Raw genomic sequence first — 70,830 nt, 5'->3', positions numbered from 1 at the left:
CAAGGCCTTTTCCAAGCAAACTAATGCTATGATTTGATGAAAGGTAGCGTGGTGTGGGAGGAAGATTAGGGCTGTGGAGGGGCAGAGGGCCCCTTCCTGGGAGTGTCCCCTCTGTGTCCATTGCTAAAGGAGGGCCGTAGCAGGGATTGGGTCTGACGTGTGGTTTCTAGGTGTTAAGTAGGAGAAACACAGCACGTCACAAGGCAAGGCTGCTGCGGCTTTCAAAGCTACCCTTGAACTCGATTTGTGACGTAGGCACCTTGATCTTGTAGAGAGGGCTTGGATGGGATTGCCGAGTGGGTGGCCTCCACAGTGCTCCAAAATATGCCTTTCTTGGCTGCTGAGAAGTGCCAGTGGGCTGATGCTTCTTGTCCAAGTGGTGCTTTGCAGCCCTACTTTCCTGACTTTGGGCCAGAGCCCTTTCGAGTGGGCTTGTCAAGCCCCAGAAGTGCCTTCTAAGCTGCACTGGATCTCATGGATGTGAAGCCGTGCCGTTGGTTGCCTTCTCTCCTTTGGCACTTAGTGCAGGGAGCTTTGGCTGCTTGTCTGTCAGCATCAGGATGTTGTGAGTTCAAGGCTCCTGCCTTCCATTGGCTGCATCCTGTTGGCTCTGCAGACTGGGAGCAGGCTGGCATTTTTCAGGCAGGAGCAAGGTAGTTCTGATCCTCTGGCACTATCAGAAAGCATCAGTGTTTGTGCTGTAGCAAGACTGAAAAGAGTCCCCCGCAGAGAGTGACTGGGAAGAACAGGCAAGCTGCTGCTGCCAAGGAAGGCTACGTCTTTCTGTCCAGCAAAGGCTTTCACGTTTATTGCCAAGGCATAAGGTGCCCGTCATGCGCAAACAGTTGCAAGGTGTCTTTGGAAGGCAGCAAAACCTGTTGCTTCCTGATCTCGCTTCACATCTCCAACGTTGCTCTGCATGAAGCATCTGAAGGGTGGAGAGGAGTGGGTTGGTATCTAAAAATCAATCCTCGTTTTGCTTTAATTCTAAAGCAAAGATATCCTTGTGTCCTCTCATCTGGAGAAAGAGGATCCTGTGTGTAGTCAAGCACATAGTTAAATACCTTTATCTGGTAAGGCCATTGTTGCTGCCTGCAAGAAGATAATGTGCCCAGAGCTGCTGGAGGTGGGATTTGAACTCCTTCTCTTGTTGCAGATGTCGGAAGCTGTGCAGACTCAAGATCAGCCAATGGAGGAGGAGGTGGAGACCTTTGCCTTCCAGGCAGAGATTGCTCAGTTGATGTCTCTGATGATCAACACTTTCTATTCCAATAAGGAAATCTTTCTGAGGGAGCTGATTTCCAACTGATCAGAGGTAAGTCCTTTAAGGTCTGCCCTCATTCATGTCAATAAAGCTGCTATAATGTTAAAAACCAGGCAATGCTAAAGCCTGCGTCTTCTTTTAAAGGCTCTGGACAAGATAAGGTACGAGAGCTTGACAGACCCAAGCAAGCGGGATTCTGGAAAAGACCTGAAAATTGACTTGGTTCCAAACAAGCACGATCGCCCACTGTGGATACAGGCATAGGGATGACCAAAGCTGACCTGGTCAACAACCTTGGTACTATTGCCAAATGTGGTACTAAGGCTTTCATGGAAGCACTGCAGGCAGGAGCTGATATGTCCATGATTGGGCGGTTTGGTGTTGCTTTCTACTCGGCCTACTTGGTTGCAGAAAAAGTGCCAGTGATCACCAAGCACAATGATGATGAGCAGGACGCTTGGAAGTGGTCAGCTGGAGGATCTTTCACTGTCAGACTTGATAATGGTGAGTATGAAATGTCTCTGCTCAAGTATGCTTTCTAGAAGGTTTTTGGTACTGGGATACCTAATGTATTCATTGAAAATGAAAGGAATTGGGACTAGTCATGTGTCAGGTGAAGCCCAGGCCCAGTTGTTCTCATACCATTCCTGTTTGAGTAGCTGTTGGTACCAAAGGGAATGCTTCATAATGAACAGTAAGCTTTCAAAGCTTGTAGATATCAATATTTCTGTAGGTTCCTACAGTTTATCTACAGAAACTTGAAAGAGACCATGTGAGTAGATGAATGAGTTTCAAATCTCTTAGACTTGCCTGAAGTACCTTCTAGGTACGGTCAGCCCGAGGAAGTGTCTGTGAGGCTGTTCCTGTGCCCAGAAGTTTCCCTTCTCCCAGTAAAGATACTGCAGGACTTAGTCAAAGAAAATCTGCTTTAGTATTCATTCCAAAGTCAAAGTGTAGGCTTCTGCTGCACAAATTAAAGCCGTCAACACCGTTCTAGGTGAACCTTTGGGCCCTGGAACAAAAGTCATCCTGCATCTGAAGGAAGATCAGACTGAATACCTGGAAGAGCGGCGAATCAAGGAGATTGTGAAGAAGCACTCTCAGTTCATTGGCTACCCCATCACACTCTTTGTACGTACCTTGCTTCAAGTTTTTACAAGGCTATTAATACATTTCACAAGATCTAGGTAAGTCACGTCATTTTAAGGGTTGGAAGGGACCTGGAAAGCTCATCCAGTGCAACCCCCCTGCCAGAGCAGGACCACCTAGAGTAGGTCACACAGGAACTGATCCAGATGGGTTTGGAATGTTTCCAGAGGAGAGTCCACAGCCCATCTGGGCAGCCCCTGCCAGTGCGGCCTCACCTGAACACTGAAGAGGTGTGTTTCTTTGGAAGCTCTTACGTTCCAGCTTGTACCCATTGCCCCTTGTCCTAGAGCACAGCCTGGCTCTATCCTCCTCACACGCAGCCTTTATGGCTTTGTCAACATGAATGAGGTCACTGCTCAGTCTCCTCCAAGCTCAAGAGCCCCAGCTCCCTCAGCCTTTCATCACAAGGGAGATGCTCCACTCCATCATCTCTGTGGCCCTGTGCTGAACTGTCTCCAGGAGCTCCCTGTCCTTCTGGAACTAAGGAGCCCAGAACTGTGCTGCCCGTTCCCAAAGGAAAACACAAAACAACCGAGGTCGTTTCATGCGGTGCTTTATTGAGGGCCCTAGGGACCTGAGGACTAGTGTCCAAAGTCAGAGCCCCCACTAACAGAAAATTTCACAGAGTTTATATACTTTCCACAAATGATTACTTCATCAGGTGCCCGTGATGTTTACCAGTTTTCTTAGACTTTAGGATTATGTCTTGCTCTTTCATGTAGTTACTTGAGACTATGCTTATCTGAATCCACAGCCAGAAATTTCCATAGATAACAAACAAGTAAACATTCGAGATAACGATTTCTTTGAGAAAAACAAGGTTCAGGTTCAGCATTCTTCACTAATCTCTTTGCTTTGTTTAAGCAAGAATGCACAAGCTCAGCATGCCCCACTAGTTCCCTAGACTGCTAGGTTACATCAACATCCCACACTGCTCACTAGGCCTCCATACAGACCTTAGCCTAACTACTTCTAACTTTCCATATACAGTAATGCTAACAAGTCCCCCCTTTTGAGCATTCTTCTATCTTGCAAGGATGCTCAACATCATCTGTTTCTATTGTCCGTGTCTCAAGTAGTGGTTTCCTTATATGATGGAGGAGGAGACCCATTTCCAGTTCCATTTCTGGTCATCGCATTCGTTAATCTGCAGGTGTTGAGCTTTTCTCTGGTAATGGTTCCTAAAATACACTTGTAAACTAGATAAATTATCATCAATAGTATAACAAACATAATTACATATTGGATGACTGAGGAAATCCACCCAGAGACCTGGAGCCCCAATGAATCAAATATTGCTCCTATCCAATTATGTTGAGCTTCTTCTTCAATTTCTTTGGCTTCAATTTCAACCTTCTCCAATTGTAAAATATCTTTTTCTACTTCGATTGTCATGTTTGGGATTTGGATACAGCAGTGATCAATTCTTTTGCTCAGGTAACCACAGACCCCATGTTCCCGCAGCAGCAACATGTCTAAGGCCATTCTATTCTGCAAAGTCATTCTGCTAGTTGCCTGTAGCTGCAAATTCATATCCTTAAACCCTTTCTTGGTGGCTGCTGCTAATCTTTTAGTTTGGCCCAGTAGCTTATACAACATTTCCCTATTACGGTAGGATGCAACCTGTGCAAACAAAGACTCTAAAGCCCAGCCAAAGTTTACTCCATCACTTGGTTCATGCCACTCATCTTCTACCTTGATATCATCACCTATTTCCCTTTTCTTCCGAGCTATCCTTGTTTCTAATTTAGATTGTCTCCAAAATGGGCATCATGTGGGAACTCCCAAGGTTATTTGAGTTACTGGACCATCAAATGGTAAATGGGTGGTCCATTGCCCATGACCCATAACCCAAACTAAGTTTCCTGGACTTCTGATTGTGGTGGATTTACAATTAATGACCCTTTTTCCATACATCCCTTTCTCATGTACATCTCCCTTTATTTTGTCTTTAATCGTATGATTGTATCCCCGACATTCACACCCCCATTTCAGCAGAACTCTAACAGGGACTAAACCTATCTGACTCTCTGGGGAGTCATAAATAAAAACTTTCGTACAGTTCCATATTTCTTTCTGATCTCTGGATGGTCTCACGGAGGTGTATGTAGCCATCACACTATCGTGAGTCTGATCTTTCTCCCCTGTCCATTGTATACACCATTGTACTGGACCTAGGTAACTATATGATTCCAACAAACCAGGTCCCCATACTGTGTCCCATTCATCTTCCAAGTTTGTTGTTGTGTAACATTCTGGAAGATCTCTTCATTCCTGATCTTTTCAACTTTTATACTTGTGCTACTAAACCAATATCCAATTATTGGAATAGTACCATCTACTGTACAGCGACCTTTAATATTGCCACCTCTCCCATAAGGACCTGTTCTAACCCATCTATAATACCCCGGCAATGATCTACACTCCTTTTCCGTTAAATCCCCCTTTATTAAACACCCATTTGTCCACTCTTCATACTTTATTGATACTTGCCTGCAGTTCCAAGTAAAATTAACAGAGGTTTCTGGCATGGTTGTTATTGGAATAATTCCCCAGGGTATAGGTTCACCTGCAGCCTGAGGTAGTGGCAAACATGCTGTAATCTTAGATACATTCTGAATCATTCCAAAATCTCTAATCAACCCGACCACTAAGTTTTCCCGTCCTTCATCTCGATGGAAGTTTATTGTCCCATTTCCTAGATCCCGTATTCTCCTTCGGCTATATTTGCCTCTAATTAATGATACTAACATCCTAGAGTGGGCCTACCACGCATCTTTGGCTATCCAACACCAATACATCCCTTCATCATCTGACTGTACATCATTTATTATTAATACTATGGTGCCGCCTAACCTCTTCTCTATCCGATATTTCCTTCCAGGCTGTATACTGCTATCTCCAAACCACCACCCAAAATCTGAAAAACTCATTCTGGGATTCACTTTACATGTTAAAATAACTATTTTCCCTTCATTGGCCTGATACACCCCTTGTGTGGCCCTAATTCCTTGATTCAAATGAGGTCGGCCCTGCACATTTCTTTTTCCATAATTAGAGCAGGGTCCACATACAACTACACATAGATATTGTCCATCCACCTTACCCAACAGAGGTTGAGTATAATTCAGCCATCCTATCCCTCTGTTCCCCACATTCCACCAAGTGATTCCTTCCTCGATCCTGTCCCACAATCCTTGATGTCCCATTTTCCACCATTTAACTTGAACCGGGGCTTCACATTCTCTTTGTGAAGTAAAAGCACAGTTTATCCTCAAGGGTGGGCCATCCCACATATCCACTAAAGCTATTTTTGGTATTACTTCTACTCCCTCCTGAATCGGGGACCAAGGTACTACTCTCAAATCTATTCGCTTATAATCAAAATTTTCCCGAATTAACACCAAACACATGTATACTCCTGCTTCTCCTAACGTTAAATTAGTCAATTGCAAGGTAACACTTCCTTTTTTGGGTATCCTTATTCCAAACAGTAACAATACTTGCAGTCAATCTGGTTTGTCCTTGTTTCCAAATCGCAATTATTTCCTCAGCTCCAGCTCCTTGGTCATCAGCAATGTCACAGGTTAAATTGTCACAGGTTAAATTGACATCCATCCCTTCCATGACAGTAACCACAGGCTCTGTAACAGTGACAAATACAAATCCATTGACCGATACCATTTTCAATAATATCAACAGTACAACAGTTAAGAATGCGGTTTGGCTCGAAATATCATTCGAGTGGGGGATACCACTTGGGTTTCCCATTCGGTTGGAACCTTCTTGACTCGAGTGTAGTGGATCCAAGCGTCGATTCCCGCTACCTTTATGGCTGTGAAAGTTGTCAAGATCACTTGATGGGGACCGTCCCATGTCTCTCTCAGTGGGTCTGTGAACCAATTCTTCACATAGACCTGATCTCCCGGTTGAATATCATGCACTGGATTTTCCAGCGGGAGCGGCCAATTCCATTGAAGGGCACCCCGTAAGGCGTTGAGAACTCTATTGAGCGACATAACATAGTTAAAAATCACCTGGTCTCCCAATACATGCGGGTCTCCTTTTAACACGGTGGCATGATAAGGCTTGCCGTACAGTATCTCGTACGGACTTACTCCTATCCTTTCCCTAGGTTTTATCCTAATCCTAAGTAACGCTAACGGCAAAGCTTGGGGCCACTGAAGTTTGGCCTCCTGACATATCCTTTTGATCTGATTTTTCAATGTTTGGTTCATCCTTTCTACTTGACCACTAGACTGGGGTCTCCATGGAGTGTGTAAATTCCAGGTAATGTCTAACGTCCTAGCCACCTCCTGAACTATCCCTGCCACAAAATGTGGGCCTCTATCTGATGATAATCCCAGTGGTACTCCAAATCTAGGTATTATTTCTTTCAACAAAGTTTTCACCACTTCCTTTGCTTGGTTTGTTCTACAAGGGAAGGCTTCTGGCCACCCCGAAAAGGTGCACACATACACCAACAGGTATTTAAGTCCCTGAGCCCTTGGAAGTTCTGAAAAGTCGACTTGCCAACAATCTCCAGGCTCTGGTCCTATTTGTAATTTTCCCAACTGCACCTGTTTCCTTACAATAGGATTATTCTTTAAACAAACTGGGCACATGGCATTCACCCTTTTCGCCAGCGTTAACATTTGGTTGGAAATTATTTCCTTTTTCAAAAATTTTACCAACACCTCTGCTCCCCAATGGCATTTATTGTGTCCAGTCTCTAATATGGACTTCATAACATTTTTGGGCACCACCACTTGTCCCATTGTCGTTACATACCATCCAATTGCATTCTTCTGGGCCTTTAGATATGTCGCCAATTTCTCATCATCGGCAGAATAGCTCGGTTTCCGAATCATATAACAAGAAACAGGGCTCACCTTGGTTGGTATTAAAGCCATCTGAGTCCAAACCTGTCGAGCAGCTTCTTTAGCAGTGATGTCTGCTAGTTCATTCCCTCGATATATCTTTCCTTCTTCTTTACAATGTCCCCTGATGTGCATTACTGCTACCTTTTCTGGTTTATGTACCACATCCAACAGGGCGAGAACTTCCAATCTATGTTTTATCATAGTCCCTTGTGATTTTAACAGTCCCCATTCTTTCCATAAGGCACCATGAACATGTACAACTCCAAAGGCATATTTCGAGTCAGTCCATACATTTACCTTCTTTCCAGTACTCAAAATTAATGCCCTGGTAAGTCCAATTATCTCTGCCTTTTGAGCAGATGTCCCAGGGGCTAAAGCCTTTGCTTCAATCACTTGTGCAGCTGTGACCACCGCATATCCCGCATACCTGGTTCCATTTTCCACAAAGCTACATCCATCGGTAAAGAGATCCCAATCTGGATCTTCTAACGGTGTGTCCTTTAGGTCTGCTCGGCTCGCATACACCTGTTCAGTTGTTTCTACACAATCATGAACCAGCTCCCCTTCTTCCTGTTTGCTGCGAAGAAATTCTGCTGGGTTGATATGGTTAGTTATCTTAAGTTCCACATCATCTTGTTCTCTTAATATAGCTTGATATTGTAACATTCTGCTGGATGATAACCAGTGACCCCCCTTTTGTTCCAGGACAGCCAAGACCATATGGGGCACAAAGACCTCCATTTTCCTTCCCAAAGTCAGTTTTCGGGCTTCCTGTATGAGGATCACTGTGGCCGTAACTGCCCTCAAGCATGACGGCCAACCAGCACTAACATTGTCCAGTTGTTTTGAAAAATATCCCACTGGGCGTTTCCATGACGCTATTTTCTGGGTCAACACTCCCAGAGCCAGATTCTGCCTTTCATTTACATAAAGCTGAAAATCCTTATTTAAGTCCGGCAACCTTAAGGCAGGTGCTTCGTCTTATGAGCAGGCACCCATACCAGAAAATAAAGCCCCTATGGGCTTACCTTATAGCAGTCGTCCGCCAGGTGCGGGGGTCGGGCACGAACCGATGACTCCCCGAGAAACTCTCGGTGCCGGCGTGGAGTAAATCAGCACGGAAACCGCCCCAGCCACCTTCGGAGTCCTGCCGCGGTCGCCAGAAAACTGCTGCCCGTTCCCGAAGGAAAACACAAAACAACCGAGGTCGTTTCATGCGGTGCTTTATTGAGGGCCCTAGGGACCTGAGGACTAGTGTCCAAAGTCAGAGCCCCCACTAACAGAAAATTTCACAGAGTTTATATACTTTCCACAAATGATTACTTCATCAGGTGCCCGTGATGTTTACCAGTTTTCTTAGACTTTAGGATTATGTCGTGCTCTTTCATGTAGTTACTTGAGACAACGCTTATCTGAATCCACAGCCAGAAATTTCCATAGATAACAAACAAGTAAACATTCGAGATAACGATTTCTTTGAGAAAAACAAGGTTCAGGTTCAGCATTCTTCACTAATCTCTTTGCTTTGTTTAAGCAAGAATGCACAAGCTCAGCATGCCCCACTAGTTCCCTAGACTGCTAGGTTACATCAACATCCCACACTGCTCACTAGGCCTCGATACAGACCTTAGCCTAACTACTTCTAACTTTCCATATACAGTAATGCTAACAGGCTCAGTCTTGAAAGGGGGCTCCTGGTGTTGGGGGGTGGTCAGGGTGCTGGGGGAGGGGTCACTCTGTTTGGGGGGGGTCAGACTGAAAGGGGGCTCAGGCTGATTTGAGGGAGTCAGGCTGGTTTGGGGGCTCAGGCTGGTGTGGGGGTGTCTGTTTTGGGGGGCTCAATCAGGTGTGGGGGTGTCTGTGTTTTGAGGGGCTCAGGCTGTTTTGGGGGGCTCAATCTGGTGTGGGGGTGTCTGTTTTGGGGGGCTCAGGCTGGTTTGGGGTGCTCAGGCTGGTGTGGGGGTGTCTCACCGACACAGTCGAGCTGCGCTGGGTCCAGCCGGTAGCCGGGGTCGCAGCTGCAGGTGAAGCCGTCGGGGAGCCGGACGCAGCGCCCGTGGCGGCACCCACTGAGCACCCCACACTCCTCCCCTGGGGCTGGGGGGGTCAGGCTGGGGGTCAGCACCCCAAAATCCACCCCCCTCCACCCCACCCCCTTCCCAAACTCACCCTCCTCCTCTTCCTTCTCCTCTTCCTCCTCCACCAAGACTCCGTGGGCTTGGTAGGACCAGGCGTGGGGTCGGGGTGGGGGTCAGGGTGGGGGTCCGGGGGTTCATAACGGGGTCCCCGAGGTCGGTGAGGGATGAAAGGTAAAGGGGGGGCCTCAAAATCATCCCCCTCGTACCGGGGGGGGGGGGGCGTAAAGAGGATCGTGAGCGCCGATGCCGCCAAGCCCCGCCCCGAAGGAGTAAGGGTCGTATTCGGAACGGGGGGGCAGAGTGGGGGGGGCGAGGTGGGACCCCCCCCGAAATAGTCGGGGCTGTAAGGGGGGGGTAGGGGGGGCTTAAGGGGGGAGGGGGGAGGATAGAGAGAGGAGAGAGGGGGGTTATGGGGGACCCCCACACACAGTAAACGGGAATGGGAGGGGGTTGGGGGGCTGGGGAGGGGGTTGGGGTGGGGGTTTGGGTGCTGGGGAGAGGGTTGGGGAGAGGGGCTGAGTGCTGGGGAGGGGGTTGTGGGGGGGTCAGGGTGCTGGGGAGGGGGTAGAGGAGGGAGTTTCGGTGCTGGGGAGGGGGTTGGGAAGACGTTTCGGTGCTGGGGAGGGGGTTGTGGGGGGTCAGGGTGCTGGATAGGGATGCTGGGGGTGGGCTCAGTGTCCTGGGGAGGGGGTTATGGGGTGGGGTTGGGTGCTGGGGAGGGAGTTTGGGTGCTGGAGGTGGGCTCAGGGTGCTGGGAGGGGGTTTGGGCACTGGGGTGGGCTCTGGGTGCTGGGAGGGGAGTCAAGGTGCTGAGGGGGAGGGGGATTGGTGCTGGGGGGATAAAAACGCCCCCCACAGGGGTCGTGAGATGGGGGGGGTGGGGGGCTACGCGCGACTTTCTTAGTGAGGCACTTGGGGTCCCATCATGGGGGTGCATGGAGGGGTCAGCTGGATCCCTCCCATCGCCACGGGGTGAGTGGGGGATGTTGAGGGGTCCCTGTGTTAGCGGGGGGTGCCCCGAGGCTCCCACCTGAGCGGCGCTCGGGGCACAGGGCGCAGTCCACGCCCCAGGCGTGTCCGTACAGACAGCAGCACTCGCTGTACGGCACCTGCCCGTCCCGCCGCGCCCCCCGCACACCAGGTCCGGCCGCAGCTCCTGCCAGCACACGGCCCGCGCCGCCGCTGCGCGGGGGGCTGCCGTCACGCGCCGCGACCACCCCCCGCACAGCGCCACACACCCCCAGATCCGCGCTGGCCCCGCAGAATGCGCTTGGGGACTCCAAAGACTCCCCCAAAAACACCCCAAAACTCCCCCTTTTGTCCCTCGGAACTCCACCAAAACGCAACTTTTTCACTCAAAACTCCACCAAAACTCCCCTTTGCCCCTCAAATCTCCTCTAAACTCCCACTTTTGCCTCAAAGCTTCACCAAACCTCACTTTTTGCCCTCAAAAGTCCCCCCAAACCCCCCTTTTATCCCTTAAGACCTCAAAACTCCTCCTTTTCCCCTCAAAAGTCCTCTAAACTCCCATCTTTTTCTTTTTTGGTAAACTCCCCCAACACTCACTTTTTGGCTCAAAACCCCCCTAAACCTCATTTTTCCTCTCAAAACCCCCCTTTTATCCTTTAAGACACCAAACCTCCCCCTTTTCCCCTCAGAACTCCCCCAAAACCCAACTTTTCCCCTCAAATCTCCTCCAAGCTCCCACTTTTGCCTCAAAACTACACCAAACCTCACTTTTGGACTCAACCCCCCGCCCCCAAACCCCCCCTTTTCCCCCTTCAAGACCCCCAAACTCCCCATTTATCCCCTCAAAACTCCCCCAACCCGCACTTTTTGACTCACCCCCCAAACCCCCCCTTTTTTCCCTCAAAACCCCACTTTTGCCCCTCAAGACCCCAAGACTACCCCTTTTCCCCTGAAAACTGCCCCAAAACCCCCCTTTTTCCCATCAAAACCCCAAATTCCCCATTTATCCCCTCAAAACTCCGCCAACCCTCACTTTTGGACTCAAAACTCCCCCAAAACCCCCTTTTTCCCCTCAAAACCCCCCTTTTATCCTTTAAGGTCCTTGAAACTTCCCCTTTTCCCCTCAAAACCCCACTTTCCCCTCAAATCTCCACTAAACTCCCACTTTCTCCTCAAAACTTCTTAAAAACCCCACTTTTTCCCCACAAAACCCCCAAAGCCCCACTTTTCCCCTCAAAACTCTAACAAACACTTTTTCCTCTAAATTCCAAGAAATCCTTTTTTTTCCCACAATACTCCACCAAAATCCTACTTTTTCCCTCAAAACTCCTTCAAGACATGACTTTTTCCCTCCAAAACACCACAAAAACCCCACTTTTTCCTCAAAACTCCACTGAAACCCCTTTTTTCCTAAAAACTCCATCAAAATCCCACTTTTTTACTCTGAAAGCCCCCCAAACCCCCAATTTTTCCCTCCAAACTCTGACAGAATCTCAATTTGCCTTCAAAATTGCACCACAACTCCATCAAAAACCCCCTTTTCCCCTCAAATCTCTACTACCACTTTTTCCCTCAAAACCCCTTCAAAACCCAACTTTTTCCCACAAAAACACACCTTTTCCCCTCAAAGGTCCACTGAACTCCACCTTCTCCCCTCAAAACCCCCCTTTTATCCCTTAAGACCCCAAAACCTCCCCTCTTTCCCCTCAAAACCTCCGTTTTTCCCCTCAAACCCCCCCTTTCCCCTCAAAAACCCCTCTTTTAACCCTTAAGACCCCAAAACCTCCCATTTTCCCCTCAAAACCGCAATTTTTCCCATCAAACTCCCCATTTTCTCCTCAAAACCCCTCTTTTATCCCTTAAGACCCCAAAAACTCCCCATTTTCTCCTCAAAACCCCCTTTTTGCCCTCGAAGGACCCCTTTCATCCCTTAAGATCCCCAAATCTCTCCTTTTTCTCCTCAAAACCTCCCTTTTTCCTCCTAAAACCCCCTTTTTCCTCTCAAAAACTCCTCTTTTAACCCTTAAGACCCCAAAACTTCCCCCTTTTCCCCTCTAAACCCCCCTTTTATTCCTTAAGACCCCGAAACCCCCCTTTATCCTCTCAAAATCTCCGTTTTTCCCCTAAATGCCCCCTTTTTCCCTTCAAAACCCCTCTTTTATCCCTTAAGACCCCAAAACCCCTTTTTCCCCTCAAAACCCCCTTTTTCCCGCCTTTAGACCCAAAGCCGCCCCTTTTCCCCTCAGCGCCAGGCCCCGCCCCGCCCCTCCCCTCGGCCCGTCCATTTCTCACGGGGGGGGGGGCGAAACAAACCCCCCTCATTTTATACAAAACCTTTATTCTGTAACAGTGTGTGTTGGGGTGGGGGGTCCCCCAAACCTTCCCCCGCGACCCCCCAACACTGAGAGGGGGGAGCACAGCGGGTGCCAAGGGGGGGGGACACACACACATAGGTGCCCCCCCCCCGCCATCATCCCGAGGGCCACAATGCCGCCCCCCCCCCCCGCCTTAAATCTCTTGATCTACACAATAAATACGGCGAGGGGCGGCTCAGGCGCGGGGGAGGCAGCGGCGGGGCCAGGCCGGGGGGGCACAGGCAGCGGAACGAGCCCGCGGTGTTGAGGCAGCGGCCGGGCTGGCAGCGGGGGGGGCCCGAACACTCGTCCACGTCTGGGGAGGGCGGCGGCACAGAAGGGGTTAATGGGGTATTGGGGGGGGATGGGATGGGGGATGGGGAGGGCTCAGGGTGCTGGGGAGGGGGTTTGGGTGCTGAGGAAGGAGTTTTGGAGGGGGGCTGGGTGCTGGGGTGGGCTGGGTGCTGGGGAGGGGGTTTAGGTGCTGGGGAAGGAGTTTGGGTGCTGGGGAAGGAGTTTTGGAGGGGGTTTGGGTGCTGAGGAGGGCCCTGGGAGCTAGGGAGGGGATTTGGGTGCTGGGGAGGGGATTTGGGTGCTCGGGAGGGGATTTGGGTGCTGGGGAGGGGGATAGGGAGGGGGTTTGGGTGCTGAGGGAGGGGGTTTGGGAGGGGGCCTGGGTGCTGAGGGAGGGGGTTTGAGTGCTGGGGAGGACTCTGGGTGCTGGGGAAGGGGACCCGAGTGCTGGGGAGGGGATCAGGGTGCTGGGGAGGGGGTTTGGGTGCTGAATGAGGGGGTTTGGGTGCTGGGTTGGGCTCAGGGTGCTGGGGAGGGGGATAGGGAGGGGCTTTGTGTGCTGGGGAAGGAGTTCGGGAGGGGGTTTGGGTGCTGGGGAGGGGTTTTGGGTACTGGGGGAAGGGCTCAGGGTGCTGGGGAGGGGGTTTGGGTGCTGGGGAAGGAGTTTTGGAGAGGGGCTGGGTGCTGAGGGAGGGGGTTTGGGTGCTTGGGGAAGGGATTTGGGTGCTGGGGGAGGGCTCAGGGTGCTGGGGAGGGGGATAGGGAGGGAATTTGGGTGCGGAGGAGGAAATTTGGGAGGGGGTTGGGTGCTGGGGCGGGCTCAGTCTTGAAAGGGGGCTCCTGGTGTTGGGGGGTGGTCAGGGTGCTGGGGGAGGGGTCAGTCTGGTTGGGGGGGGTCAGACTGAAAGGGGGCTCAGGCTGATCTGAGGGAGTCAGGCTGGTTTGGGGGCTCAGGCTGGTGTGGAGGTGTCTGTTTTGGGGGGCTCAATCTGGTGTGGGGGTGTCTGTGTTTTGGGGGGCTCAGGCTGGTTTGGGGGGTTCAGGCTGGTTTGGGGGTGTCTGTGTTTTGGAGGGCTCAGGCTAGTTTTGGGGTGCTCAGGCTGGTGTGGGGGTGTCTATGTTTTGGGGGCTCAATCTGGTGTGGGGGTGTCTGTGTTTTGGGGGGCTCAGGCTGGTTTGGGGGCTCAGTGTGTTTTGAGGGGCTCAGTCTGGTTTGAGGGCTCAGTGTGTTTTGGGGGGCTCAGGCTAGTTTGGAGACTCAGGCTGGTTTGAGGGCTCAGTCTGATTTGGGGGTGTCAGTGTGTTTTGGGGGGCTCAGTCTGGTTTGGGGGCTCAGGTTGGTTTTGGGGGGCTCAGTCTGGTCTGGGGGGCTCAGTGTGTTTTGGGGGACTCAGGCTGGTGTGGGGGTGTTTGTGGTTTGGGGGGGCTCAGGCTGGTTTGGGGGGCTCAGACTGGTTTTGGGGGCCTCAGGCTGGTGTGGGGGTATCTTTGTTTTGGGGGGCTCAGGCTTGTTTGGGGGGCTCAGGCTGGTGTGGGGGTGTCTGTGTTTTGGGGGGCTCAGGCTGGTTTTGGGGGACAGTGTGTTTTGAGGGGCTCAGGCTGTGTGGGGGTGTCTGTGTTTTGGGGGACTCAGACTGGTTTTGGGGGATAGTGTGTTTTGGGGGGCTCAGGCTGGTGTGGCAGTGTCTGTGTTTTGGAGGGCTCAGGCTTGTTTGGGGGTCTCAGGCTGGTTTGGGGGTGTCTGTGTTTTGGAGGGCTCAGGCTGGTTTTGGGGGGCTCAGGCTGGTTTGGGGGACAGTGTGTTTTGGGGGGCTCAGAGTGGTGTGGGAGTGTCTGTGTTTTGGGAGGCTCAGGCTGGTGTGGGGGTGTCTGTGTTTTGGGGGGCTCAGGCTGGTTTTGGGGGACAGTGTGTTTTGGGGGGCTCAGGCTGGTGTGAGGGTGTCTGTGTTTTGGGGGGCTCAGGCTGGTGTGGGGGTGTCTGTGTTTTGGGGCGCTCAGGCTGGTGTGGGGGTGTCTCACCGACACAGTCGAGCTGCGCCGGGTCCAGCCGGTAGCCGGGGTCACAGCTGCAGGTGAAGCCGTCGGGGAGCCGCACGCAGCGCCCGTGGTGGCACCCAGTGAGCACCCCACACTCCTCCCCTGGGGCTGGGGGGGTCAGGCTGGGGGTCAGCACCCCAAAATCCACCCCCCCTCCACCCCACCCACTCCACAAACTCATCCTCCTCCTCTTCCTTCTCCTCTTCCTCCTCCACCAAGTCTCCGTGGGCTTGGTAGGACCAGGCGTGGGGGTCGGGGTGGGGTCAGGGTGGGGGTCGGGGGGTTCATAACGGGGTCCCCGAGGTCGGTGAGGGATGAAAGGTAAAGGGGGGGCCTCAAAATCATCCCCCTCGTACCGGGGGGGGGGTGTAAAGAGGATCGTGAGCGCCGATGCCGCCAAGCCCCGCCCCGAAGGAGTAAGGGTCGTATTCGGAACGGGGGGGGGCAGAGTGGGGGGGGCGAGGTGGGGCCCCCCCGAAATAGTTGGGGCTGTAGGGAGGGCATAAGGGGGGGGGTGCTCGAAGTGGGGGGCGGCGTAGCCCGGGGGGCGCAGAACGTTGCACAGGAACTCGAAGTCGTCTGGGGAGGGGGGAGGAGAGAGAGAGGAGAGAGGGGGGTTATGGGGGACCCCCAGACACAGTAAACGGGAATGGGAGGGGGTTGGGCTGGGGAGGGGGTTCGGGTGGGGGTTTGGGTGCTGGGGAGAGGGTTGGGGAGAGGGGCTGAGTGCTCGGGAGGGGGTTGTAGGGGGGTCAGGGTGCTGGGGAGGGGGTAGAGGAGGGAGTTTCGGTGCTGGGGAGGGGGTTGGGAAGACGTTTCGGTGCTGGGGAGGGGGTTGTGGGGGGTCAGGGTGCTGGGTAGGGATGCTGGGGTGGGCTCAGTGTGCTGGGGTGGGGGTTTGGGTGCTGGGGAGGGGGTTGTGGAGTGGGGTTGGGTGCTGGGGAGGGGGTTTGGGTGCTGGGGGAGGGCTCTGGGTGCTGTGGAGGGGGTTGAGGAGGGAGTTTGGGTGCTGGGGAGGGGGTTTAGGTGTTGGAGGTGGGCTCTAGGATGCTGGAGAGGTGGTTGGGGTGGGGGTTTGGGTGATGGGGAGGGGGTTTGGGTGCTGGAGGTGGGCTCAGGGTGCTGGGGAGGGGGTTGGGGAGGGGGTTTGTGTGCTGGGGAAGGGGTTGGGAGAGATCAGGGTGCTGGGGAGGGGGTTAGGAGGGCTTGGGATGCTGGGGAGGGAGTTTAGGTGTTGGGGGTGGGCTCAGGGTGCTGGGGAGGGGGTTGGGAAGGGGGTTTGGGTGCTGGGAGTGGGCTCAGGGGGTCTGGGTGCTGGGAGGGGGTTGGGGGGGACAGGGTGCTGGGGAGGGGGTTTGGGTACTGGGGGAGGGCTCTGGGTGCTATGGAGGGGGTTGGGGAGGGGGTTTGGGTGCTGGGGGTGGGCTCTGGGTGCTATGGAGGGGGTTGGGGAGGGGGTTTGGGTGCTGGGGGTGGGCTCAGGGTGCTGGGGAGGGGTTTGGGGAGTGGGTTTGGGTGCTGGGAGGGGAGTCAGGGTGCTGAGGGGGAGGGGGATTGGTGCTGGGGGGATAAAAACGCCCCCCAAAGGGGTCCTGAGATGGGGGGGTGGGGGGGTACGCGCGACTTTCTTAGTGAGGCACTGGGGGTCCCATCATGGGGGTGTATGGAGGGGTCAGCTGGATCCCTCCCATCGCCACGGGGTGAGTGGGGGATGTTGAGGGGTCCCTGTGTTAGCGGGGGGGTGCCGTGAAGTTTTCAGCTCTTGGCCTGAAAAAAACAGACTCAAAGCCTGAAACCAGGACCGAAGCCTGAAACCAAACTCTAAGTCTGAAACCAGCTCCAAGCCTACTTCATGCGGCAATTAACCCACGGTCCGATTCTCAGCTGGGTGGGAAGAAATCAGTCCTACTCAATGTGAGTGATAGCAGAAATCTTCTCTTTATTGAGAGCAGGCTCTAACTTATATCCAGCAGCTTCAAAGCTGGCTCAGCAACAGCAGCTAATAGATTACATTCTCATGTTCATCCTACTTGCGGTTCCTGCCATAAGCAAGCTCCCTCACATTTTCCCATCTTGTTTCTCTCCAAAGTTGTTTTCCACCTTGAGCTGTTAGCTCGTTAGCTGAAAACAGCCCGACCTTGAAGGAGCAGAAAGCGGCCTGCTGTCTGCGCTGACTACGTGACAGCAACTGCTTTAACCATGGCTCTGACTCTGGTCTTGATTGTGCATTAAATTCATATAACTGGAACTCAGATTGCCTTGCCCCATCAGGCCTAACATTATACCCTGGGATCCGTGTCCATTCTCCCTTAACCACTCCTCGACAAATCCCCCGTTTTGTTTTTGCACGATCAAGACTGAGTCAGTCAATGTAGGCACTGCCTTCATAATACAACTATATACTATTCTAAACATTACAAGCAAAAGCAAAATAACCAAAATCCATCTTAACCCTTCTTTGATTAACATAGTCAACCAAGGTGACAACCCCCCAAAAGCTGATTGAAGCCAATTATCAAAAGGGTTATAACCCACCATAATATTCTTAGCATGAACCTTTAAATATGCCAAAGCTTTGTGAATAGATTCACTGTGATCAGAAAGATTAAAACAACACGTGCCTTCAAAGTCTTGGCATCCGTGCCCTTGTGCCAATAGCAAAAAATCAATAGCTGCACGATCTTGCAATAAGGCATGTCTAAGGCTTTTTTGGTCTGCTAACAATTTTCCAATAACATCAGTAGTAACATTAGCTTGCTGCTCCGACCAACACACTAATTTTTCTAACTGTTGTAAGGCCTGGGCTGCAGCCAACCCGGGTACAAATGCTGAAGCAAATACATTCGCCGTAATGGACCACAACTGTACTTTACCATCACAATCTCCTTTTAAGTTGTGGGTGTTTCTTGTTTTCTGTAACTTGGTAATTTTTAACCAGTCCTGCTGTCGAGGAGCAAACAAAGTTAGTTTCCCTAAATAACATGGTTTCTAGATCTCTCTCTTGATCTACAGTAAATGCCTCCTCCTGAGCAATGAGGATATCATCCATAAAATGATACACAAGTGCATGTCTAATACTACTGACATCACTAATCAAGCCTTCTAATGTCATTGAGGTTTGGTTACTTTGTTTGCTAAGCCAGCATCCTAATTTGCATAGCTGAGTTAATAAAGCAGATACTCCTACACCTGGAGCAAATATACTAGTTGCTATTATTGCTGAGGAAGACCAAAGGTAACATGGTCATCACACTCACCAGTAAATGCATGCACAAATTGTTTTGGACAATGATGTTTCTAAATCATTGTGTGATTAGGCATCAAGAGTGTCAGTTGTCCCAAACTGCGTGGTTCCCTTTGTAATCTCGAGGGTATCCCAGGCCATGCCTGGTCCCCACAGACCAGAAGAATTCCCTTTGGTAACTGTACAGGCACAAGACTAGACCTGGGTCTTTTTGGTGAAGTATAATTGCACTGAGATGTTGCGTTCTTATACACGCCCAGGATGGGATCCACATTCTGTCCCAAATGTTTTGGTATTGCTGGTAAAATTAAACATAACACAAAAATCCATCTTTATAGATCCCAATAATTCTGACTCCTGTGGCTCTGTGGTCATTATTGGCAACCATGAAATGATCAAATCCCAGCTGTCAACTTTGCCATTACCCTTAACTAAGGGATTTGGTTTTAATGCATTTGGTACAGGCCATTGTGCCACATCTGATGGAACTCCCACCAAACAGGTAGAAAAAGGACTATCTGGAGTGGCCATTGATAAACATATTGTAGACTGATTGATTGCTTTGGCCAGTGTAAGCCACATGTTTTGCTTGGGTTGTTGAAATTGCCTAAAACCATTTACTACAATCATTTCAAGCATCAACATAAACCACCTTTTAGCTTCTCAATGCCAAAATGTTCTGTTCCTGACACCTAAAACACCTTAGAAAGTTTCCCCTGTAAGAAAACCACTATTCATCATCACATTTACAGCAAAAGGCATAACATCACGACCAACAGTTTTTACACTCGTTGAGGCAAGGGACTGAGGATGGAAAGGACGAGCCCAGCGGTCCGTGAGGGCCGGGGCCGGCGGTGTCGGCGCGGTGTGTGTGGGGGGGCTCCGGAGACACCGACCGGGCGCGGGAAGCGGCTGCGCGGCGGCGGCTGCGGATGGAAGGGGCGGGGGGGGTCTGGCTCACTCCGTGCCGGCCCCGGCGCCGGCGGCGCAGCCGCTGTTACTCTCTCCCGTGTTTTCTTTGTCTCCCCTCACATGCCCGATGGTGTCGAGTGTAACACGGGGTCGCGCTCCCCCACTCTCCTCTGATCATCCTGCGCTGCACCCCGGCCCGACTCCGCCCGCTCGGCATTGCCCTGCGAGTCGTCCCAGGGGTAACTCGGCGGGCTGGGCTCTGAATGGGAAGCAGCTCTCCCGCGGGGGCTCTGCTCTGAAGCCCCTTCGCCTCTCTGACTTTGTAAATACTCTTGTGTAAAGAAGAACTCTTTTTTTTTTTTTCTCTCCGCACGCCCCGCTCAGCGCCGGGCGGCACCGGGCTGGCTTTCAGTGGCCACAGGCTGTGTTTCCATGGTCTCTTGTCGCTCCAGTTTCTTTAATACTTCCTGCAGGAACCTGTCCGCTCCCCTGTCTGTCTCCTTCAGCCTCGGCGCAACAGTCAACGCCTGGGCTGCAGGCATTTCTTTTAAAGTATTTATCACGTCTCTCCAAATGAGACCTAGATCTTTACTGATCTTACTATTGTCCTTATCACCACTAATAGTGGCTTCCCAGAGAAGGTTTCCAATTTCTCGCCACTCACCAGAAAAGGGAGGTGAGATATAATTAGTCCCGATACCAAACAGTCCCGCTGTTGGCTCGGCTGCAGTCTCAGGCACATCAAGCCGCTGAGTTACAGCAGCGGTCAAATCCTTTTCCAACTTATACTTTTTCAAACAGTTAATTACTTCTCTCCATGGTTTTATCAGTTTCCGAGCAGTCTTATCTTCGTCTATAACCAAGTCCCAAAGACAAGTCCCATATGCTCTCCACTCCTTCTCATCAAAATATTTCTCAGAGTCCTTAAAAAAGCCTTTACAATTACCATGTACAAGTAGACCAGACAAATCGGTCAGTTTAAAGTCCACCCCCTGCTTTTCTAAAAAGCGATGTAAAAGTGAGAGTGCTGCCTCCTTATCCATGTTGTCGGATCCTCGTCTCACCGCAACCTGTAGTCACTCCCCCGGGTACAGCAACCTCTGCTTGGGATCCGGCAGGCTTCCTCCGACGACTGCCTCTGCCTCCGTGTTTTCAAGTCTCAGCTCCCCGCAGGCAGGCTCCTTACCTGCTAACACCCAGTGATGGCCCCTGTTCGGGCTCCATTTGCCGGGAAGTTTTCGGCTCTTGGCCTGAAAAACCCAGGCTCAAAGCCTGAAACCAGGCCTGAAGCCTGAAACCAGACTCTAAGTCTGAAATCAGACTCTAAGTCTGAAAAACCCAGGCTCGAAGCCTACTTCATGCGGCGATCAACCCAGGGTCCGATTCTCAGCTGGGTGGGAAGAAATCAGTCCTACTCAATGTGAGTGATAGCAGAAATCTTCTCTTTATTGAGAGCAGGCTCTAACTTATATCCAGCAGCTTCAAAGCTGGCTCAGCAACAGCAGCTAATAGATTACATTCTTATGCTAATCCTACTTGCGGTTCCTGCCATAAGCAAGCTCCCTCACATTTTCCCATCTTGTTTTTCCCCCGTAGTTGTTTTCCACCTTGGGCTGTTAGCTCGTTAGCTGAAAACAGCCCGACCTTGAAGGAGCAGAAAGCGGCCTGCTGTCTGCGTGATAGCAACTGCTTTAACCATGGCTCTGACTCTGGTCTTGATTGTCATTAAATTCATATAACTAGAACTCAGATTGCCTTGCCCCGTCGGGCCTAACATTATACCCTGGGATCCGTGTCCATTCTCCCTTAACCACTCCTCGACAACAAATGGCTTGTGAGTTCAGATAAGGATGGAGAGATCACTCAGCAATGAGCATCACAGGCAGAACAGAAACAACTTGGGGAGAAAAAGGTGTGATTTATTAAAGGAACAATAAGAGCAGGGAGGTGAGAAATGAAACCGTCTTAAAAAAACCTCCTCCCACCCCTCCTCTTCCCAGGACTCTCCTTCCTTCCCCCCCAGCAGCGCAGGGGATGGGGAGTGGGAGTTGGGGTCACTTCATTACAGATGCATTTGATGCTGCTGCTTCTCAGGGAGAGGCCTCCTCACACTTGCCACTGCTGCACTGTGGGCTCCCTCCCACGGGAGACAGTCCCTCCCCAACTGCTCCAGCGTGGCTCCTTCCCGTGGGCTGCAGCTCCTCACCGACTGCTCCAGCCTGGGGCCTGCCACAGGGGCAGCTCCTCACACCCTGCCCCAGTGGGGGTCACCCACCGGGAGAACAGTCCTTCAGGGACAGACTGCTCCAGCCTGGATCCGTCACAGGGTCACAAGTCCTGACAGCAAACAGGCTGTGTCGTGGTGTCTTTTCCCTGCGGTCCCTGTAGGATGCCCTGTGGTCAGCACCATCGTTGCGCTGGAGCCCACGCGCAGCCCGGCGGGTGCAGCCCTGGTGACGTCAGTGCTGAGAGAAGGTGCCCGAGAGCGTGGATGGGCCGGAGAAGGTGCCGCTGTCACAAAGGGCCCGGCCCCAGCAGCCCTATAAAAGCGGGCCGGGGGCAGGGAGCCGGCAGCGCGGGCAGCGGCTGAGCAGCACGCTCGGGCAGCGGCAGCATGGCCCGGGCCCGGAGCCGCAGAGCGCGCAGCAGGAGCCGCGGCAGGAGCCGCAGCAGGAGCCGCCGCTCCCGGGGCCCACGCCGAGCCAAGAGAGCCCGCAGGGCCGGGCAGCCCAGGCGCCCGCGGCCCGTGAGGAGCCGCCGCAGCCGCGGGACGCGCGGCCGCCGCCGTGGCTGAGCCCGGCCGGCTCTGATCCGCCGCGCGGCCGCTGGGCCTGAGCCTCCCGGCCGCCGCCAGCACCGCTGCTGTGCCCCTGCAGCAGCGCCGCCACGGCTCCGGCAATAAAGACGAGCCCATGACGCAGCCCTGGGCTGGGTGTCCTTGGCGCTGGGGCTGGGCCAGGGGGGGACACGCCCTAGGGAAGAAGCCTGAAGCCGGCAGCTCGGCACTTTGGCACCTTGGCAGTGTCATGGCAAGGGGATGGGGCGGGATGGGAGTGCCCAGGGAGAGCACCAGGGCTGATGGACAAGAGCTGAACACAAGTAGTCTCACCGAAGGAAAAGCCTCTTTAGAGGAAGGCTGAGGGAGCCCTGGCACAGGCTGCCCCAGGAGGCTGTGGAGGCTCCTGCTCTGCAAGTTCTCAGGCCCGGCCTGGACACCTTCCCGTGTGACCTGATCTAGTTGGGAGCTTTAGCAGAGGGCTTGCCTAGATGATCTCTAGAGGTCCCTTCCAGCTCCTACCACTCTGTGATTCTGTCACAGCTCCCACATCACAGGAGCTGGCAAGGGAGCACTTTGCTGGCTGACAGGCTCCCCTGGGACCTCTCTAGAGGAGCAGGAGAGCTGTGGCTGGGGGCTTTCTTCTGATCTGGGGCTGTTTAGTCTGGAGGAGACTGAGGGGGGATCTCACTGACAGTTACAAACGTCTACATGGTGGGTGTCAGGAGGCTGGGGTTTCCCTTTTTTTCCTGTTGTAGGCAGTGACAGGACAAGAGGTCATGGAAAGAAGCTGGAACAACAAAAGTTCCATTGAAATGTAAGGAAAACAATGTTTCCCTGTGAGGTGAGGGAGCCCTGGCCCAGGCTGCCCAGGGAGGGTGTGGAGGCTCCTTCCTTGGAGCTCTCTGAACCTACATGGACACGTTCCTGTGGGACCTGACAGAGATGGAACTGCTTTAGCAGGAGGGGTTGGACTAGATGATCTCTGCAGGTCCCTTCCAACCCCACCACTCTGTGATTCCGTGATTCCCTGACCATGGCCACCTTTGAAGAATGGCTTGTTCACGTCAAAGCTGGCATCACAAACCCAGTCACAAGGTGTCCATCCTACTCCTGTAGAGGGGTCCCAGGGCAGCCTTTATTTGAGTCTGGGCTGAGCAGACTGACTGCACACAAATGAGGAGAGCTCCCACCTTCGTATTTCTTGTAGAATAAGCTTTCCTACTCTCCTCTCTCGCTCAAGCACTGGAGTCTGTTTTGCTCAGGACCGTCACTGGCAGCGAGCCCTCCCTGCCCTTGTCTCCATCCACAACGACCTTGGTGATCTTTTTACTGCCATTTCGCTGGGGCCTCTGCCATCCTAACGAGGGTGGGGGTGGATGTGGGCAGCGAGCAAGAGACTGTCGTGCTGCTGCTGGGCTGCTTGGGCCAAACCACCACACACACACACACCAGTTACTTACTTACTTACTTACTTACTTACACACACCCACTGCTCTCACCAGTTCCCCCCAGCAGAGAACACTACACCTGATGACTTGTGGTTCCCACTCAGATGGGCTGGCATTCGGACCTCCATCTGTACCTAGAGCAGAGAGCTCCCTTGCCCTAGAAAGCACTTGGATGTGCAGGTATTGGGAAAGCAGGACAGGCTGTGGTGATCAGCTGCAAGGCAAGGCCACAGAAGTGGACTGATCAGCCCCCTGTTTACGTGTGACCTGCTCCTTTCAACCCCTTTTCTCTCTGTTTTCCCACCTCTGTTCCTCCAGAAACCACCTGATCTCACCCTTTGCCTTGGTTTGGTCCTTTCCTACACATCCCATGGCAAGATCCGCGAGGCAGCAGCAGCCATCCTGAGTTGCCACGGCCATGCTGGGGAGCTCTCCCCTTGCCCTCCTCGGTGAATCTTTCCCACAGACCTGTTGGAACTCTTTTTCATTCATCTTTTCAGTGATTTCTCAGGAAACACAGCAATTCCCCTCCTACACCTGGCAATTCTGTCTTCTTTAAGAAAGCACTGAAAGCCATTCAGAGCTCCAGACCAGCCCCGGGACATTTCCCAGTGCACATATTCAAGCAGGAGCTATCTGAAAGGGAAGGATCCTGTTCTAACAGTCTTCACCTCTGGGTGTCTGGCTGGGCAATGGGACATAGAAAGTCGTCTCTCATTTGAAGAGCAGACAAATCCCTCATTTGTACCACATAGAGGAGGGTAAAGCAGGGAGTGTCAGGACTCAGCACACTTTGGCTTGCAGACAGTCAGGCCCCATTAGGATTGGTCTGATATTCTGATTGTTGTGATCCTGTTCCCTTTGCTTCTCTGGAGCAGGAGTTGTGTCCTGCTTTGTCCAGGACAGCTCCATCTCCAGGGTGGGACAGAGCAGAGCCTGCAGAAGTGCCCTTTGCAACAGGACTGTCCTGCTTGACTTACGGCCCAGATGCTTGTTGAGGAGTTACTTGTGTGTGAAGTCATCTTCAAGGCAGCACAAGGGAAAACACAGGGCAGAGAGGAAAAAGACTAATGGGCACTGCAGCTCTCCTGACTGCACTAAGGCACAGAGAGAGGAGCCCTTTCCACGTCGTGTGCCAAGATTCCTCCAATTTTCAGTGATAAAAGTGAGTTCTATCCCAAAAAAGAGCCCCCCTGACACAGAAAAGCTGACTCCTCAGCAGCACGGGAGCACTGCTCCTGCCCCTCACAGCCAACACACAGCACAGCAGAGAAATGCATTTCACTGGGAGGGTGATTACCTGAAGAATGGAGTGGCTTTCCTCAGAGGAGTCTGTCTTGTATTTTCTCTGCACTTTGCTGTTTTTAAAAGGCTCTCCTTCAAAGGAACAGCAAATGCCCAACAGCAGCTGCAGCAGCCAGTTCCTGCTCCTGCCCTTGGCAGACACAGGGGAGCTGCAGCTGCTGCACTTTGGGCTGTGCCTGGGCATCTCCCTGGCTGCCCTCCTGCCCAACGGCCTCGGCATCAGCGCCGTAGCCTGTGACCACCCCCTCCACACCCCCATGGACTTCTTCCTCCTCAGCCTCTCCCTCTCAGACCTGGGCTCCATCTCCACCACGGTCCCCAAAACCATGGCCAACTCCTGCTGCGACCATTGGGACATCTCCTACTTGGGACATGCTGCCCACACATTGAGGAGTCTCCTTTTCATTTCAGGAGAGTGTTATCTTCTCACCATCATCTGCTACGGCCGCTCCCTGGCCATCTGCCCAGCCCTGCACTAGGGGCCGCCCTGGGCAGCAGAGCCTGTGTCCAGGTGGCAGCAGCTGCCTGGGGCTCTGGCTTTCCCTCAAGTTTCTGTACTTTACTTTCTGTCAAGTTTCCTTTGTTTCCCGTGTTTTTCTTTGGCAATATTAGACTTTATTTTGTTAGGTATTTTCTATGATTACTACTGTTTACTACCATTTCCTACTACTTCCTCTTCTTTTTCCCTGCTGCAAGTGCTTGAGGTGTCTGGGACTTTGCAGTCCTAGGGACAGAAGGACGTGTCACCGGTGCAGGGGGATGCAGAGGGTAGATGTTGTCCAGACACAAGTGTTTGAACCTCCTGCCAATCAGGCTCAACGCTCCTTCAACTTCATGGGAGAGGCCTGGAAGACAAGAATCCCACCCAAGGTCAGCAGCACAGGTAGGCTGAGGACACCTCCAGCCCTGCCATGGGAAGCAGCCCAGTTGCCAGAAGCCTCCTGAGCTGCATTGACCCAACTCACTCACAGACACTTTTCAGCCCCAATTGATCCAACATCCTTCCCAGTCAAGATGCTGAGAAGCATCCCCTATCTGCTGCTTCAAGCCCAAAGGGATCCTGCAAAAGGGGCTGGTTCAGCTCCAGCAGCCAAAGCTGCTCAAATGCATTCCCAGCCCTACAACAGAGGCTGCACGTGGCCAGGCCCAGGCCACTTGCCACATCCCTCTGCTGGAACAGCCCTGAGCAGAACATTTTGGTAAAAGCCGTGGTCTAGCCAAGCCACTGAATCCATTTCTAGTCTAATTAAAGCCCCCAAGCTACGCTCTAGACTCTGAACAAAAAGGCTCCTCTTACCTTTGATGTGACAGACTTCGTAGTCATCGACATCAGGGAGCGCTGAGAGAGAAATTTTGGCCCCAGACTCTCTCCTCAAGCTGTTAATAAATTGTCCTTGCTTGCCAATCAGATGTGTAACTATCACCTTGATGAAAGACAAGAAAGCAAGAGTCAAGGGGAGAAATGTAGATCAAACACCACTGTGCCCTGGGGCTTCTTTTGCCCATCTTCCTGGTTCCTGCAGCTGATTTGGAGGTTGGGTTTGGACAGGCAGCTGCAACGTGACCCTCCTGCACAGGGGAAAGCACCACAACTCATTCCCTACTCTTAGGAGCTGTGAGCCCTCAAAGCCTTCTGAGGGCTTTCAGAGCATCACCTTGACAGATCAGGGTGGAAGGTGCTGGAGAAGGACTCCAACCACCAGCCCTGGGTGTAGCTCTAACATGCCTCTTCTTTCCATCTCTGCACCTCTTCTTCCTTCCTATTGGGTCCCCACGGCAGCTGAAAGTGCCTCCGCAGGGCAGGGCAGGAGGCACGAGCAGGACAGCGGCTGCTTACCTTTGGCACCTCTATTGCCCAGACAACCACTTTGGATTTTCCCCTTTGGCCGCGCTTCTTTCGGGTCACTGTCTGCCACTCGGGACCGTCTGTGTCCTCCGAGTCCTCGTCAGACCCATTTACACCTGCAAGACAGGCACACAGGTCAGCATTCAGACAGCCCACACAGTGCAGCTGCCACACAGCAGGCCAGGCAATGAGATCCTTTCCTAGAGAGGTGACACTAAGCACTTGCTACGCATTCCATGGGGATGCTCCTCCATCAGGTTCCCCAGGATGTCACGAAGGGTCAAGTCCCATCACACACCCTTCATGCCTGGGGAGAAACCAGCCCACCTCTGGGAATGCAACAGGAGCAGGCCCAAGTTCAGCAGCAGCCCCTCAAACACAGTGACCCTTTCCCCAGCGGCAGAGGCAAGACAGTCCTGTCCAAGTGCTGACCAAAACTGCCCCAAGTGGAGCAGCAGCCGTTTGTCGTGGCCCCAGCCCAGCCAGGTGCCCAGCAGCCCGGCACAGCCCTTACCTGCCGCGCCACGCGCATGGCTGCCCGCCGCCAGCAGCCCCGCAGCATCCCTGCTGGCAGCCGTGTGCTCAGCCGCTGCCGCCGCCTCCAACAGCCCCCGCTCAGGGGCAGCAGCGCCGGCCGCCTGCGGAGGGGCATCAGCTGGGGCGGCTGCAGCCGGGCAGAGCCCAGCGGGCACATCCCGCGCGGCACCCGGCAGCGCTGCCTCAGCCCGGGGCTCTGCCTGCGGGGATGGCGGCAGCGCAGCGGCGCTCTGGGCACTGCTGGGCTCCTGCCCGGCTCCTGGCGCTGCCGGCGCTGCTGCCGGCCGCTGCTCTGCGTCGGCGCCTGAGCCTGAGCCCTGTGCGGGGCTGGCTGCAGCGCTGCCGGGACACTCTGTGCTCTGCACGGGGACAGAAACAGCAGCAGGGACGCTGCTTTACCCTGCACATCCTGCTGGCTCTTGTCTGTCAGCGTCATCCTCCAAGGGGCTGGGCTGAAATGTCATCGCTGACACCTCTGGAAGGTCAGCCTCTGGGCATTCCTCTTCCAACGAGGAACACAGACTCTGAGGGACACAGGCTTCCGTCTGGGGCCACAAGTCCTTCTCTGGGCCTCCTTCCTCCAGCTCTTCCTCAGCAGCAGTGGCCGGTTCCTCACGGTCTCTGGCCTGCGCTTTTCGGGAGGAATAGAGCCACCAGCAGCCCAGCAGTGCCAGCGCTCCGGGCACGGCGTATGGGATCACGCTGCAGAAGCGCAGAGACATTGCACACAGCCTCAGCAGGATCTAGCAGGAGACACAGACAGCACGTTCAAATAGACACAGGGAAAGAAACAGGAAGGCAAAAGTTTCAGAAAAGCCTTGAGGCTCCTGTTTGGGCCCAAACCCTCCTCTGTAGCTCCCAGTGCCTCCTTTTTGGGCCACAATCAGAACTAGCACAGAGCAACACTACTCATAGCCCTGGCCAGCCTAGAGAGGTGCAAGAAGATGGATCACGAGGTACAGAGTTGGATCATCCTTACCTTTGGAAGAGGTTGGAGAAGTGGGCAGCAAATGAGAGATGGTTGGAAGCAAGCAGGAAGGCAAGTAGCCAAAGAAGGAGCTGAGTCCTCCCGAGGGCAGCTCAGCCCAACTGGCTCTGGCTGTCCCGCTCTGAGGCTCTACAGCCCCTGGCCAGGTGAGGTCACAACGCCGGGTGGGGTCTGGAACAGCCCCTGTGTGACATCAGCAGCGCCCTAAGGTCTCCCTCTCCCTTGGTGACGGCCACAGCGCTCCCCCTCCCCTGGGATGGCCTCTGGCATCACTACTAGCCATAGTTTAGAACTACTGCTAGAGGCACAGTATTGTTCACACTGACAGGAAAAGTCTAACACTGAGCAGGGCTGCAGGGAGGAGGCAGCTGGGGTGCAAGAAATCCGCTCCACAGTGGCTCCCTGGGACACCAGCACGGAGGCCGGGACAGAGCGGAGACTCTGTGGGCAGGTCCTGTCAGCTCTTGCAGAAGAAGGGAGCTGCATGGTACTACAGAACTCTCCTGACAACACAACATACAGCTTGTGAGTTCCAAGTGCCAATCAGGACTCAATAACCAGTGTGACTTTCAAGCAGGGATTCTTTTTGGCAGCGCTGGGCACACAGGGGATGGCTCCACCAAGTGTGTGCCCTGCTTAGAGCAAAACTTTCTACATGTGCCCAGACTAGATCTGCATGTTCATTGCACTTCTTCATGAGTTTCCCCCATTGTCCTGCCTCAGTCTGCCCAGGTCACTGACGACTTATTTCATAGAGACTGATGTCACTCACCCACGTCAATGACAGCAGGTGGTTCTCCTTCACTCAGCTCCAGAGGGTAACCTCCAGGGGCATCTCCACTCAGGGAATTACCAGACATACCGCAATTGCCCTGGCCCCATGGCTCCAGCCTGGCCAGGGCCCTCTGAAGAGCCTTCCTGCCCTCAAGCACATCTACACACCTGTCCAGCTTGGTGGGATCATCATACTCCCTGAGGGTGGTGGTTTAGCCCTGACTGAGTGCCAGGTGCCCACCAAGTTCTAACATCACTCTCCCTCCTAACCTGGACAGGGGAGAGAGAAATATAACGAGTGGGTTTGTGTATTGAGACAGGGACAGGGAGATGGCTCGGCAATCACCGTCATGGGCAAAACAGACTCAACCTGTGGAGAAAAAGGTTGGATTTATGAAGAAACGATAAGAACAAGGAAATGAGAAACAAAATAATCTTAAAACACCTCCCCCCACCCCTCCATCTTCCCCTGCACCCCCTGCCCCCCCCCGCCTCAGCTACCTAAAACCTGGCCCAGGCAGAACCACTACAGGGGTGACCTTCACCTCGACCGGTGACAGCCAGGAGACTGAGACCTTGCACGACGATGGCCGTGTGGCCTCGATCTCGGCCGACTGTCACGGCTGCTGCCTTTGCCTCTCCATGGGGGTGGCGGCGAAGGGTTTTCTTAGCTTTTAAGGAACTTTCACATGATTCCACACACGTTCTTCAGCATCATTCCCCCTCTGAAGGTCTTTCATCAGTTTCAGATTTCCTTAAAAACGACCTTGATCTTGTAATTCCGGAGACAAAAACTGACCAATACTCACAAAAGCCACCAGTCTGCAGTCTGGGTGAAAGTCTCTCTGTGCTTTTACACGAGACAGACCAAAGAGGAGATGAAGACCATTTCTCTCACTGAAATGCTCCAAAGTGCTTTGGGGTAATGGTTACCCCAAATCAGAACAGGGAGATGCAGAAAACCCAGCACCTACACCTTTTCACTTTCTCTCCTCCTCACGCCTGCCAGGTGGTGAACGGGGTCTTCACAGAGCAGATTTAGTCAAGAAACACCTGCTCCTGAGCAACTGCTGCCCCATTACAACTGTCAGCCAGCTGTCACCTCTGCCACACTGGAGCTACTCACCTACACAAGATTCCCCTATCACTGCCAATCACCTTGGATCATCCCTCATGATCCAGGTGTGGAGTGGAACTCCTCCCGAGTTCCCCACACAACCTGCTTCTCCACCACAGACGTGTCAGGCAGTTGGATAGCTTCTTTTCAGCCCTTCTGTATTCTGTCAGTTCCTTTGCCAAATCCCTGCCAAAGCAGGCGACAGGTTCCCTGGCAGCCCGGCTGCCACAGATGCTGCACCAGGGCCCAACAATGGCAAAGCAGCAGCAGGCCAAGAAGCTGGAGAAGCTGGTGGGATGATGGGTGGATCCTGCTGGCTGGAAATGGTTGGCTGGAGAAGAGGTTGCAGGTTGTGTGTTCTCACTTGTCTGAGGAGTGTGGCTGGAGGTGGAGGCGGCGGCAGCTGCTGCTGAGGCTGCTGCTGGATCTGCTGACTGCAGCCAGTGTCATTCCTCAAGTTGTTCACAATCTGGAGGCAGAAACACCGTTAGAAAAAGGCACCATGAAACTTGAGGAGAGTCGGGAACAAAAACCTCCACAGAGGGAAATGATGGCTATCCCTGTAAGGGCTGTCAATCCTAAAATCAACCCAGAGACAGATACATGAGCACATCCCACTAAAGGCTGATAAGAATGACTGGTCACCCAGAGCAGCTGCATTCAAAGCACTTGAGCATTAACAGCCCATCGGAAAGGGAGGCAGTTGTGTGGAACAAGCGTGACCTGAACTGGCCACATTGTCTGTAAGGAGCTGTCAGCTCCTCTAACCACAGATCATGGCCTGGAGAAGCCAGTTGGGCCTCAGCCCATTGAGCCTTGCCTAAGGAGACCTCAGTGAACATTTCCTTCCCTTCCAATTGGTTGCAAACAGACTTTCCTCACAAACCCTCTCCACCCAAGCCATGGGGCTACCTTGCGCAGGACTTGTTGGCCTCCTAAGAGTCAGGAGAAATGTCTGTCTGATGACACGTTGGGCACTGATGTTCCTCAGGTTCCAGCAGTGCTGTTCTAATACCTGTGATGAATTAGAACCATCAGAATAGCTCTGAGCCAAACTAAGGAAACGTTTAGGGTTCAAGTCAATGACAATCAATTACAAAAGCATGTGGCTTAAATGCCTGCCTGTCTGTCTGTGGCAGACCCCAGTAAGTCACCAGAGCTGGCTGTACAGTTTTGTGGGAGACAAAAGGGCTGTGGGCAGCCTAAATGCCTTCCATATCCAATCTGGAATTCACCTGCACCATTACGCTCTCTTCTCATACTTCACCTTCTGCCTGTAGAGATCATTGAAGCAGAGACGTTCCGAGGGAAAAAAAGAGCTGGCTGCCTTTTGTTTCTGTCTTTAGCACGAGAAGAGCCCTTTGCTGTTCTGAGGGTACTTCAGTTTTCAGTAGAACAGGTAACAGAGTCGCTGTGTCATCTATTTCGGCTTTCACAAGATCAGATGTGATGTTTGGAGTTAACAAACATGGCAGTAACACTTACAGTCGTCACAGTCACCGTTTTGACAGCAGGGAATAACAGCTGCGTCCATCATTAACTCTTTACACAGGGGACATAACAGCTCCTCAGGAACAGGAACATCTGAAGAGGAGGAGGAGGAGGATGGCTCCTGTGGCAAGAAGGGAGGCTTTTCCTTCTTCTTCCAAGCCTAAGCTGCCCTGGGGGGAGGGAGGGTGGGGAAAGAGAAACATTAAAGACTGGGAAAGGAAAAGTCATCCTCTCAGACTAGTCAAATCCCTTTCTGACAGCTGGAAATGCATGGAATGAATCCCACCTCTGCTCTGGAAGAGGGTCAGTGCAAAATGCAGGCTCACAAGGAGTTTAGTCTCCGAGTCATCACATTTCAGAGAAGGAGGAAGTCTTTGTAACAGCTTCTGCAAAAGGAGCCCTATGACAGAAAACCACAAGTGCTCCCAATCCCTTTCTCAAACAGCCACTCTTGTCAGCACACAGCAGCACCTGCTCAGTTCAGAGCAACAGCACAACTTCAGCCTGTTTCACACGTGCCATCTGATCAAAGGCAGAGGAAATCTCCAGCCAGCAGCCAGTGGTGAAAGTTGACAAGAAGCCTTTGAAACTTCAACCAGAGGCAAAAGGAGCTTTCCAAGAGAAAGACTCCCCAGGAACAGCACTGAACTCTTGGTCAGAAATGCAGGTTCTTGGCACGCTACAAGATGAAGCAACTTCCAGGGGCACCAACAGCAGCACTGCACTGTCTTCATATTGGAACACACGACAGATGGGAAGGTTGAGATACATTGACACTGCTGCCTCCCTCAGAAGGACAGATGCTGGCCCGTCTCTCTCTCACACACACACATGGTTCCTCTCGCTCACTCTCTGGCCAGTCCAATTAGCTCCCCACTTACGCGTTACTGGCTGCGATGGCGTATTTCCCGTCGCTCGTCAGCATCGCGCCCTTCGTGTTGGGATCATCCACCTCCACCATGAAACTCCTGGGAATTCCAGTGCTCCTTTTCATTCTGGGAACAGCATCACAAGGGATCAGAACTTCAAATGAAGCACTTGCAGCTAGACTCTAAAGCCTGAACATCAAAATGCTGTGTTCTCAGAGTCCAGTGACTGTGGAAATCTCTCTGTGCACAGACACTGCTCTCTCGTGGTACAATGAGTGTAGCTGAAAGGCTTTCAGCCCAAAGTCCTGTGACTCAGGAGCCCTGTAAAGAAAAACCAGAAGAACTCATCAGGCTGCTGTCTTGAAAACCAGCAAGAACAAGCCCAAGCGCATCATCTGAAAGCTTCCCATTGCCGTGGTTTGCACCCTACGTCCCGGCAGGCCTAAAAGTGTAACTCTGCTGTGGGTCAGCTCCATTAACATCTACTCCATGGTAAGAAAAGCTAACAGCAGCTGGAAGGAGACAGACAGAATCTGAATGCCTCTGCAAACCAACAGCCAGGAAGAAAGGTGAACATACTGAAACCCCTCCCAAAGAACGTGATGTTTCTTGGATATTCACAGAGCAGACGTTTGGCTGGTGGCTTTAACTCCTGCAGGTGGGATTCTTCTGTCTATAACCGATGAGTTCTTAGGGATCAAGGCATTCTCATTGGTGTATTCTGAAAGCAAAGTCAGCACAGAAAAAACTATCAGTCAGTTTGTGAGCAAGTGTCTGAATGTGGAGTGTCAGAGCCCTTCAGAGAACCCCGCTACAGACAGGACAGCCCCATGTTACATCTAACATCGTGCACTCCTCATCTCAACACACGAGCTGCAGGCTGCAAGACATCTTCAGGTCTGGGAATCAAACACAAGCAGCAAAACCTTCATTTGTCCCAAGAGATGAGCCCCAAAGAGCAGGGCCCTGAGGCCCCGCACCCGCCGCCCCCAAAGCACTCACTAGAATAGAAAGAGAACAAAACTGCAACAGACCCAAAAGCCTCACACACCCACGTGTGGCAAGAGTAACTGACTGCAATCCCACTTCGAGGGGTGCACCCTAAACCAGACCTGCAATAGAACAGGTTGTTGTCATACAAACAGGTACTGAGGAGAATTGAACTGGACTAGAACTATGAGCTCATTTCACAGATACCAAAGCACTGCTGTTGCACAGGAAAGGTCCCTCAGAACAGGAGATTACTGTCTTGTGCATTACCAACTGAAGAAGGGAAACCAAGAGCAAGCAGGTGTCTTGCTGAGGACAGCAGACCACATTACAAGGATCACAAGTGCATCTTGAGGACAACGGCTGGTAATGCATCTGTGACACCTCTGTCTCTGAGAGGAAAATCATGTCTTTGAAATCCTTAGGAAAAGCTCTCCAGAAACTCATTTCCACCATGGGTCAAATCCCTGCTCCTGAAGCCCTGCATTTCATTCTAATGGTTTACACACACTGACTAAACACCCAGTAGTGGGAAAAGTAAAGAAAATAGTGCCCCTGTTTTAAATTCACCTTCATACAACAAGCTGACACAAGACATGCCAGGGGATTTAGATGCACTAGACAGAAAACAGCAAGGCTGCTGCTGACTTTGAGCTGAATGTCATGACGGCATTGAGCTAGATCTTTGCCAGGCCCGGAGTGCTTCACCACCGCGGCACTCTCAGCAGAAACACCCTCTTTGTAGAGAAATGGAGAGAAGAGGCAATCACAAAAGGACAGCTGGAGACTGCCAACACACAAACAGTAACCCAAAAGTACTTCAGACTGCCGCTCAGTCATGGGCTTTGGAAGGCATTTGCAGTAGTTCTCCACACAGTGCTCTGTATTACACCTTGGTAGTTTAGACTTGGCTCTGCAGATGAATTACCAGCCTGGCTAAGAGCTCCAGCTGCACTGTGCCTCACCACTACTACCTTGTCAAGTCTGGATGTTGGCTCACACACACAGGAACTGGACTGACCCAAAAACCACAACCTGGGCTCTGCAGCACCGATGATCCAAGTGAGTTCAGGTGGAAACACATTTCTGAGCCATGCTCCTTTCTCCAAGACTATACGTCCCAGTCAGAGAGAAACTCAAACAGGCTGTGCAAACACCCCAGGAAGTCCATCCTATGAATACATCAAGCACTTCTGACTGTTTTAATTGTGGTAACTCACCTCTCCTTTCCTGAGCCATAGAAAAGAGCCAGAATGGCTGCTACAGTGAGTAGAAGCTACTAATTTGTTGTAGAAGTTGGAAATGTAATTATAGATGGTAATATGAAAAAAAAAAATCACCTGAGATTTCCTGCACAAGGTCAATGGAAAACAAACAAAACACTCCCAACAGAGCTGGCTGAAATTCCCCAAGGTTAGGAAGAGACGCAGCACTGCAAATGCCATGTCGAATACACGTGAACAGTGATGATGAGAAAAAGATCCAAAAAGGAACAACAGGAAAGTTGTAAAGATCACTTCTGAAAATCAACTCCTGATGCCTCTTATGACCGTGTTTACAAGGGCATGTGTCCCCCATCTCCCTTCCGCAAATGCACAGCTGGATTCCACACCCCACACAGGAGAGTCACTGGGCTGCTGGGATCAGTCACACACATGACTGAGGGAAACGAAGGCGTCCGAAGGAAGGGATTTGACCAAGGGAACCCAACACAGACAAACCCATTCCCTGTGTTGCTTTCACCAGCAAATAGAAATCACGTTCTCTTTCTTTAGCGTGGTGGGAACAGCAGCTCAGCAGCGGGTTTGTAGGCACAAATGTGACATGGACCAGCCAGCTTGAATAAAGATGGTAGGGACAAGTTAATGCAGCTGGCAAGCTACTTCCAATTATCAGAAACAGCTGCTGCAAGGTAATCAATTGGGCCCTGGGTGATCACAGGGGTGAAAGCAGCATCTAAGGAAGTAGCTAGCAAAGGAAGGGTGGGTTTGAGTCAACACTGTTGGTGGCATTACATTGCCCGTGTATGTCTCTGCACGTGCATTACCTAGCTTCTCTACATCTTGGGATGAATATTGCTTGCACCGTTACAACAGGCCTGGAGCAGCTGCCAGAGCTCCCAAGGCACAGCCAAGCCCCAGCTGTGTGTCCCCCAGCTCCCCTCACCCAGCTCCAGGCCCCCAGCACGGCTCCGGCCGGCTGCCCCCTGCTCACCATCGCGGGTTCGTGGCAGAGGGCGATGACGGCTCTGAGCACCAGGCACCGCATCACGCTGCTCTCGCTCCCCAGGTACCTCGGTTCCAGCTGCAGGGCGCGTTCACCACAGGGCTCATGTCAGGGCAGGCCAGGAGCTGAAACACACCGAGTACTCACCCTCTGCCCCAGTGACTGCTCTCCCCCCCTATCTCCTCCCAGCAACCAGGCTCACCTCGACCTGGAACGCCGTGGCAGGGACCTCCCAGCAAGGCTGCTCCCTGCTCAGCAGATTCACCAGGCAGTGAATCAGTTTCTAACATGAGCCCCTCGCGGCACCACACATCTCTCTGGCAGGGGGTGGGGGGAAAAAGGGCACCGATAACCCCAAGCAAGGTGGGCCAGGCCCTGGACTGACTAGCTGAGGGCTGGACTTCTCAGGAGAAAGGTAGTGCCCAAGACCAGCAAAAAGCACCCTTCCTGCCCCAAAGCCTCCTGACGACACTCTTTTGCTGCCCACGGGCCAGTCGTCTCCCCGGCTCTGTCTCTGGCCCTCGCTGCATCCTGCCTGGCCCTGGGACGGACGCCCCATCCTGAGCCCTCAGCCCAGGCCCACGGGAGGGGACGCTGGTGCTTTGGGGGGTGTCTGCTCCTGGGCACCCACCTCTGCCAGGCTTCTCCAATCTGCCGGGCGAGCCCTTGGTGACAAGCCCCTCTCACCCAGCACCAAGGGCATTTGCGAGGGTGTCCTGTTTGCAGAGGACAAATGTTGGAGGGAGCAGAGAGAAGGGGGCTCTCACCTGGCCAGCAGCCCCATGGCGCTGTGCCGGGTCTCAGGGTGGAGCAGTGCTTCCCAGCCGTGCTTGCGCTCGAATTCACGCACCTCGGCCTCATAAGCCAGGTAGTACAGCAGCTTCCTCAGGGTCCGCATCGCAAACCCGCGCCCAGGTCACACTGGGAGCCCCTGGCCTCAGCTCCAGAGCCGTGTCAGGGATGGCAGGACCGGCACGGGGCACCTGCCGGGGATGATGGGAGAGCGGCCTTCCTGCTGCCATTCTCAGGGCCCAAAGCGTCACGGGCAGCACCCAGCCCCTCGTGCCCCTGCACACAGCCTGCGCTTGAGGCCCAGCAGCCCCATGCTGAGGGTCCCACCCGCCTGCTGCGGCCACAGGAGCCCTCAGAGCCCGACAACGGCTGCCCAGAGGGGAGCCAGAGCCCCGCACAGCCAATGGCAGCGCAGCAGGCGGGCACAGCCCTGATGGACGTGTGAGCGCAGCCAATCAGAGGCCGCGGCGCCTCAGGGAGGGCGGGCCCAGCGCAAGGCGGTGACAGGCCTGCAGCCAATCAGAGGCGGCGGAGCCTCAGGGCGGGCTCTGCAAAGCCCCTGAGCCACAGGCAGAGGCAGAGCGAGAGAGACGGGAGCTGCTGGACACAGGCCCCCAGGGGTGAGTGCTGAGGGGCCGGCACATGGCTGTGGGCAGCGAAGGCTGCGGCCCTGCAGAGGAGAAGGCTGAGCTCAGGGGCCCTTCTCAGTGCAGAGGGCTCCCTGCAGGGCAGGGGGCGAGAGGCTGGGGCCGGCGTGTGCTGCGTGGTGGGCAGGGACGGGACACGGGGTGCCGGGCACACGCTGACACAGGGGAAGCGCCGCTGGAACAGCAGGAGAAGCTTCGTGACTGTGACACAAGGCCCTGAGCTGTGGATGGGCACACTGAGCTAAGGACTGCGCCTCAGCCAGCACCAGAGACCCCCAGAGACCCTCCCTCGAGCGGTTTGGGGCTATCGGGAGGCTCTGTGGGCTACTGGGAGGAACTGGGTGTTGGTGGGGGTGACTGGGAGTTACTGGGGGGGCTCTTTGGGAGGCACAAGGGGCTCCTAATGGGTGAACTGGGAGTCACTGGGCTGTGCTGGAGGCTACTGGGAAGTACTGGGTGTTACTGGAGGTGAACAGATTTACTGGGGAGCTATTTGGGGCTACTAAGGGATGAACTGGAGGCTACTGGGAGGCACTGGGAAGTCCTGGGTGTTACTGGGGCCTATCTGGGGCTTCCGGAGGCTACTGGGAGGGACAAGGGGCTACTGAGAGGTGAACTGGGGGAAACTGGCGGCTACTGGAAGTGAGCTGGTAAATACTGGGGAGCACTGGGAGTTTCTGGGGGAAAACTGGGAGCTACTGGGGAACTATTAGAGCCTTGTGGGGACTCCTGAGAGGCACAAGCGACTCCTGAGGGGTCAACTAGGATCTTCTGGGAGGCACTGGGAGCTCCCGGGCTGGTTTCTGTGGGGAGGGGTCCCCTGTGTGACCCCCACACACACTCTCTGCCCCCCCAGTCTCAGCACTATGGGACCATGTCCCTGGGCACTCCCCAGCCTTTCCGAGCTCTGAGTGCTCTCAGAGCGCTGCTGCCACTCGGACACGCCGCCTTGCGCATGGGAGGGGGCAGGTCTGGCGTGGGGAGGGGGCGGCTGGGTGGCCAAGACCCCCCTTAATGTAGGACCCCCCCAAGCCCAGGGTTGCTGTCCTGCTATCGGCCGGGGCTGCCCCGCACCCAGCAGCCCAACGGCAGCACCTTGAGCATCGGCTGCAGCAGCGGCAGCGTGAGGGGCTTCCTCAGCCAGGACACGCTGATGGTGGGGAGGGGGCACAGCAGGGGAGGAACATGGAGGAGGATTTTGCCACAAGCATTTTGTGGCGTGGGGAGGGACTTCTGGGGCTTCATAAGCCAGAAAAAAATGACTGGGGGAAGGAGGCATTTTGGGGTGTTTGGGGATATTGAGGAGTCTTGGTGGGTTTTGGGTCCCCTTCTCACCCTGAGCCCCTCCCCTGGTGTTAAACGTGTCGGTGCCAGAGCAAACGCTCAGCTTTGAGTGGGGGTTTGGGGCCTTTTGAGTTGTTTTGAGACCCTGATGAGTCTTGGGGAGTGTTTTGGAGTGTCTTGTGGGGGTTTTAGGGTGCCCCCTGCCCTCAATTTCCCCCCAGGAGTTGAACATCTTGGTGCTGGAGCAGTCGTTGGCCGAGGCCCTGGAGCTGCAGAGTTTTGCCTTTGCTGCCGCCCGTTTCCATGGGCTGTTTGGTTTGGCCGTTCAGGCGGTGCCAGCCTGTGTCAACACGATGTGCCGGCACCTCCTCAGCAGTAACGTCTTCACCTTCCACCTCCAAGGTACGGAGGGGACCCCAAAATCCCCCCTCCTCGAGCAGGACACTCATGACTTGCTGCTGACAGGGGCAGCCCACGGTTGAGTGCTGTGGCCTGTCGTGCATCTACACCTCGTCTCAGCACTTTTGCAACTGCATCCTGACACAGATGGGCTCAGGAACAAGCGCTGCTGCGCTGCCCTGACATGGGGCCATTTTTATCCCACCTTCAGGGCCCTTTCAGTGGCACCAACCCCGGCAGCAGCAGCAGTGGGCAGGTTTGAGCCCTGCCAGTTCCCCATCCAGAAGCTGCTGGTTTCGTTAGTTGTGTCCAGCAGCTGCTGCAGGCTCTGATGGGAAAAGTGCCTGGAGCAGCAGGACTCTGCAGCAGAGCTGAGCTCTGCCCCTCTCCTTCACTGCAGGGTCTCAGCAGCAGTCATCAGGCAGCAGTGAGGAGCAGCTGCAGTTATAGCAGTGTTTCTTTGCCCCGTTGGACTGTGTAAGATTGACCAGAGGCTCCTGTTATGTTTTGCAGCTCTGGGGCCTCTGTACTGGTGCTGCACAACTGCAGTGTTACGTGTGCAATGGAACCTCTGCCATGGGAAGTTAGTGACAAAGAATTACAAGCAATTCCAAAGAGAAAACAAAAGCAAAGGCCCCTTTGCCTCCTGGTGTCTGTGCAGCACGGCCTGGCTCCCCTCCCTGTGCCCTGCAGCTAAGGGCCATCTCACCAGCCCAGCCCTGGCTGGAAACCCAGCCCCAGGACACGGGGGCTCTCAGCCCCCTCCATGGCCATGCCGGACTTGCACAGAGGGGTGAGAGCAAATGGTCTGCCTGTGGGTCTCATGGCTGCTCTCAGCCTCCTCAGCCATCCTCACTGGTGTCTGTTAAAGTCCTTAGATGGAGGGGAACCAGGACACCGTTTGGGGTTTGCTGGTGCTGCTGGGTTTGCCAGATTTGGCCCTGGCTGTGGGCTACAGTGGGTCCTGCAGCATCCCTGGGATCCCATCCCCCGAACCCAGAGGGACAGGCTGACCCCCCCCAAGAGGGTTTTCTCAGCAGCACGACCCCAGGGAGTCCCCCCGATGCTGAGGTGACAGCAAAGGCCTCCTCCTCACAAGAGAGAGAGAGAGAGAGACCTGTGTGAGGACAGAGATGTTACAGTCAGCTCAGCGCACTGACCAGATGCCCGTTTGCCATCATAGAACTCCAGTAACAGAGTCCATGCAGCTGCTCTCCATTGCCTTTGTCCAGCTGCTGTGTGTGTTGCACTTCTACCACTGAAGCAGGAGCCTTGTAATGCCTCGGACCCAAAAACTCTGGCTTCTGTCTGATGCTGTGGCCCAGTCATATGCCAGGGGTCTCAGGAAACTGTATCATCTACAACTGTTCCTTCTCATTGCAGGGGATGTCCTCACCTAGCAGGGGGCAATTGTGCATCTTCAATCAGAGCGTTTTGGGAGGCCTCAAAGGCTTCTTGTTGCTGTTTGGTCCCCTGCCCAACAACCTTCTTCCTAATCAGTTTCTGCAAAGGGCACGTTAACACTGCCAGGTGTGGGGTCAAAGCCTTCCAATGCCCTAAAAGTCCCCAGAAGGTCTGTACTGGCTTCACTGTCCTTGGCACAAGAAAGCACTGAACTGTTTGCTACACTTTATTTGGTGTTGGTCTAGTCTGGCCATGCCAGACTGTTCCCCAGAATTCCCCAGGAATACCAGGGCCCTGTGTTCTCTTTGGATTCAGTGCCCAACCTCAGCCCTGTGAGTATGTTTTTGGTGATCCAGCAGCTATGGCAGCTTCTGGCTGTGAGTCTGCCATCATCAGTAGATCATCAGTGTAACAGTCACCCTGATGGTGGCCAAGCCTAGAGCTGCATCCTTTGGTGTTGACCTTTGGTGGCAAAGGGGAGGAACTGTGTGAGTGGCCCTGAGCCAATACCTGGGAAGTCTATTGCTTTTGCTACCAGGTAAAGGCAAACTGGTGCTGGCTTTCTGAAGCAATTGCAGGCAAGACAAGAGCTCTCATAGGTAGGAGGGGAGCTGGGCAGGAGCTGAGCAGTGCCCAGAGCGCTCCCGGGGAAGCGGCCACAGGCGCTGAGGAAGCGCAGGAGGAACGAGGGATAGAGGAGGAATCCTGCCCCAAAGCAGCAGCCGCCGTCCCTGCTGGCTGTTCTGTCCTCCTGCTTCCTGACAGCGCAGTGTCCCAGGCAGGGCTGAGGCTGAGCTGCCAACCCAGCCCCGTGGCCATCAGCAGCGCCGGCAGCGCCAGCAGCGTGTGCGGGACCCCGCCGGAGCCGAGCCGTGCCCAGAGCGCTGCTGCGCTGCCGCCATCCCCGCAGGCAGAGCCCCGGGCTGCGAGCGGGGCCGTTGCCGGCTGTGGCACACGCAGCCCCTTCCCCGCCGCTCAGCACACAGCTGCCAGGAGGGATGCTGGCGGCTGGGTGCCGGCGGGCAGCCAAGTGGATGACACGGCAGGTGTGGGCCGCTCGGCCCCATTGGTCTCTGGCTTTTGGCTTCAAGATCCTAGATGGTGTGTGCTGGGGAAGGGCTCACCGTGTGTGAAGGGCTGCTGCTGAACTCGGGCCTCCTGTGGTGGCATTCCCAGAGCTGGGCTGGGTGGTCCCAAGTCGTCAAGGGAAGCTTTCAGTGGGCTCTGTGTGATGGGACTTGACCCTTTCTGACATCCTGGGGAACCTGATGCAGGAGCATCCCAACAGAATGCGTAGCAAGTGCTCGATGGCATCTCACTACAAAAGGATCTCTTCTCCTGGGCTGGTGTGTGGGAGCTGCGTTGCGTGGGCTGTCTGAATGCTGACATGGTGCCTTTCTGTCAGGTTTAAGTGCAACTAACATGGACTTGGAGGACACAGACGGTCCTCCGTCCTGCCGAGGGCCAGACAGTGAGTTGCCAGAACCATCACTGAAAGAAAAAATCCAGGCAGTCTAATGTCCTTGTGTGGGAAATAGAGGTGCCCAAGGTAAGCAGCCACTGTCCTGCTCGTGCCTCCTGCCCTGCCCTACACAGCCATCTCCTGCTTCTTCCATCTCAGGGCCACCCCAGGGAGATACAGAATCAGCCAACGAGGGTTTCAGCATTAGGGCTACACCCTGGAATGGTTGCTGGAGTCCTTTTTCTCCATCGCTTCCCACCCTGATCTGTCAGGATGATGCTTTGAAAGCCTTCAGAAGGCTTTGAGGGTTCACAGTCCCTGAGAGTAGAGAATGAGTTGTGGTGCTTTCCCCTGTGCAGGAGGGTCACGTTGCAGCTGCCTGTCCAAACCCAACCTCCAAATCAGCTGCAGGAACCAGGAAGATGGGCAAAAGAAGCCCCAGGGCACAGTGGTGTTTGATCTACATTTCTCCCCTTGACTCTTGCTTTCTTGTCTTTCATCAAGGTGATAGTTACACGTCTGATTGGCAAGCAAGGACAATTTATTAACCGCTTGAGGAGAGAGTCTGGGGCCAAAATTTCTCTCTCAGCGCTCCCTGATGTCGATGACTACGAAGTCTGTCACATCAAAGGTAAGAGGAGCCTTTTTGTTCAGAGTCTAGAGCGTAGCTTGGGGGCTGCAGCTTGGGGGCTGCAGCTGCCCCGTGTCTGCCAAGGGCAGGAGCAGGAACTGGCTGCTGCAGCTGCTGTTGGGCATTTGCTGTTCCTTTGAAGGAGAGCCTTTTAAAAACAGCAAAGTGCAGAGAAAATAGAAGACAGACTCCTCTGAGCAAAGCCACTCCATTCTTCAGGTAATCACCCTCCCAATGAAATGCATTTCTCTGCTGTGCTGTGTGTTGGCTGTGAGGGGCAGGAGCTCTGCTCCCGTGCTGCTGAGGAGTCAGCTTTTCTGTGTCAGGGGGGCTCTTTTTTGGGATAGAACTCACTTTTATCACTGAAAATTGGAGGAATCTTGGCACACGACGTGGAAAGGGCTCCTCTCTCTGTGCCTTAGTGCAGTCAGGAGAGCTGCAGTGCCCATTAGTCTTTTTCCTCTCTGCCCTGTGTTTTCCCTTGTGCTGCCTTGAAGATGACTTCACACACAAGTAACTCCTCAACAAGCATCTGGGCCGTAAGTCAAGCAGGACAGTCCTGTTGCAAAGGGCACTTCTGCAGACTCTGCTCTGTCCCACCCTGGAGATGGAGCTGTCCTGGACAAAGCAGGACACAACTCCTGCTCCAGAGAAGCAAAGGGAACAGGATCACAATCAGAATATCAGACCAATCCTAATGGGGCCTGACTCTGTCTGCAAGCCAAAGTGTGCTGAGTCCTGACACTCCCTGCTTTACCCTCCTCTAAGTGGTACAAATGAGGGATTTGTCTGCTCTTCAAATGAGAGACGACTTTCTATGTCTCATTGCCCAGCCAGACACCCAGAGGTGAAGAGTGTTAGAACAGGATCCTTCCCTTTCAGATAGCTCCTGCTTGAATATGTGCACTGGGAAATGTCCCGGGGCTGGTCTGGAGCTCTGAATGGCTTTCAGTGCTTTCTTAACAAAGACAGAATTGCCAGGTGTAGGAGGGGAATTGCTGTGTTTCCTGAGAAATCACTGAAAGGAGGAATGGAAAACAGTTCCAACAGGTCTGTGTGAAAGATTCACCGAGGAGGGCAAGGGGAGAGCTCCCCAGCATGGCCGTGGCAACTCAGGATGGCTGCTGCTGCCTCGCGGATCTTGCCATGGGATGTGTAGGAAAGGACCAAACCAAGGCAAAGGGTGAGATCAGGTGGTTTCTGGAGGAACAGAGGTGGGAAAACAGAGAGAAAAGGGGTTGAAAGGAGCAGGTCACACGTAAACAGGGGGCTGATCAGTCCACTTCTGTGGCCTTGCCTTGCAGCTGATCACCACAGCCTGTCCTGCTTTCCCAATACCTGCACATCTGACAGGGCCAGTGTCAGACAACTGTCAGATGGAGCCGCTGCTAACCAAGGCTGAGTGCTGGAGGTAACTCCTCCTCAAATACGTGATTAACATATTTGAGAAGGGGAAGCAGTTGCTGTGTAGGTGGTAAGCCACAGGAGAAAAAGGGGGTGAGAATGTCAGAACACCACCTCTGCAGATACCAAGGTCAGGGGAGATGGAGTGGAAGGAGGTGCCCAGGCACTAGAGGAGAGATTCCCCTGCAACCTGTGGTGAAAACCATGGTGAAACAGCTGTGCCTCTGCAGCCCCTGGGAGTCCACAGTGGAGCAGAGATTCACCTGTAGCCCATGGAGAATCCCACACCAGAGCAGGTGGATGTCCCAGAGAGGCTGTGACTGCCTGGGAAGGAAGTTCCTGGCAGGACATGGGAACCTGTGGTGAGTGGAGCCCACGCTGGACTGGGTTTGCGGTCAAGGCTTGTGACCCCATGGGGAAACCACGCTGGAGCGGTCTGTTCCTGAAGGGTTGTTTTCCTCTGGATGAAACCCACGCTGGGACAGTTCATGAAAACTGTGGCCCATGGGAAGGATGTATGTTGGAAAAGTTCATGGAGGACTATTTCATGTGGGAGGGACCCTACACTGTACTAAGGACAGTGTGAGGAGTCTTCCCCTGAGAGAAAACAGCAACAGAGACCATCCGTGATAAACTGGCTGTAGCCCTCATTCCCAATCCCACTCTGCTGCTCTTGGGGAGGAGGTAGAAACTCAGGAAGAAAAGAGGTGTGGGGGGAAGCATTTTAAGATTCAGTTTTATCTCTCATTTCCTTACTCAATTTTGACAGTTAACAAATCCAACCATTTCTGCAGCAGTTTGGTCTGTTTTGTCTATGATGACAATTGCTGAGTTATCTCCCTGTCCTTATCTTGACAAAGTATTAATCTGTGGAGGATGACAAATGATTCCAATTGCCCCAACATAGGGACATCAGTGAAATCAGAGACCACTGCCTCAGCTGTTCTGCCAAATGCTCCCTGCATCTGCGCAGCCCAGCATTCAGCAGCCTGTGTCTGCCTTCCCCACAAAGGGATGCACAGACACTCACAGCCTCAGTGTTTGTTCAAACAGACATTTATTCAACTGTGTCTTCAAACAACTAACTATGTACATGGTCAAGCTCCCAGAGGCAATGGGCTCCATTTTTCCTCCTACATGAGGTGTCCATCTGCCGTCAGCTGTGAGCCTCACCAACAGAGCTCTGCCTGGAGACTTCTATCGCTTTCCGTAGATCAGCAGTCTTGCAAGCTTATCTTTCAGCTTATCAAAGTCACGCAGAGCCTTGGCATGGGCAGCCGTATCCTCCACCAGGTGCTGGAAGAGGTTGAGTGGTTCAGCCTCTCGGAAGCCTGGTGTGTGATGGGACTTGACCCTTCGTGACATCCTGGGGAACCTGATGGAGGAGCATCCCCATGGAATGCGTAGCAAGTGCTTAGTGTCACCTCTCTAGGAAAGGATCTCATTGCCTGGCCTGCTGTGTGGCAGCTGCACTGTGTTTTCTGTCTGAATGCTGACCTGTGTGCCTTCCTAACCTTGGGGAATTTCAGCCAGCTCTGTTGGGAGTGTTTTGTTTGTTTTCCATTGACCTTGTGCAGGAAATCTCAGGTGATTTTTTTTTTCATATTACCATCTATAATTACATTTCCAACTTCTACAACAAATTAGTAGCTTCTACTCACTGTAGCAGCCATTCTGGCTCTTTTCTATGGCTCAGGAAAGGAGAGGTGAGTTACCACAATTAAAACAGTCAGAAGTGCTTGATGTATTCATAGGATGGACTTCCTGGGGTGTTTGCACAGCCTGTTTGAGTTTCTCTCTGACTGGGACGTATAGTCTTGGAGAAAGGAGCATGGCTCAGAAATGTGTTTCCACCTGAACTCACTTGGATCATCGGTGCTGCAGAGCCCAGGTTGTGGTTTTTGGGTCAGTCCAGTTCCTGTGTGTGTGAGCCAACATCCAGACTTGACAAGGTAGTAGTGGTGAGGCACAGTGCAGCTGGAGCTCTTAGCCAGGCTGGTAATTCATCTGCAGAGCCAAGTCTAAACTACCAAGGTGTAATACAGAGCACTGTGTGGAGAACTACTGCAAATGCCTTCCAAAGCCCATGACTGAGCGGCAGTCTGAAGTACTTTTGGGTTACTGTTTGTGTGTTGGCAGTCTCCAGCTGTCCTTTTGTGATTGCCTCTTCTCTCCATTTCTCTACAAAGAGGGTGTTTCTGCTGAGAGTGCCGCGGTGGTGAAGCACTCCGGGCCTGGCAAAGATCTAGCTCAATGCCGTCATGACATTCAGCTCAAAGTCAGCAGCAGCCTTGCTGTTTTCTGTCTAGTGCATCTAAATCCCCTGGCATGTCTTGTGTCAGCTTGTTGTATGAAGATGAATTTAAAACAGGGATGCTATTTTCTTTACTTTTCCCGCTACTGGGTGTTTAGTCAGTGTGTGTAAACCATTAGAATGAAATGCAGGGCTTCAGGAGCAGGGATTTGACCCATGGTGGAAATGAGTTTCTGGAGAGCTTTTCCTAAGGATTTCAAAGACATGATTTTCCTCTCAGAGACAGAGGTGTCACAGATGCATTACCAGCCGTTGTCCTCAAGATGCACTTGTGATCCTTGTAATGTGGTCTGCTGTCCTCAGCAAGACACCTGCTTGCTCTTGGTTTCCCTTCTTCAGTTGGTAATGCACAAGACAGTAATCTCCTGTTCTGAGGGACCTTTCCTGTGCAACTGCAGTGCTTTGGTATCTGTGAAATGAGCTCATAGTTCTAGTCCAGTTCAATTCTCCTCAGTACCTGTTTGTATGACAACAACCTGTTCTATTGCAGGTGTGGTTTAGGGTGCACCCCTCGAAGTGGGATTGCAGTCAGTTACTCTTGCCACACGTGGGTGTGTGAGGCTTTTGGGTCTGTTGCAGTTTTGTTCTCTTTCTATTCTAGTGAGTGCTTTGGGGGCAGTGGGCGCGGTGGGGCTTGTTCTTGCTGGTTTTCAAGACAGCAGCCTGATGAGTTGTTCTGGTTTTTCTTTACAGGGCTCCTGAGTCACAGGACTTTGGGCTGAAAGCCTTTCAGCTGCACTGGATGTACCACGAGAGAGCAGTGTCTGTGCACAGGGAGATTTCCACAGTCACTGGACTCTGAGAACACAGCATTTTGATGTTCAGGCTTTAGAGTCTAGCTGCAAATGCTTCATTTGAAGTTCTGATCCCTTGTGATGCTGTTCCCAGAATGAAAAGGAGCACTGGAATTCCCAGGAGTTTCATGGTGGAGGTGGATGATCCCGACACGAAGGGCGCGATGGTGACGAGCGACGGGAAATACGCCATCGCAGCCAGTAACGCGTAAGTGGGGAGCTAATTGGACTGGCCAGAGAGTGAGCGAGAGGAACCATGTGTGTGTGTGAGAGAGAGACGGGCCAGCATCTGTCCTTGTGAGGGAGGCAGCAGTGTCAATGTATCTCAACCTTCCCATCTGTCGTGTGTTCCAATATGAAGACAGTGCAGTGCTGCTGTTGGTGCCCCTGGAAGTTGCTTCATCTTGTAGCGTGCCAAGAACCTGCATTTCTGACCAAGAGTTCAGTGCTGTTCCTGGGGAGTCTTTCTCTTGGAAAGCTCCTTTTGCCTCTGGTTGAAGTTTCAAAGGCTTCTTGTCAACTTTCACCACTGGCTGCTGGCTGGAGATTTCCTCTGCCTTTGATCAGATGGCATGTGTGAAACAGGCTGAAGTTGTGCTGTTGCTCTGAACTGAGCAGGTGCTGCTGTGTGCTGACAAGAGTGGCTGTTTGAGAAAGGGATTGGGAGCACTTGTGGTTTTCTGTCATAGGGCTCCTTTTGCAGAAGCTGTTACAAAGACTTCCTCCTTCTCTGAAATGTGATGACTCGGAGACTAAACTCCTTGTGAGCCTGCATTTTGCACTGACCCTCTTCCAGAGCAGAGGTGGGATTCATTCCATGCATTTCCAGCTGTCAGAAAGGGATTTGACTAGTCTGAGAGGATGACTTTTCCTTTCCCAGTCTTTAATGTTTCTCTTTCCCCACCCTCCCTCCCCCCAGGGCAGCTTAGGCTTGGAAGAAGAAGGAAAAGCCTCCCTTCTTGCCACAGGAGCCATCCTCCTCCTCCTCCTCCTCCTCTTCAGATGTTCCTGTTCCTGAGGAGCTGTTATGTCCCCTGTGTAAAGAGTTAATGATGGACGCAGCTGTTATTCCCTGCTGTCAAAACGGTGACTGTGACGACTGTAAGTGTTACTGCCATGTTTGTTAACTCCAAACATCACATCTGATCTTGTGAAAGCCGAAATAGATGACACAGCGACTCTGTTACCTGTTCTACTGAAAACTGAAGTACCCTCAGAACAGCAAAGGGCTCTTCTCGTGCTAAAGACAGAAACAAAAGGCAGCCAGCTCTTTTTTTCCCTCGGAACGTCTCTGCTTCAATGATCTCTACAGGCAGAAGGTGAAGTATGAGAAGAGAGCGTAATGGTGCAGGTGAATTCCAGATTGGATATGGAAGGCATTTAGGCTGCCCACAGCCCTTTTGTCTCCCACAAAACTGTACAGCCAGCTCTGGTGACTTACTGGGGTCTGCCACAGACAGACAGGCAGGCATTTAAGCCACATGCTTTTGTAATTGATTGTCATTGACTTGAACCCTAAACGTTTCCTTAGTTTGGCTCAGAGCTATTCTGATGGTTCTAATTCATCACAGGTATTAGAACAGCACTGCTGGAACCTGAGGAACATCAGTGCCCAACGTGTCATCAGACAGACATTTCTCCTGACTCTTAGGAGGCCAACAAGTCCTGCGCAAGGTAGCCCCATGGCTTGGGTGGAGAGGGTTTGTGAGGAAAGTCTGTTTGCAACCAATTGGAAGGGAAGGAAATGTTCACTGAGGTCTCCTTAGGCAAGGCTCAATGGGCTGAGGCCCAACTGGCTTCTCCAGGCCATGATCTGTGGTTAGAGGAGCTGACAGCTCCTTACAGACAATGTGGCCAGTTCAGGTCACGCTTGTTCCACACAACTGCCTCCCTTTCCGATGGGCTGTTAATGCTCAAGTGCTTTGAATGCAGCTGCTCTGGGTGACCAGTCATTCTTATCAGCCTTTAGTGGGATGTGCTCATGTATCTGTCTCTGGGTTGATTTTAGGATTGACAGCCCTTACAGGGATAGCCTCTGTGGAGGCTTTTGTTCCCGACTCACCTCAAGTTTCATGGTGCCTTTTTCTAACAGTGTTTCTGCCTCCAGATTGTGAACAACTTGAGGAATGACACTGGCTGCAGTCAGCAGATCCAGCAGCAGCCTCAGCAGCAGCTGCCGCCGCCTCCACCTCCAGCCACACTCCTCAGACAAGTGAGAACACACAACCTGCAACCTCTTCTCCAGCCAACCATTTCCAGCCAGCAGGATCCACCCATCATCCCACCAGCTTCTCCAGCTTCTTGGCCTGCTGCTGCTTTGCCATTGTTGGGCCCTGGTGCAGCATCTGTGGCAGCCGGGCTGCCAGGGAACCTGTCGCCTGCTTTGGCAGGGATTTGGCAAAGGAACTGACAGAATACAGAAGGGCTGAAAAGAAGCTATCCAACTGCCTGACACGTCTGTGGTGGAGAAGCAGGTTGTGTGGGGAACTCGGGAGGAGTTCCACTCCACACCTGGATCATGAGGGATGATCCAAGGTGATTGGCAGTGATAGGGGAATCTTGTGTAGGTGAGTAGCTCCAGTGTGGCAGAGGTGACAGCTGGCTGAGAGTTGTAATGGGGCAGCAGTTGCTCAGGAGCAGGTGTCTCTTGACTAAATCTGCTCTGTGAAGACCCCGTTCACCACCTGGCAGGCGTGAGGAGGAGAGAAAGTGAAAAGGTGTAGGTGCTGGGTTTTCTGCATCTCCCTGTTCTGATTTGGGGTAACCATTACCCCAAAGCACTTTGGAGCATTTCAGTGAGAGAAATGGTCTTCATCTCCTCTTTGGTCTGTCTCGTGTAAAAGCACAGAGAGACTTTCACCCAGACTGCAGACTGGTGGCTTTTGTGAGTATTGGTCAGTTTTTGTCTCCGGAATTACAAGATCAAGGTCGTTTTTAAGGAAATCTGAAACTGATGAAAGACCTTCAGAGGGGGAATGATGCTGAAGAACGTGTGTGGAATCATGTGAAAGTTCCTTAAAAGCTAAGAAAACCCTTCGCCGCCACCCCCATGGAGAGGCAAAGGCAGCAGCCGTGACAGTGGGCCGAGATCGAGGCCACACAGCCATCGTCGTGCAAGGTCTCGGTCTCCTGGCTGTCACCGGTCGAGGTGAAGGTCACCCCTGTAGTGGTTCTGCCTGGGCCAGGTTTTAGGTAGCTGAGGCGGGGGGGGGCAGGGGGTGCAGGGGAAGATGGAGGGGTGGGGGGAGGTGTTTTAAGATTATTTTGTTTCTCATTTCCTTGTTCTTATCGTTTCTTCATAAATCCAACCTTTTTCTCCACAGGTTGAGTCTGTTTTGCCCATGACGGTGATTGCCGAGCCATCTCCCTGTCCCTGTCTCAATACACAAACCCACTCGTTATATTTCTCTCTCCCCTGTCCAGGTTAGGAGGGAGAGTGATGTTAGAACTTGGTGGGCACCTGGCACTCAGTCAGGGCTAAACCTTCACCCTCAGGGAGTATGATGATCCCACCAAGCTGAGCAGGTGTATAGATGTGCTTGAGGGCAGGAAGGCTCTTCAGAGGGCCCTGGCCAGGCTGGAGCCATGGGCCCAGGGCAATTGCGGTATGTCTGGTAATTCCCTGAGTGGAGATGCCCCTGGAGGTTACCCTCTGGAGCTGAGTGAAGGAGAACCACCTGCTGTCATTGACGTGGGTGAGTGACATCAGTCTCTATGAAATAAGTCGTCAGTGACCTGGGCAGACTGAGGCAGGACAATGGGGGAAACTCATGAAGAAGTGCAATGAACATGCAGATCTAGTCTGGGCACATGTAGAAAGTTTTGCTCTAAGCAGGGCACACACCTGGTGGAGCCATCCCCTGTGTGCCCAGCGCTGCCAAAAAGAATCCCTGCTTGAAAGTCACACTGGTTATTGAGTCCTGATTGGCACTTGGAACTCACAAGCTGTATATTGTGTTGTCAGGAGAGTTCTGTAGTACCATGCAGCTCCCTTCTTCTGCAAGAGCTGACAGGACCTGCCCACAGAGTCTCCGCTCTGTCCCGGCCTCCGTGCTGGTGTCCCAGGGAGCCACTGTGGAGCGGATTTCTTGCACCCCAGCTGCCTCCTCCCTGCAGCCCTGCTCAGTGTTAGACTTTTCCTGTCAGTGTGAACGATACTGTGCCTCTAGCAGTAGTTCTAAACTATGGCTAGTAGTGATTCCAGAGGCCATCCCAGGGGAGGGGGAGCGCTGTGGCCGTCACCAAGGGAGAGGGAGACCTTAGGGCGCTGCTGATGTCACACAGGGGCTGTTCCAGACCCCACCCGGCGTTGTGACCTCACCTGGCCAGGGGCTGTAGAGCCTCAGAGCGGGACAGCCAGAGCCAGTTGGGCTGAGCTGCCCTCGGGAGGACTCAGCTCCTTCTTTGGCTACTTGCCTTCCTGCTTGCTTCCAACCATCTCTCATTTGCTGCCCACTTCTCCAGCCTCTTCCAAAGGTAAGGATGATCCAACTCTGTACCTCGTGATCCATCTTCTTGCACCTCTCTAGGCTGGCCAGGGCTATGAGTAGTGTTGCTCTGTGCTAGTTCTGATTGTGGCCCAAAAAGGAGGCACTGGGAGCTACAGAGGAGGGTTTGGGCCCAAACAGGAGCCTCAAGGCTTTTCTGAAACTTTTGCCTTCCTGTTTCTTTCCCTGTGTCTATTTGAACGTGCTGTCTGTGTCTCCTGCTAGATCCTGCTGAGGCTGTGTGCAATGTCTCTGCGCTTCTGCAGCGTGATCCCATACGCCGTGCCCGGAGCGCTGGCACTGCTGGGCTGCTGGTGGCTCTATTCCTCCCGAAAAGCGCAGGCCAGAGACCGTGAGGAACCGGCCACTGCTGCTGAGGAAGAGCTGGAGGAAGGAGGCCCAGAGAAGGAATCGTGGCCCCAGACGGAAGCCTGTGTCCCTCAGAGTCTGTGTTCCTCGTTGGAAGAGGAATGGCCAGAGGCTGACCTTCCAGAGGTGTCAGCGATGACATTTCAGCCCAGCCCCTTGGAGGATGACGCTGACAGACAAGAGACAACAGGATGTGCAGGGGAAAGCAGCGTCCCTGCTGCTGTTTCTGTCCCCGTGCAGAGCACAGAGTGTCCCGGCAGCGCTGCAGCCAGCCCCGCACAGGGTTCAGGCTCAGGCAGTGACGCAGAGCAGCGGCCGGCAGCAGCGCCGGCAGCGCCAGGAGCCGGGCAGGAGCCCAGCAGTGCCCAGAGCGCCGCTGCGCTGCCGCCATCCCCGCAGGCAGAGCCCCGGGCTGAGGCAGCGCTGCCGGGTGCCGCGCGGGATGTGCCCGCTGGGCTCTGCCCGGCTGCAGCCGCCCCAGCTGATGCCCCTCCGCAGGCGGCCGGCGCTGCTGCCCCTGAGCGGGGGCTGTTGGAGGCGGCGGCAGCGGCTGAGCACACGGCTGCCAGCAGGGATGCTGCGGGGCTGCTGGCGGCGGGCAGCGACGCGCGTGACGCGGCAGGTAAGGGCTGTGCCGGGCTGCTGGGCACCTGGCTGGGCTGGGGCCACGACAAACGGCTGCTGCTCCACTTGGGGCAGTTTTGGTCAGCACTTGGACAGGACTGTCTTGCCTCTGCCGCTGGGGAAAGGGTCACTGTGTTTGAGGGGCTGCTGCTGAACTTGGGCCTGCTCCTGTTGCATTCCCAGAGGTGGGCTGGTTTCTCCCCAGGCATGAAGGGTGTGTGATGGGACTTGACCCTTCGTGACATCCTGGGGAACCTGATGGAGGAGCATCCCCATGGAATGCGTAGCAAGTGCTTAGTGTCACCTCTCTAGGAAAGGATCTCATTGCCTGGCCTGCTGTGTGGCAGCTGCACTGTGTGGGCTGTCTGAATGCTGACCTGTGTGCCTGTATTGCAGGTGTAAATGGCTCTGACGAGGACTCGGAGGACACAGACGGTCCCGAGTGGCAGACAGTGACCCGAAAGAAGCGCGGCCAAAGAGGAAAATCCAAAGTGGTTGTCTGGGCAATAGAGGTGCCAAAGGTAAGCAGCCGCTGTCCTGCTCGTGCCTCCTGCCCTGCCCTGCGGAGGCACTTTCAGCTGCCGTGGGGACCCAATAGGAAGGAAGAAGAGGTGCAGAGATGGAAAGAAGAGGCATGTTAGAGCTACACCCAGGGCTGGTGGTTGCTGGAGTCTTTCTCCAGCACCTTCCACCCTGATCTGTCAGGGTGACGCTCTGAAAGCCCTCAGAAGGCTTTGAGGGCTCACAGCTCCTAAGAGCAGGGGATGAATAGTGATGCTTTCCCCTGTGCAGGAGGGTCACGCTCCCGCTGCCTGTCCAAACCCAACCTCCAAATTAGCTGCAGGAACCAGGAAGATGGGCAAAAGAAGCCCCAGGGCACAGTGGTGTTTGATCTACATTTCTCCCCTTGACTCTTGCTTTCTTGTCTTTCATCAAGGTGATAGTTACACATCTGATTGGCAAGCAAGGACAATTTATTAACAGCTTGAGGAGAGAGTCTGGGGCCAAAATTTCTCTCTCAGCGCTCCCTGATGTCGATGACTACGAAGTCTGTCACATCAAAGGTAAGAGGAGCCTTTTTCTTCAGAGTCTAGAGCATAGCTTGGGGGCTTTAATTAGACTAGAAATGGATTCAGTGGCTTGGCTAGGCCACGGCTTTTACCAAAATGTTCTGCTCAGGGCTGTTCCAGCAGAGGGATGTGGCAAGTGGCCTGGGCCTGGCCACGTGCAGCCTCTGTTGTAGGGCTGGGAATGCATTTGAGCAGCTTTGGCTGCTGGAGCTGAACCAGCCCCTTTTGCAGGATCCCTTTGGGCTTGAAGCAGCAGATAGGGGATGCTTCTCAGCATCTTGACTGGGAAGGATGTTGGATCAATTGGGGCTGAAAAGTGTCTGTTAGTGAGTTGGGTCAATGCAGCTCAGGAGGCTTCTGGCAGCTGAGTTGCTTCCCATGGCAGGGCTGGAGGTGTCCTCAGCCTACCTGTGCTGCTGACCTTGGGTGGGATTCTTGTCTTCCAGGCCTCTCCCATGAAGTTGAAGGAGCGCTGAGCCTGATTGGCAGGAGGTTCAAACACTTGTGTCTGGACAACATCTACCCTCTGCATCCCCCTGCACCGGTGACACGTCCTTCTGTCCCTAGGACTGCAAAGTCCCAGACACCTCAAGCACTTGCAGAGGGAAAAAGAAGAGGAAGTAGTAGGAAATGGTAGTAAATAGTAGTAATCGTAGAAAATACCTTACAAAATAAAGTCTAATATTGCCAAAGAAAATCACGGGAGACAAAGGAAACTTGACAGAAAGTAAAGTACAGAAACTTGAGGGAAAGCCAGAGCCCCAGGCAGCTGCTGCCACCTGGACACAGGCTCTGCTGCCCAGGGCGGCCCCTAGTGCAGGGCTGGGCAGATGGCCAGGGAGCGGCCGTAGCAGATGATGGTGAGAAGATAACACTCTCCTGAAATGAAAAGGAGACTCCTCAATGTGTGGGCAGCATGTCCCAAGTAGGAGATGTCCCAATGGTCGCAGCAGGAGTTGGCCATGGTTTTGGGGACCGTGGTGGAGATGGAGCCCAGGTCCGAGAGGGAGAGGCTGAGGAGGAAGAAGTCCATGGGGGTGTGGAGGGGGTGGTCACAGGCTACGGCGCTGATGCCGAGGCCGTTGGCCAGGAGGGCAGCCAGGGAGATGCCCAGGCACAGCCCAAAGTGCAGCAGCTGCAGCTCCCCCGTGTCTGCAAAGGGCAGGAGCAGGAACTGGCTGCTGCAGCTGCTGTTGGGCATTTGCTGTTCCTTTGAAGGAGAGCCTTTTAAAAACAGCAAAGTGCAGAGAAAATAGAAGACAGACTCCTCTGAGCAAAGCCACTCCATTCTTCAGGTAATTACCCTCCCAATGAAATGCATTTCTCTGCTGTGCTGTGTGTTGGCTGTGAGGGGCAGGAGCTCTGCTCCCGTGCTGCTGAGGAGTCAGCTTTTCTGTGTCAGGGGGGCTCTTTTTTGGGATAGAACTCACTTTTATCACTGAAAATTGGAGGAATCTTGGCACACGATGTGGAAAGGGCTCCTCTCTCTGTGCCTTAGTGCAGTCAGGAGAGCTGCAGTGCCCATTAGTCTTTTTCCTCTCTGCCCTGTGTTTTCCCTTGTGCTGCCTTGAAGATGACTTCACACACAAGTAACTCCTCAACAAGCATCTGGGCCGTAAGTCAAGCAGGACAGTCCTGTTGCAAAGGGCACTTCTGCAGACTCTGCTCTGTCCCACCCTGGAGATGGAGCTGTCCTGGACAAAGCAGGACACAACTCCTGCTCCAGAGAAGCAAAGGGAACAGGATCACAATCAGAATATCAGACCAATCCTAATGGGGCCTGACTCTGTCTGCAAGCCAAAGTGTGCTGAGTCCTGACACTCCCTGCTTTACCCTCCTCTAAGTGGTACAAATGAGGGATTTGTCTGCTGTTGAGATGAGAGACGACTTTCTATGTCCCATTGCCCAGCCAGACACCCCAGAGGTGAAGACTGTTAGAACAGGATCCTTCCCTTTCAGATAGCTCCTGCTTGAATATGTGCACTGGGAAATGTCCCGGGGCTGGTCTGGAGCTCTGAATGGCTTTCAGTGCTTTCTTAACAAAGACAGAATTGCCAGGTGTAGGAGGGGAATTGCTGTGTTTCCTGAGAAATCATTGAAAAGATGAATGAAAAAGAGTTCCAACAGGTCTGTGTGAAAGATTCACCGAGGAGGGCAAGGGGAGAGCTCCCCAGCATGGCCGTGGCAACTCAGGATGGCTGCTGCTGCCTCGCGGATCTTGCCATGGGATGTGTAGGAAAGGACCAAACCAAGGCAAAGGGTGAGATCAGGTGGTTTCTGGAGGAACAGAGGTGGGAAAACAGAAAAGGGGCTGAAAGGAGCAGGTCACACGTAAACAGGGGGCTGATCAGTCCACTTCTGTGGCCTTGCCTTGCAGCTGATCACCACAGCCTGTCCTGCTTTCCCAATACCTGCACATCCAAGTGCTTTCTAGGGCAAGGGAGCTCTCTGCTCTAGGTACAGATGGAGGTCCGAATGCCAGCCCATCTGAGTGGGAACCACAAGTTGTCAGGTGTAGTGTTCTCTGCTGGGGGCAACTGGTGAGAGCAGTGGGGGTGTGTAAGTAAGTAAGTAAGTAAGTAACTGGTGTGTGTGTGTGTGGTGGTTTGGCCCAAGCAGCCCAGCAGCAGCACGACAGTCTCTTGCTCGGTGCCCACATCCACCCCCACCCTCGTTAGGATGGCAGAGGCCCCAGCGAAATGGCAGTAAAAAGATCACCAAGGTCGTTGTGGATGGAGACAAGGGCAGGGAGGGCTCGCTGCCAGTGACGGTCCTGAGCAAAACAGACTCCAGTGCTTGACCGAGAGAGGAGAGTAGGAAAGCTTATTCTACAAGAAATACGAAGGTGGGAGCTCTCCTCATCCGTGTGCAGTCAGTCTGCTCAGCCCAGACTCAAATAATGGCTGCCCTGGGACCCCTCTACAGGAGTAGGATGGACACCTTGTGACTGGGTTTGTGATGCCAGCTTTGACGTGAACAAGTCATTCTTCAAAGGTGGCCATGGTCAGGGAATCACGGAATCACAGAGTGGTGGGGTTGGAAGGGAGCTTTAGAGATCATCCAGTCCAACCTCCCTGCAGAAACAGTTCCCACCTAGATCAGGTCACACAGGAACGTGTCCAGGTGGGTCTTGAAGAGCTCCAAGGAAGGAGCCTCCACATCCTCCCTGGGCAGCCTGGGCCAGGGCTCCCTCAGCTCACAGGGAAAAAGCTTTTCCTTATGTTTCAATGGCACTTTTGTTGCTCCAGCTTCTTTCCATGACCTCTTGTCCTGTCACCGCATACAACAGAAAAAAGGGGCACCCCAGCCTCCTGACACGCACCATTTAGATATTTGTAACTATTAATGAGATCCCCCCTCAGTCTTCTCCAGACTAAACAGCCCCAGGTCAGAAGAAAGCCCCCAGCCACAGCTCTCCTACTCCTCTAGAGAGGTCCTGGGGGAGCCTGTCAGCCAGCAAAGTGCTCCCTTCCTGGCCCCTTTGCTCTGGGAGCTCTCCTCAGTCACGTGCAGTGAGTCTGCTCAGCCCAGACTGCAAAAAGCCAGGGTGTAGCAGAGAGAGATTCAGCCAACGCTGGACACGGAGAAAAACAAGAAAGCCCACAGCCTCCGGTTTCCTGCCACTTGAGAGTGGGGCCCCATGGACCCTGCCAGCCAGCAAAGTTCTGCCATCCTCCATCTTTTGGTGTGGGAGTTCCTTGACATTTTTGCAGGCAGCCTTCCCAGCCAACAGGCTGCAGCCCCAAGAGATGCAGGGAACAGTGAGCACTGAGGGACAGAAGAAAGGCCCAGCTCCAAGTTTCCTACCCTTTAGAGAGGTCCCAGGGGAGCCTGTCAGCCAGCAAAGTTCTACCTTCCCAGCTCTTGTGATGTGGGAGCTATGACAGAATCACAGAGTGGTAGGGGTTGGAAGGGACCTCTAGAGATCATCTGGGCAACCCAAAGTAGTTGCCAAAGCACCCAAGTAGATCAGGTCACACAGGAACGTGTCCAGGCCGGGCCTGAAAACCTGCAGAGCAGGAGCCTCCACACTCTCCTGGGGCAGCCTGTGCCAGGGCTCCCTCAGCCTTCCATTTGTTCTTTGCTATTTCCAATATTTAATAACGGGTCACATGTGAATGATGAAATGACCAGGAGTTCCTAAGCATTTCTTAATTATTGATTCCTTGTCTTGGGAATCTTTCTTGAGTTAGCAATTACAACAGATCTGATTAAGCATTGGAGTATGAATGAGAATTGATATGAGTTCAGAGGGTGATGAAGAGATCATCGATGAAGATCTCCCACACACTCCCCTGCCTGACAGCACCAGGAAACAAACTGCCAGGTGTCACCCAGCAGAAACCAGAGCAGGGCCGTCAGGTCTACCCAGTAGAAACTGAAGGGCAGACGGGTCTCTCCCAGCTGAGACAGGGGCAGGGCAGACAGCTCACTCTTTGGACATGGCAGGGCTGACAGGTCTATACCAGCAAAAACGAGCAAAGCCGCCAGGTCTACCCACACCACAGTGATTCCAAACTAGAGGAGGAGCTACTGAGAGTCTCATGAGTAGAAATTGAAGCAAAAAATGGAACAGGAAGAATGGGAAATGGCAAAATAAAAACGAGGTTTGAGAGCCAGACCCCTCTGTCAGGTGATGAGGGGCCACTTGCTCCCAGCTGTGCCCCAGTCGGTGGCCAAGTGCTTCTGGGAGGGGCTCAGGAGGCCCCAGCTCACCCAAAGGAATGTGCCTGGCAGCGCAGGAACGAGAGGGAAGCCGGGGGATGCGCCCGCAGCTGTGTCACGATCCCCTGTTGGGTTTAATTTGGCAGAATTAAACCCCAGTGCTTTAATACTGACCTCAGACAATTCTGGGCGGCTGGGGGCGGCTGGGCTTCACCCCTGAGGGATGTCCAATCAAACGGTGTCGCGGTCAGGTTTCATGTATTCTCGGGAACAGAACTAAGAGTCAAACGGGGTCAAGAGCTAAACTATTTTATTTTACCCACAACAATCCACAGTGAAAGGAGAAAGGGAAGAAGGAAAAAGAAAGGAGAGAGAGAAAGAGAGAGAGAAGGGCACAACAGTCCTCACGGCGAGTCCCTGTGGAGCCCCCAGCAGTCCCCTTGTCCGAGAGCTCTGTGGTTCCGCCGTCCAGTGCGGGGAAGATGAAGAAAGAGAGCGCGCCCCCCCTCGTCCCGTGCTTATAGACACTGCTCTTGCTGGCACATGCCCAGTACCGTCTCTGGAGGGTCCTGAAAAGCTCTTGAGGGTTCTGGAGGATCTTGGAAAGTCTCTAAAAGTCCGTGAGGGTAGCAGCCCCCTGACCCTGGGCTTGGGCCCATGCACAGAGGCGCTGTGTCCTGAGACAGCGGGACATGCAGTGCAAGGCAACAGCGCCTTCAACAGGCCGAATCCTTGGTGGCTGCAGCAATGTGGTTTTGGTGTTTAACTGTGCTGCCAGCAATTGATGGTGGATGCAGAGATCAGGAGAGAGAAAGGATAGAAGGGAAAAGAGAGAAAAAGGACAGAAAAAAGTTCACTCCCACAAACATTCCAGTTTACCAAACTTTGTATAATTTAACATGAAAGCAGTAACAATTCAACTTTTAACTACAATATGTTTAAAGGAAGGATGGAATAGTCAACAAGGATAAGCAGTCCAAAGAGGAAAATGAAAAGGAAACGCCTTTTACCCTCTTACAGCTCCGGAGCCGTCGTTGCGTGGACTCCTGGTCGGCGTCAAGGTTGCCCTGGGCCGTTAACGGGAAAGCGGATTTCCAAGCTCCGGTTCCGAGAGCAGGCCTTCTTGAAGAGGAATCTGCCCGTCCCGTGAGGAAGACAGGGCCTGGCGGGAAGTCTCACCCAAGAAGAAAAGCCCAGCAGTCTGGGCTGGGAAGGGTGTTGGAGGAATTGTGGCTGAAAAGTGTCTGCCAGCGAGATGGGTTCACGCTGGAGGCCAAAGCTGTTGAAGCTGGGGCCTGGGGGTGTGAGCTGCTCACATTGGTTCCATATCGGCTTCTGTGGCCAGTCTGTTCCAAATGAACTTGTTGATGCAGCTCAGGAGGCTTCTGGCAGCTGGGTTGCTTCCCATGGCAGGGCTGGAGGTGTCCTCAGCCTCCCTGTGCTGCTGACTTTGAGTGTGGTTTTTGTCTTCCAGGCCTCCCACATCAAGTTGACAGAGCGCTGAGCCTGATTGGCAGGAGGCTCCAGCACCTGTGTCTGGACAACATCTACTGACCTGCTCTGGGCTGGGACGGGCTTCACTTCCAACAGAGTTCTAGAACTGTTTCTCCTTCACTTGTCTCTTGTTGTTGTTTATTCCCTTTGTATTTCCTCTCGTTTATGGTTATACCTGTTGTCATCTTCACTTCTTCTGTTCCATTAAACTGTTCTGATTGCAACCTCTGGGAGCTTTTGGGTGTTTGCCCTTGTGTCCGGTTCCAGCAGTGAGCCAGCACCCTCCTGGATCTTTGTCCCTGGCTGAGCAAAACCAGGACATCTACTCTGTCCCTCCCCCTGCACCAGTGACACATCCTTCTGTCCTTCGGGCTGCAAAGTCCCAGCTGCCTCCATCACTCTCTGCAGAGAAAAGCAAGAGGTGAAAGTCTTGCCAAGCCCAACTGTAGTTTCTCTTGGCCGTATCCTACAACTCTGTCCATGTGCTGCAAACTAAAGCCCAACATTGGACAAGTCAAACTCTGGAAACAAGGGAAACTTTACAGAAGCTTTTGGCTCCCAATTGCAACTGCTTTGAGCACCTGCACTCGTCTTTCTTGAGTTTCCTTTCTTTTTGTTATATTTTGTTATATTCTTTTCCATTACAATATGAATTTAGTCTGGTTACAGATTAGTCTAGCAAAGAGGAGACTGAGGGCAATCTTATAAATATTTACAAATATCTCAGGGGTGGGTGTCAGGAGGCTGGGACATCCCTTTTTTCTATAGTAGCCAGCAGCAGGACAAGGGGTGATGGGATGAAGCTGGAACACGAAAAGTTCCACTTAAACATACAAAAAAGCTATTTCCCTGTTCAGGTGAGGGAGCCCTGGCACAGGCTGCCCAGAGGGGTTGTGGAGGCTCCTTCCTTGGAGGTCTTTAAGACCCTCCTGGACATGTTCCTGTGTGACCTGATCTAGGTGGATCTGCTTCTGCAGGGGGGTTGGACTGGATGATCTCTAAAGGTCCCTTCCAACCTCCATCATTCTACGATTCTACGAGTATGCTCTGCTGTACTGACTGGTGCGATGCACCTAGTGGTAAGCATTGAAAAAAGACAAAGATCACAATACAAGTTAACACAGTTTGAATATGGGCTCCATATTTTTACTCATAACTCATCAGCAGTCTCTCTCTCTAACTCTAAGCTGCTCTAAGTAAAACTTTAAACATGTGCCCATTTATTGATACCTGTAAGTAATTGGTTTTCTCTCAATGTCCCAACAGGCACGTTCCCATGTTTAATTCTTCTCCAGATATTGCCATCTCTTTCATCATAATAGTGTCGTAAGGAACTTGTAGTTAACTCCATGGAACACAACCAAGAGAGCAACCAAGTAAACAATGCAAGCCCTGATTACACAAGTTACAGCTGAAATACACACCACACAGAATAACTTCCTAGACTAAAGTATCAGAAGAAAACTGCTGGGGGGACACAGTTAGAAAAACTCTAAACAGAACCAAAAGCAGAGCAATCAGAAAAAAGCTGAGACATGCCATATAGAAAAGGAAGCTGCTAAGGAGAACTACTTAGGGAACGGGGGTGTTCAGCCTGGAGAAGAGGACACTGAAGGAAGACAGGAGCACTCTCTGCAGCTCCCTGACAGGGGCTTGTCGCTCTCTGCTCCCAAGACCCAGTGCCACTGGGTGCTCCTGAGGTGCTCAGAAGAGCCTGAGCACCTGCAGGACGAGACCCTGAAGGGTCTTGTCTCCAACGCCCTCAGTAGAGCACGATGCAACAAGCTTCCGAGTGAGAAGGAGGAGCTGGAGAGGGGCTTTGAGGAGAAGCTGAGCCAGCTTCAGAGGCAGAGGCAGAGGCAGGAGGAGCTGCGAGAGAAGCACAGCCTGCAGCTGGAGCAAATCCAGTTGCAGCATCAGGAGCAGCTCAGTGTCCTCCCGTTCCCTTTGCAGAGCAGACCTTGCCATCACTGAGTGAGTGCAGCTGTTCCCACAAGAAGTGGCTTTTTCCCCCTTTCACTCTGTCAGAGGACCAGTCTGCTCAGCACAAGATGTCAGCTCTAGCTGCAAGCCTGGGTCACCAGGCAAGAGCACTGACTGGCTTTCAAGAGAAGTGACCTGCCCGGGATGGTGGCAGTGAAAGGAGATCCCTCCACCTTTTGAAGGTGCTGGAGTTGAGCAGAAGCACTGCTCTTTACGGTCTGAGGTAAAACAATCTGGATTGCAAATTGCTCCTGGGACAATTCAACAACAAGCACCATGGGGCTGCCTTGGGTGGGTGATTCCTGGTGCTCAAATTCAGCCACACAAAATGCAGATGGAAGCAGATATCACACCGCTGTGTATGGGCTTTGCATCACAGGGGCTGTCTCCATGGTGTCTCCAAGGCTTGGGGAGCTCCTGGGCTTGCCCTGAAGGCTTTGTGATGTCACCTGAGAGTCACAGTCAGCCCATGACATCACTTGAGCTGGGACACAGTGTCACATCCAGCCAGCAGCACAGCAGGACATTGTGAGCTGCCAGCAGCACGAGAGACATTGGGACGTGCCAGCAGCCAGCAGCACCCGAGCCACAGCGATGCGGCGTTTGCTACTCCTGCTGCTGCTGCTGGTGGCAGCCCAGGGGGCATCTGGGTGTCTGCGCTGCTCCCCAGAGGCAATGGAGACGCTGGAGATGCTGACAGGCCCCTTCCTGCAGCAGGGAATGTCACACAGTCCAGAGCTCAGGACCCGGCTGAGAGCCATCCTGCTGAGGACTGTGCAGACGCTGGGCCAGCTGCCACACAACCCAGAGACCTTCATGGGTGTCATAGGTAAGGGGTACCCAAAACCCAGACCCCCATCCCTCTCCAAAAGCCCCCATTCCCCTCCCCTCCAATAACCCCATCCTGAACTCCCCCTGCCCCTGCCAAACCCACTCTGGCTCTCGGGAATCCACCCCAACTGCCCTCCTGACCCTCCGATTCTGCCCCAAATTCCACCCAAACCCATCATCCACCTCCCTTCCTTTGTGCCCCCCACCCCACAAGGGTGCACTGAAGGGGAAGGTTCAGCTCCTCTCCCCCTACCCCCTTTGTGCCCACCCTCCCACCCCCTAGACGAGGCAACGCTGGAGGAGATCACCAGCTACTTTAGACGGACCATGTCTGGCGTGGTGGAGAAAAACCTCCAAGGTGAGCCTGAACCCCAACAGGGGGTGGGGATGTGGTGGGTTTAGCCTTTGCTGGCTGTCAGGTGTCCAGCAACTTCTTCTCTCGCTCCCTCTCCTAAACTGGACAGGGGAGAGAGAAATATAAGGAGAGGTTGATGAGTTGAGGGCAGGGGTCCTTCCCATAGGATGCCCCACGGGCTGCAGGTGGGTCTCTGATCCCTCTGATCCTCTCCCTCCCCTTCTCCCGTCCGTTAATCACAGAGTCGTTACCTCAGTCACTAATTGGCCAGGCCTGGCTCAGCTGTGTGTCCATCTTAGAACTGACTGGCATGAGCCCTGTCAGCTACAGGGGAAGCTTCTGGCAGCTCTTTCTTTAAAGAAGCCCCCCCTGGAGCCTCTCGTTACCAAAACCTGGCCCTGGCAAAGCCAGCACAGGGACACGCACACCTCCCTGCCTGGAGCTCCACACAACTCCTGTCAGACACTGCTCAGAGAGTGCTGTTAACTGTGGGGGTAACAGCATGTCACAGGGCTGTGGACTCTGGAACCTAAGAGTGGAGGCCCTGCAGAGTAGGGCTCTGGGGCATCTCCCTCCCCTCTGCTGACAGATTTCCCTTCCTCTCCCAGACAAGCAGCTCTTCAATGAGATGTTCCGGGCCATGCAGGATGTGACCAACCACTTCCAGCAGCTCATGAAGCAGTTCCAGAAGGAAGGTGGGACCCAGGACCCTGGGACATCTGCTGAGCTCCTCCCAATCCCCGCCCTGCCCTCTGACCTCACTCTAACTCCCTTTTCCCCTTCCTCTTGCAGTGTTTTGCCCCAATAGCTGTGGTGAGTAGAGGAGCTGGGGGGCTGGAGGTGGCAGTTGGAGGGGGTCCTGGACCCGTCCCTACGTTGTGACCCCACACACACACTCCTGTGGCCCCCCAGGAAAGATGGAGGTGATGTGGATCGAATGCAGCTCGTGCAACGTCACCCTTTACGTCTGCAGCCGGACGGTGCATTGCGGGGGTGAGTGGGGCTGTGGGGGTCAGTGGGGAGAGGGGGGCTGCTGGCTTTGGGGGGTAGGGATAGAGATGAAGGGTTCCTGGAGAGGACAGATGGAAGTCTAAGGGGTCTCAGGGGTATAAGTCAAGGAGAAAGGGGGGTCCTGGGGGGTGTAATTTGGGAAGAGGGGTCCTGGGAGGACAATCTGAGGGGCCCCAGGGCAATAACATGGGAATGAGGGGCCCAGGGGGGGCAACTGGAGGAAGGAGGATCCTGGGGTGGTGATTTGTGGAGCTCTCGGGGACAGGAAGGCAGTTTGGGGTCCCTGGGTGGGATCCACGTGTGTGAAATAGGGGGGTTCTCATCGCACTCCCCCCACCCCGCTGCAGAGCGGCGTCTGTGGGTGGAGGAGGGGAAGGAGCTGCGTCTGGACTGCGGCCTGGCCTGGCACGAGCTGGCCCACGGCACCAAGAGCTACTGGTTCTACCGGCTGCGGGGCCACACGGAGGGTCCCCCCCAGCCCGAGGAGCAGCTCCAGGCCGAGAGCTCCGAGCCGGTGCTGGTGCAGAAGGGGGTGACGGCAGCGGCGGGGGGACGGTACCGCTGCGAGATGCGGGACGCGCGGGGGGACGTCGCCTCCGAGCTCGTCTTTGACGTCGTGGGTGAGGGCACACGCGCACATCCCCCGCCCCAGTTCCCACGGGGGATCCCGCTGAGCCCTCACCCCGCTCTGTGTCCTTTCCCCCCGCTCCTGCCTGCAGTGACCCGCTCGTCCGCGCGCTCCCACCCGGCCCCGGCCCCGCCGGCCTCTGGCCCCGCTGCGGGGGGGGGTCCCGGTGCCCACCATCATCATCGCCAGCTGCAGCAGCGTCGTCGTGGTGGCCATCGTGGTCATGGGCTTGTGGTGAGGCTGTGGGAGGGGGCTGCGTGACGCCGTGCCCGCAGGGGGATGGAGCTTTAGTGCTAAGCTCTGCCCCCTGCCCTCCCCACAGCCTCTGCCGACGGATGCGCCGCAGCGCCCAGGGCCAGCAGAACCCTGAGCTCCCCTGAGACCCCCACAACCTCCCGGACCCACAGGACACCCAGGACCTCCAGGACTGCCAGGACCCCACAGGACCTCCAGGACTCCCAGGACCCCACACCCTCCCCCTGCTATTAAAGTAGACACAGACTCCGTTTCCCCACGCTCTGCCTCAGTTTCTCGCCCAATGTGGAAGGGCCCACGAGGGGCTGAGGGGGTGGGGGGAGTTTATTGACCTTCTGCCTGTGGTGGGACCTGAGGACGGCTGAGAGCTGGGGGTCAGAGACACCGGGGGGACACGGGCCAAGGGACAGCAGAGGGGCATGGGGGGAAGGGAGGGATGGAGGGAACACAGAGTGGGAAGGGGGGAGAAATGAGGATGGGGGAGGGGAACACGGGGGTGTTAGGGGACCAAGAGCCTGAGGCTGGGACATGGAGGGACACAGATCACCAGTGTGTCTGAAGTGCAGCACAGGCTGTCTCCTGTCACTGTTTGCCAACAGGCACGTTCCCATCTTCTCCAGATATTGCCATCTTTTCCATCATGATAGTGTCGTAAGGAACTTGTAGTTAACTCCATGTAACACAACCACGAGAGCAATCTAATAAACAATCCAAGCCCTGATTACACAAGTTACAGCTGAAATACACACCACACAGAATAACTTCCTGGACCAAAATACCAGAAGAAAACTGCTGGGAGGACACAGTTAGAAAAACTCTAAACAAAACCAAAAGCAGAGCAATCAGAAAAAGGCTGAGACGTGCCATATAGAAAAGGAAGCTGCTAAGGAGAATTACTTCCAGTAATTCCCCGCTTCCACTTTATTTTTCATCTGAAATGGACTGAATGGTCAGATGGAAAACAGCATCACACATTCCAAAACACTAACTTACTGCACTCTTGGACAGGACCAAGCAGCCACAAGAGGCACGTCACGATCCTGAGATGGAGGGGTGGCCTTTCTGATGAACTTGTCCAGATAATTAAAACATAACCACCTCTTTAAACAAAACTCACCTCTAAGTGAATCTCCTACCAACAAGGTTTTGGGAGAATAGGAGAATGCTGAGAGGAAACACTCACTGCATGGAGGGCTGTTACCTTCTAGTCAGTCTTACCCAGAAGAATATTTGCCAGTGCCTTTATTACAGGCCAGGGAACTGACAGAACAATACAAACATGGCACTGACTGTAATATTTTCATGTCAGGAAAACCTTAAGAGTTGACTCTGAGAAAACCAATAATTAAACCAATTTCATCCCATGCCTGAGATTATTGCCATGAGAAGTTATCTCAGTTTACCACAGAATGGCTGTGGCTGGAATGGCCCTCTGGAGATAATTTCATCCAAACTCCCTGCTCAAGCAGGGACACCTAGAATCATGTGCCCAGGACCACATCCTGGTTGCTTCTGCTTATTTCCAAGGACAGAGACTCTACAGTCTCTGAGAAACCTGTTCCAGGGGTCAGACGCCACCACAGTAAAAATCCAACAGTGTTACCTGAATACCATGTGGAATCAAATTGAACTTGGAATGGACAGAAGCAAAGAAAAGAACAGGTGCTCTTGGTAAAGGAGTTTAGATACAAATATTTTGTAATGCTGCAATTCTATACCTCCCATTGGGTCAATCCCAGTTGTGTTTCCCAAGGTCAGTACTACTTTCGCTTTGTGTACTTTTCCTGTAACTGTTTGATGAATAGAATTAGTTACCTAAGGAAAAACAAAGTCACTGCACTTGAGATGAATTCCAACTTAACTTTACAATAACTGTAATGAAACAAATCTTCCAAGCTTAAAAATGACACCAGCATTACACAAATAAAACCAGATTTTATTAGCCATGAAGGAAGGAGCTTCCTGAATGGGACAGTACTCAAACACAGTTCCATTTACAGAGGCTACCCTTCCCCCGTTGAATCCCCACAGATGCAAAAGCAGCAATAACGTTTTCTGGAAGAAGATACTGAATTCAGAAGAATTGAAGAAAAAAAATCGCATAAATCTCACTTGATTTTGCAGGAAAACAAACCAAGAAAGCTGACTTCTCAGAATCTGGCCAATAGTAGATATTTCTTGTTAATACTAATGAGGAGTTAAATTTGAAAACTAAGTTTGCAGTTCATTACTGCTTTCTTACAGAAAATAACACACAAAGAGAAATAAAAGAACATACCATTGAAAATCTGATAAATATTACCTTTGGGTTCCACTCAAGTTCATTACCAATGGGTGTCACTCTACAAATTCCCCAGCCTGAGGTGGCAGACACTGAAACTTGGCAGGTGAGTGAAGCAGCTGGTAACTTTGGACTTGACATGTTCTGCCTTCATCTATATAGTTAATTTTGACACTACAGAACATATTTCCCTTCTCTTTTGGGGAAATATCTAGCGCCTGAGCCCTTCAGAGTTGGAGAGGAAACAAAGAATGATTATAGTTGGAAAGTGTCTTCACCTACTTGTGTTTCTTCACCTACATGAATAATTTAAACCAAAACAAATCCACATTTTTACCTGTGAACAACTGTTTTCTGACATAAACCATGAAATGCCAGCTTCTCCACATTTTTAACAGCAATCTTATTACCAGGTTCCTTAAATACCCATTAATTCCTTCAGCAAGAATTGTGTATTGGTCCTTCTGCTGATCCACTCTTTGACCAAAGTAGTTTGTTGCACTTACAACGTGGAGAGGCAGAATCTGAAAGCATAAAATACGTTATAAAAAAGACAACTGATGGTTTCTTAAGCTAATGAGACGCTTTCATATTGAAGATGACCTACCTCTTTCCAGCCTAAAGAGATGACAAATACTGCTGTACACATGCATTTCAGAAGATGATGACCTCTTATTACTCCAAAGATTATGAATAATCCTGGATGAATGAATCCTTATGAATGGTAACTGTCCATAGCCCAGTCCAGACTGGACAGAGGTTTATAGAGCAAGATCTATTAGGTCTTGGTGCTATTCCACTTAAATGAACACTAGTGAATTACAGTATTACCTGTCAAGCTACTAACCACTAAGGCATTGCACATCATCCAAGCTTAATTTTAAGTGGTCTCCAACCTTACGATGAGATTTAGAAGAACTGACTGGGGAAGCGTGACGCCTTCCCTCTTTTTGCACGGAAAATGCTTGACATAAGCTACCAAGAACACCAATTCACAAAATGCTGGGTGCATTTCATCCAAAGGCTCATGCTAGGCACAAGTACTGAGATACAGCTGAGTGTATGAGGCCAGACAGAAAAGAAGACCAGAAAGGTAATTTCCACTTACTAAAACCCTAAAACTCTCACAGTGCAACTAGAGATTCTTAAAGGAAAGCAACATGATACCGAGTTCTAAACAAAAGAGACAGTGAACACTTATCCAATTGACAACTGATTTGTAAGACATATATCCAGGCTCTGCAGTCAGCAGAAGCAGAACTAGATGAGGAAAGAGGCCACAACTGCTGCCTTGAGTGCACAAAAGGGAAGTACAAGTCTATAACAGGAGTATTATGAAATCTGTCCAGGTTTCAAGCACTCAAACTGGATATATGTGTGTGTATATCTATATCTATATATAGGTTATCAACGAGTTTGAACTACCAGCTGCCAACAAAAGCTTATTTATTAGGCAGAAATGGAGTGACACCAAGGAATCTGCCCAGTTTTTATTGTCTATTCTCACAACCTATGATTTTTGGGAATGGGGAACACCCATTGATTGCATGACTTGAGCGCACCTGGATTCTAGCTAAAGACAGGACAGGAAGAAAGTGTAAGCAGCTCATCCAAAAAGGAAAGCACCAGCAGTTCTCAGATCCAAGTACTAACCTTGAAAGGAAGCACCAGTGTCTACACATCTGCCCTCAGCAATCATTATCCAAGGTGGAGACGAGACAGACTCTACAGTACTGCTGTACAGGAAGACTCTCTAGTAAAGTCGGGACTGAAAAGCCAAGTGAAGGGAGTTTTGACATACAAAATGTTACTGAGATGTGAAGAACCACTATAGCAAAGTCAAACCAGTAACCAGGAAGGTTTCATGACTATTTAACTACTACAAATGGCAGTCTGAATGTAACAGGATTCTATCAAAACTGTTTTCAAAACCACAATGACACCTTAGTAGGAAGCAACTGCTCCATCTAGAAGAGAGAATTTATATCCCATGTCTATGGACAGTGCAAATAGAGAAAATATTTGGTTCAATTGACAAGGCCAGAATATACTCATTTTTCAGGAAGTCTGCATCAACATGACAGAGAAGGAAAAATCCTCCCTTCAACTCTTGTTAAACAGGCATGATCTTCCACTGCAGCGTTTCTTCACTCCAGAGGATTTTGTTTGCTCTACTACAAAAATAATGACATTTACAGGACCTTTAATCTTTGCCTATTTTGGTTTATGTTCTAAATTGACAGAGGAAAGGAATAAACACAACAAATGCCCTCTTCCCATAGAACATGAGCCTCCAATGCAGGAGAAAATCTAAGGTAAACTCAAAACCACCTACAAAACAATTTTAGGTCAAGCTAAAGATTAAGGGAAAATCTGACACACACTTAAGCAACGGAGAAACTAAAAAAGCTAAAAATCTCCCAAATACCCAAGAGATGTGGGATATGTACTACATTAACATGAAGGTAATATGCTAAGGAGGTATTTAAGATGTGTTCCTGGTACACCAAACCAAGGGAAAAAGCAATAACTGTAACTTACCATCAGATATCCAGGTGTTTGTGTCACTGTATCTGGTATATGCTGGGGCACGTCTCTTTGTAAATTAACTTGATAATGATCCAGACACACTGTTCTGTTTCTACATATTTAAAAACTGGTTTTAGAACAAAGCCCTTTTAGTTGTAAACTATTTTTGATGTGGCTTACAACATCTTTTCACACTAACATTTCATCAGCCCTCAGTATTCAATTTCTGTTTCAAGTAGCACCAATGACTGGAGATTAGACAGAAGTGGCCAAAAAGCTCTTGTTGGACAAGTTTATATAACAAAACCAAAACCCACCAGGAAACTAGTTTCAGAATAAAACAAAGACTAACACTGAATTTTGTGTTACTTGCAACAAGGGTCACCCACACTAGAAGGAATATATGAGGGCTTCATCCAAGGCCCTGATAGAATCCAGTTAGACACAGCTCAGAGAAGTCATCTACTTACCTAATCTGGAGGGACAGAAGACAACAGAGGAGAGAGCAAAGCATAAGCCTTGGGCAATTATGGGCTAGAATACTAATCAAAAAAGAGCCTGAAGTTCCCTCAAGAACACTTGGGCAGGAATGACAATGAATTATGATATCCTGTCAGGCTACATGAGATTGGTCTCCAGAAAATGTTGGTATTTTGATTTTCGTAGCAGTATCTAAGAAGAGTGAAACTGATGCAAAAGTAACCACAAGAAAAAGAGTCATGAGCAAAAAATGGTTTCATGAAAGTATCCAACAGGAAAATTGAGCAAGAAAACAGAAGCAGCATCATTGAGGCATATACCACCTTCCTACACCAGTATGGGTGGTAAGAAAGCTTGGCAATTCCTTACCTGCAAGCCCCAAATGTTTTAAGATGGGTACACAGTGGCCTTGACAATTTCTGGTATTCTTCATCTTTTAGCACCTTGGCAGTCAAACCAGGCAGTTCTGGGGGAACTTCAGCTTCTGCCTGCTGCAAATAGCGGAGGATCCCAAGTGCATCACACTCGTTGTTTTCTGTTAACAGAATGACTGACTGTGCCTTTGTGATCTCTTGGTCTACAGAAGAATCCTAAAACAAATACACACGTATTTTTAACAGCTTCTGTGTATCCACTACTTTGTGATCAAATGCACTATTAACCTGGTAACGGTTTGTCAAACCTTTATCGCATTACAGAAGTTGTCAGGCATGCTGTGTACACGATGAGCAAAGATTCTTGGAGAGGAAAACTGAAATGTGTCACACAGGTGGCATCTGTAGCTTCTAAAGACTGCATGCATTCATCTGTTAAAGCTAAGCACACGGTTTATACACACTTGTAAGTGTACTACTCGAAGCATGTGAAGTGTGACATCACTTTAACAGTGGCTGTTTCCATCTCTCCATCCACTGATTTAAGCATTAAGAAAAAAGGTCCTTCCCAAACCACTTTGTCATGGTTTGCCATGACAGCCTTTTCTGGTGACAGGGAACGGGCTGTAAAGATGGCTCCTGGAAGAAG

At 52.6% G+C, this 70,830-nt stretch overlaps 1 pseudogene; it reads right to left on the bottom strand.

Moving 5' to 3' along the window:
* Positions 1–26,722: 26,722 nt before the first annotated feature.
* Positions 26,723–36,512, bottom strand: LOC133629332 (E3 ubiquitin-protein ligase RBBP6-like; annotated as a pseudogene).
* Positions 36,513–70,830: the final 34,318 nt, after the last annotated feature.

Source organism: Colius striatus, unplaced genomic scaffold, assembly GCF_028858725.1.
Source record: "Colius striatus isolate bColStr4 unplaced genomic scaffold, bColStr4.1.hap1 scaffold_38, whole genome shotgun sequence".
Classification (NCBI taxonomy): Eukaryota; Metazoa; Chordata; class Aves; order Coliiformes; family Coliidae; genus Colius; species Colius striatus.
This window is presented reverse-complemented; position numbering and strand designations above follow the sequence as displayed.